The sequence below is a fragment of the Nelumbo nucifera genome, chromosome 1 (genome assembly GCF_055504915.1).
Source record: "Nelumbo nucifera cultivar China Antique chromosome 1, China Antique-T2T, whole genome shotgun sequence".
Classification (NCBI taxonomy): Eukaryota; Viridiplantae; Streptophyta; class Magnoliopsida; order Proteales; family Nelumbonaceae; genus Nelumbo; species Nelumbo nucifera.
In genome coordinates, this window is record NC_142649.1 from 50,701,394 (window position 1) to 50,773,482 (window position 72,089).

The 72,089-nt window shown below is 40.3% G+C and overlaps 1 protein-coding gene across 2 annotated transcripts; it reads right to left on the reverse strand.

The window, feature by feature from the left end:
* Positions 1-3,320: 3,320 nt before the first annotated feature.
* On the reverse strand, positions 3,321-29,099 carry LOC148803246 (uncharacterized). 2 transcript variants are annotated; one of them, XM_088896760.1, is made up of 12 exons: positions 28,639-29,099; positions 28,447-28,497; positions 27,278-27,343; positions 11,244-13,228; positions 10,833-11,141; positions 10,656-10,755; positions 5,372-10,568; positions 5,053-5,256; positions 4,876-4,957; positions 4,688-4,789; positions 3,638-3,878; positions 3,321-3,545 (listed from the first exon to the last, which is right to left on the reverse strand). In XM_088896760.1, exons 4-5 carry the CDS (start codon positions 11,843-11,845, stop codon positions 10,871-10,873), a joined length of 873 nt encoding a protein of 290 aa, XP_088752886.1. In that variant the 5' UTR covers positions 11,846-13,228; positions 27,278-27,343; positions 28,447-28,497; positions 28,639-29,099; the 3' UTR covers positions 3,321-3,545; positions 3,638-3,878; positions 4,688-4,789; positions 4,876-4,957; positions 5,053-5,256; positions 5,372-10,568; positions 10,656-10,755; positions 10,833-10,870. The 2 variants fall into 2 exon arrangements, 1 of the variants encoding a protein (XP_088752886.1); XR_016081446.1 differs by lacking the exons at positions 3,321-3,545; positions 10,656-10,755; positions 10,833-11,141; positions 11,244-13,228 and having other exon boundaries at positions 3,554-3,878; positions 5,372-5,423; positions 28,639-29,084.
* Positions 29,100-72,089: the final 42,990 nt, after the last annotated feature.

Below are 72,089 nucleotides of genomic sequence, written 5' to 3' on the forward strand. Positions count from 1 at the left end.
TATGGTGTGAGACCCTAACATTGATTTACACATCAACCACATGGGTTTAGCCTAGCCTCTATTACAAGGCCTAGTCGAATTCACTATAGGAGATAGTGAACCCCTGAGTCCATCACCATGGGCTCTTAATGGGCCCAAAGTTTACACTAAATGGTTCTTGGATCCAGCCACCTTATGAAAACCCAAGAACTGTGAGCAGATGCAAGATTAGCCCATCAGGTATTACCCTCAAAGGTCTTACACTTAATCTCTCAGCCCATAATGATCAAATACTGCCCGACAAGAGAGGACCTATCCCTCGGCTGCAAGGTACAGTGTGCTGCACTCTCTACTCACATGGATCCTAGGAATTAAAACCTTTTGCAAACATTTTGAAACAATAATATATATATATATATATATATATATGTGTGTGTGTGTGTGTGTGTGTGTGTGTGTGTGTGTGTGTGTGTGTGTGTGTGTCTCTATATAAATATATTTTGCAAAACAAATTTCAACGTTTGAAGCCGGCAGATTAGGTTTCCTTCAGATAGAGTGCATTCCCATTCCCCAATCATTCACTTTGTCCGACAAAGGGGCTGATCCTATCACTATGATCACCCACTCAGGTGAATTCTCGGACTGTCCCAACATACCCAAGTTTTGACTCCTTCTAAGGATCTCACTGATTGGCATATCAAAGATAGCCCAATCCAAAACCTAGTGCAGTACCATAATCGAGTCTCGGGGTTAGGTGTAATATTCTAGTTTTGCCCATCTATCTCCAAGGTCCAGGGCAATACTAAAATTTGGTCTGGTTCAGGGTTTCAAGAAAACCCACACTACATGTACCTTAGGTCTCACCCTGGCAGTTGAGATAAGCCACTCCAACCAACTTAGCGGCACATCAGTGTCAGCCTTGGCAGGATAAATTTCCCCATATCTATGCAACGGCTATGAAGATTTTAAACTAACACGAGTCTCATAAGTGTCCAGTTTAAAGATATTATACAGAAACACACCACAATGACATGAATCAATTATGTACTTTATTCATTTATAATAAATGTCAAAAGATACATCAATCTGATTGGAGCTAAGGGCATAACTGTCTAACATTTGACAATTCTTTCTGTCAGATCTGCTATGAGAGATTGAACTAATGAACTCGGACCAAGAGATGTTCTCTAGCAAGCTGGTGCTTGAGAAAAAAGTTATCCGATTTTTGCATGAATACAGAGGCACAGGAGGAAGACGAGCAACAATGTCCATTGCCCTTTCTTGATATTTTTCCAAAAAAGCTATCCCATTTTGTTTATTATATATAAATATTGTTTTTTATTGATATTAAGGGAAAAAAGTTGCCCTTATCTACTAGAAACCCATTATTTTTTGAATCCCAACATACGGCTGATCAAAGCTGAATGAGCTGGTGACACTTTGCTGGAAGTATAAAAGGAGCTTTTCCTCCTATTTATCTACCATTTGGAGCACCTCTCATATAATGTAAGGAACTTCATCACCTTCATTAGTAGGGGTGCTCACGGTTCAGTTAACCAAACCATGGGTTTATTTTTGAAATCGGACCTGGCAAAAAAAGGTAACCGAAACCAAACTGAAGCCAATCAGTTAACTGGTTGACCAGTTTGCTTAACCACTAGTTCAGTTTGTCGGTTCATCGGTTTTTTATTATTTACAATATATATTAAAAATATATAAGTATATAATAAAACACTACAAATATATATAATATTATATGTTAAATAATATAGTATATACTATAAATATATATTTATATATAATGCATATTTATTAATTTATAATTTATAGAAAATATAAAATATATATAATATACATAAAATATATAAATATTTGTATACCAGTTGGTTCGATTAACCTCTGGTTTTCTATTTTTGTTAACCGAAATTGAACCAGTAGCTTCGGCTTTTTTAAAGTATCAAACCGACCGGTGTGATTAACCAATTTTTTTTCGGTTTTGATTGGTTTTTTGGTTTTTCTTGCTCACCCCTATTTATTAGTGAGCTTTTAGTCTCGTTAATCTTTAGAGCTACAATAGAAATACCAACAGGGTGTAATCTTCAAGGTTTTTTCTATCTACGGACTGTAGGAGGGTTCCCCATCCCTCTTGAATTCCAGAACAATAAATTCATTTAGAAAGGAAAGTAGTACCTGGACCCGTGTTGGATTGGATCTTGTGGTAACTCTCCTAGTAACTACTGAGGAAGCACTTTTCTTTTTCTTGTCATGCCTTGTCCTTTCCAATTCCCTTTCTAACATTGATGTAAAGGGAATATTTGCATATTTAGGACCCCCACCCTTTGCAACTGGATTTGTTTCATCCATGATAGTAACCTTTAGAGACAATTTTTCTTTGGAACTTCGGAAGCTCAGACAAAGATAACTCGTCGGGGAATCTTCCTGTCAGAGTGTATTTTGAAAGTATTTTCTTTATTTAACAGTAAAGCCAAATCATCAAAAGAAACTCCACACCTGGGTAGTTGACCACCAACAAAGATTCAGGTCTTCAAAAACATTCTCATCTTATTGAACTATGGTTGTACCGTTCTTAGCCGAAGTGTCATTCACAACAAAGGTTTCTTGATGAATAGGGGTATCCAATGGAGCCAAGAACTTTGTATCCTACACCAGGGATGATTCTAAACCTTTATCTATAGTGCCATCATAATGATCCTCAATCGCAGCTTTGCCTTTACAAGGATCTTTCACCAAGATCGATCCATTCTTGATCTTGCTTTGTGGTAGGGTTAGTAGTTTTCTTGAGACACTACAGGAAAAATCGGCTTTAGCAACGGACAAAACCATTGTAAAAAGATACAAAAAACCGTTGCTAAAGGATATAGCAACGATCTTTTTGTCGGTGGCGGATATTGGCGTGGCTAAAGTCTATAGCCACGGAATTCGTACACCGTTGCTACAAATATATCTATAGCAACGGTTTAAACCGCTACTAATAAAAAAAAGTATTGCAACGGATTTATTTGGTACCGTTGCTAAAAGTTTCTATAGCAACAGTTTTATCCATGGCTATAGAATGTGGGCTATTGTTGAATAAATAGAAATAACAACAGTTTTAAGTAAAACCATCGCTAAAAGTATTAACCATTCTTATGTATTGCTACAGTTTTTTACATTAACGGTTGCTATAAAATTCTTATAGCAACAATTAGAGTCAAAAACCGATGTTGTAGACTGGTCATCACAAAATATAACCACATTTAAAGCCATTGTTGTATGACACCTTTAGCAACGGTAAACCGTTGTTAAAGGCTTGTTTCTCGGTTAAGTTTAGATGAATGCCATTACAAAAATAAAAATTAATTTCATTGTTCCTGTATGATAAAACCTATACAAACTTATACAAAACATTCATACTAATCTTTGTTCAATACACACTTTTAATAATTTTTTTTCATCACCAAAAAAAGAAAAGAGAATTAACAAAATTATCATCATTGCATCTGAATAGTTGATTATATGCACGTGCATCATACTCATGACCTTCGCTTTGGATCATAAACTTCGGTCTGTCATGTTCAACAAAAATGAATACATAAGAATTGATGTCAATAATTAGATATATAAATTAAATAATGTAAGAGTTTTATATGCATTATACATTATCATTATTTAACCCATGCAATGCAAGATCCAAGTGCATCTCCAAGAGTTACCATATTACCACATTTTCTCAACAAAACTATGTCATTAATCATTACTGGTTTTAAGGATATTTCACACCATTCATGACCAAGTGCTTCATCAACCACCACCTTTTTAGGATCTTCACTAACAAATATACCTCTTGCCACCTCTTTCTTATCGTATCCTGGATAAAGGAGCTTCACATGTTTGAATGCCTGCACATTAAATCATTTTAGGATTATAATCCTATTTTTCAAGAGAAATAACATTTATTATATCCTACTAAAAATACTTCATCCAAATTTTCATTTGCACATCGATCAAATTGATTGTTGCCCACATGTGAAGGAATGCTCCCAACTCGTATTTCCTAAGAGTTAATAGTATAGATATTAAATATTATTTATTTATAATAAATTAATATTTTATAACCATACATTTACCTCATGTGGGGTTACCACTACATTATAGCTACTGGCAAAAGAATGCATGTGGTGTGGAGAATTTAAAGGAACATTTTTAGCATTTTGGACCTAAATTACAATAAACAAGTATCATTATTATCATATATAGTCAATCCAATTGGTATATATATAATTATTTAGCTATTGTAAGAAATAATACTTACTTGTCTACCTAGCACAAGATTCCTTAATTAAGAAAAATCTATAGTCATATCCTTCATTTTGCCCTCTAAGTCACTGATTTTATCTTTTAATTGTCGATTTTCAATCTCCAATTCAATATTTGAGATACGTCTCCTTGGTTCAAGTCCCCATAAATCTGTTGGAGTTGGACCTAATACCATCATGCGCACTTAATTACGCCTTTCTGGTTTACTGATGATTTGATAAAAAATATCATCTTGGGCGATAACACTTCTCACTGAGGATCCTTCATTATTTTGTTGAGAGGATGCAAATTCATCGATCTTTAACTACGACATAATAACTAAACAATTTAATTTATAAAATTATATGCAAAGTTATAAAAACACCATAAATAAAAAAATCCAAATATATACCATAATCTCTACAGATGCATCATCGATAGGTTTGCCATCCTTACGAGTATGTGTTCTTTTAAAAAGAGTAGCCCTGTCTAATACTTCCCCAGCCACTTCTGCCTATTTTCATATATACAAAATTAATACCTTATGGTTAGCAAATAAATTTTAATAGTTACTCAGAAAATATAAAATTGAAACTTTACCTCTTTGTGAATCCGTGCTAAACTTTTTGTTCCTGCATAGTGGTTTATTTTCTTCAAAGCACGATTGTTTTTATTTACTTTGCTAAATGTCAAATGAAGAAAAGTAAAAAAAAAAAAAACAATATATTAGTATATGTTTAAATAAGAAATCATTTTTAATGAATTTAATTTGCATACCTTAAATTTTTCCGATTGCCACATTTGAAGCAAATTTCCCCACTACTCTTTAACAACACGATCCATTAGAGGAGTAAGATGTTCTGCTATTGGAACTTCAGGCTTATAAAAATCCCGATATGGAATGCATTTCCATTGCTTCGATTTTGCATTTAGGTCCTTTAAACACCATTCTTTATGATCATCTGAAACATCAAACTTATCCTGCATTGCATATGTAAGAATGAGATTTTATATATCATAGTTCATTACACATATTTGATTATTTGAAAAATGTTCAACTCCAAAATACAAATAGTGAATAAATTGAAAAGAATACCTTGATAAAACCCCAAGCACGATCTTTAGTTGTATTCAATACTTTCTTCCAACTATTCACATGACAGGTACAAATATTTCCATTACATGCTATTGGTGCCAATAAACTGAGACAATTTTCCATCTTCTGGTTGACCATACTTATTAAAAGATACAGAAATATGTTCATTACCATTCATTTTATACACATCTTTACAAAAGGTGGGGCCTCTTGTTTTCTTGTGCTGTGAGGGCTCTATTTGTGGGGATAATTGGTCTTCTGTTTCCTCCTGAGAATGATGAGAGGGCAAATGGTCTACTTGGGGTTGAGAAGCTTGAGGGTGTTGCAAATGAGATTGTTGTGGTTGTTGTGTTTCAGTCTCTTGTTCTTCAACTTCCCTATTTAATTGAGAATTTGGGACTTGCTAAACTCGATTTGTTTGAGATCATTTTCTTTTTGATGCCCAAGAAAAAAATCCAAGGGAATCAAAATCAGATGGTGCAACGAAAAAAGCTCATCTATGGTGTGGCCCTCAATATTCAGTCTTTCTTGAGGTGTGTCCCTCGATGCTAGACTGATAAGATCATGTAAGTTGAGCACATAGTTCATAGATCATCTACACTAAACAACTGATATGATTCTGTTTATAAGCATAATCAATCACTCAAATATGAATCATTAAATGAAATGTAATTAAACTATGATTAGACGAATCAAATTCAGAACTGAAGCAAATCTTAGCCCAAATATCAGATACTCTTTCTGATAGTTAAACTAAAAAATATCAGATTTCTAAGTTACTCTTTCAGAAAAACCAGAGGTTAATAAAGAAAAAGAACAAGTGCCCAAATATCAATTATTGAACAAGCTGCTGAACTAAAGCTGCACCAAGTCCCCAACAATTAATGGCAGTAGGCTGCCACATTAATCGAGTGACCTTCGACCTAGATCACTGTCCATTGAGTGGTTAGGGAACAGGTCCAGCATCAAAATACATGGTTCTGTCATCATCTTCTCAGCTCAAACCTATGGCTGGGGCTGAGGTTAGCTGTAATAGTGGTTAGGGTCAACCCATGCCCAACCTCTCTTTAATAAAGGAAAGGTTTACCAATTGTCAAACCCATTAAATCTCTTGTTTGGAGAAAGGAATGGTTTAACTCAAACTGATCAGCAGCTGTGGCCAAAACCCTGCCACTCTCAAAACAAGGGACTTTCTGCTCCATCAGCACATAAGACTTGGAGTGGTTGGATTCTAGAGCTCCAAAGTCTGTTGTCTATGTTTGTCTAGGCAGCCTTTGTAGACTGATTCCTCCATAGTTGATAGAGATTGGGTTGGGGCTAGAAGCATCAAACCACCCATTCATTTGGGTAGTCATAAACAACAATGAATCCTTTGAGGAATGGTTGTTGAAGGAAGGTTTTGAGGAGAGGACCAAAGGGAGAGGTCTCCTGATTCAGGGCTGGGCGCCTCAGGTATTAATCCTGTCTCACTCGGCCATAGGTGGCTTCTTGACACATTGTGGGTGGAATTCAACACTGGAAGGGGTTTGTGTGGGTGTGCCCATGATAACATGACTTATGTTTGCAGAGCAGTTCTGTAATGAGTAGCTGATTGTACAGATTCTCAAGATTGGAGTCAAGATTGGTGTTGATGTCCAATGTAAGTGAGGAGAGGAAGAGAAGGTTGGGGTGCTGGTAAGGAGAGAACAAGTGGAGAAGGCCATAGTCCAGTTGATGGATGGGGGAGATGAGATAGAAGAAAGAAGACAGAGAGCGACAGAGCTCATGGAGATGGCAAAGATAGCAGTCGAAGAGGGGGGATTTTCTCATACCAACATCACACTGTTGATCTAAGATATCATGAATCAAGTAATCATTCAGAACAAACAGCCACTACAATTGTATCATCACACAGATGTTAGATGAGGCTCCTGAATATATCTATCTATCTATCTATCTATCTATCTATCTATCTATATATATATATATATATATGTAATTCTCTAAGAGTATCTTTAACAATTCTTTATCTCATGGTTGTTATTTCTGGGTCAATCACAAAGGAAAATTGCAGCATTATTGTTAACTTCTGCCTTTGTCAGCAAGCTGCATTACTGTTCAATTACCTCAATTGGCCAACCAACTCACCCTAGGACAATTTGTAGCAAAAATAAAACAAAAAACTAGGTTTAGGACAAAAAATCTTTCCCTCTAGAGCCAAAACTTCACTTAAAAAAAGGAAAAAAAATAGATCCACCTCAAACGCATGAATGGCCGAGTGAAAAGCAAATTACAGAACAAGAACAAGCTTAATTTATGCAAATCACCCATCAGATTCGAAAAAAAAAAAAAAGAAACAGCCCAAGTTATTTGAGAGCTTCCTGCACATGACTCCTCTGGGATTCATCAACTCTAATTATAAAAAAAAAAAAAAAGAAACAATAATAAAAGCATAATTACTGTTCATCAAATCAACTCTAAAATTTTAATCACAAAAGCTCTATTCATAAACTCAGCATAAGGGCTCAAATAACCCTTCATAGACTCCAATTTCAACTAGGAAACTAACAAATATTACTTTAGTCCGATATCATAGTATTCTATCATATAAGAAAGTGATCTCAGTGGGTCCATCCCAACAGTGGTACTTGTCACGCAGCCATGACCCTGGCAGAGATTTACTACATGACCTCCACAAGCAACCAATGGCATCAGACTGTCTCATCTCAAGAATGTAATGACTGGTTTAGATGAGATTGGTTCTTCTAAGGATGGTGAAGAAGAACCCTGCATTCCTGCTGAGACGATTGACAGACTTAGGAAGAAGATCTATGAGTATCTCCTTACACATGTAGAATCTGCTGCAGTTTCTCTTGGTGCTGAAGCACAAATAGCACCACCAAGCCAAGCAGCAGAAACTAAAGCAAGAAGATGACATGGTGAATATTCTTCTGGACAGACATTCATTATATCTTACCTATACAGCTTTGAGGCATTGGAGGTGAGCTATATTAAATTGTGTGGACAGATCCAACTTAGCCACCAAGTGGTTAGGGAGGGGCATTTTTCTGATTCTAGTTTTTATTAAAATTTGGTTTGTTGGCTCTTTAAGCTGGAACCAATGTCCTTAACCTTCCCGATCTGTCTCAATGTGTTTGTTTCTGAAATGTGTTTTCCAGGAAATAGCAATTTTATTAGGAAAGAAGTTCCTTTTTAAAAAACATAGAATATGATGTCAATGCTCCAGAATAATTACAAAAAGAATGCTATACATCGATATATAAACTTAAAATGGTCATCGGCACAAATACTTGTGTAAATTTTGAATGCTGGAAAAATATGAAATACATTTCAGACAAAGTAGTATATCAGAAAATATTGGAATGCAAACTCAAGGGCCAATACCAAATGTTGGACATGGCTATCCAGGGTCTTGGGAGGGGTGGACTGCTTACAGACCTAACCTTATGGCCTTTTTGCACATTGGATGAAAACATGTTTTTGGAACTCACAACCAGAAAAACAATTCATATTGGGATAACACCCCCAATAGGAAGCTGGTCCTTTGATTTCAGATTTTACTTTCTTCTTCACATTTTGCTTTAAGAGCTGTATTTCAGTTCAATAGCAACTGATCCTGGCGGGTCAAGAAAGTTAAACCCGACCACACACCAAAACCATATGGTCTATTCTTCTCAACGTGTGCTAAGTACTAGGCCCGCAACAAATCTTCGATATAGGGGCAATCTTATATAAAATTTCTACAGATAAACACAATAAACACTTCACACTAATTATGGACTAAAAATGTAGATCCAGACTGGTCCAAATATGTTCTATTGTTTGGATCCGACAGATTGAGTCTAGGACCCTTGTTTGTCTACCACGAAAGAGCTTAGAGCAGTCTCTGCACATAAATAATTGACAACAGAAACCACAAAAATGAAAAGAAACGATAATAGAAGCAACTGACAACAGAAAGAAGAACAATCATCATCATCAACAACAACAACAACAATAACAAAGAAAGAGAAGTAGAAGAGACAAAAGAATAGGAGCTAGCCCAACAATTTCGTAGATATGGCAAAATTTGTATACAAACTATATAAAGAGAGAAGAGTTGTCTACTACTCAAAACATATATAAGTTGCAGGCTGCAGCAGCTAGCTGCTTTAATTAAAAAGTTTGGCCTTCCCTTAGCTACTGTTGGTTGAACTTCTGCTTCAGAGTTTATTACCACAAGCAAAAAGGGTTCTTCAGTTTCAACTGAGATCAGAGCTTGTACATTGAATAACACCACAGTACTAAACTCTGGATTCTAGGAACTAACATAATGGTCTTAGGATATTTCACATTGAATAGTGTGATTTGTTGGTCATCATCTCAAAAATTTTATTAATAACCAAAAACCATGAGTGGAACAAAAAAAAAATAGTCTAATCAGAATAATCACTATCATCATCAAAGTCATTATCTTCTTCATCCTCGTAATCATTTAAAGTATCATCTTCATCCATGTCATCAAGGAGACTTGGTTAACTTCAAATTCAGCATCCATTTGGGGGTCATCAATTAGAACTTCTAGACCCTGAATGTCATCTCTACCCCAACTAACATCATCACCAATTAGTAAGGCATTATCTCCTGAAATATGTTGGTTGACTGGAATGCTCTCCACAATAGCATCAAATTCTTCCATCTGCACTTCCCCTTGCATGTCAAAGTTGTCTCTAGGTGTTGCCTTCCTAACTACAGGCCATGTAACATCAATAGGATCTTGGACATAAAAGACTTGCTCTGCCTGAGATGCCAACACAAATGGCTCTGGAGTATTCAAAGATCTCTCAAAGTTGACAAGTGTGAAACCAAGTTCATCAGTCTTCATCCCTTGTTTGCTATTTACATCGACCCAATCACATTTGAACAGCAATATCTTTAGGTTTCCATAGTACTTTAATTCAACTATATCTGTTAAAACCCCATAATAACTAACTTTCCCTTGTATGGGGTTTTTGTCCTTCGCACTTGAATAGCTTGAAGTTTTTGCAGTTACACAAACACCACTATTTTGTGTCTTCCTATTACCATCGCGATTTTTGGTGTGGAAGCGGTAACCGTTTATAATGCAACCCTGATATGTCCTTGCCATTGGAAATGGACCCTCAGATAACCAAACAAGTTTTTGTGAGAAGCTCTCATCACCACGATGAATTGCAACCTATTTCATGAATAATATAAAATTTGAGTTATTTCTTGGTTTGAACTAAAGTTTTAAAAGTTAAAAATTTTAATCCCCATTACTTACTTTTTTCTTAAACCATTCAGGGAACTCCTTATGGTGAATATTTTCTACCTCTTTTAGTGGAGCTCGACGATGTTGCCTCCAAATTTCATTATGATGTTTCCTGATTATCAAGTCAAACACCTAGTTAAGCATCCAAATTTAATGTCTTCGAATAAATTTAGGAAAAATTAAACTTACTGAATGTATGGATTGACTGCTTGGCAATTAAACAATATCTATCGGTGTGCCCTTTCTAATGTCTCTTGATCTAAGTAAATCACATCAACTGCCCCAAATCCACGACCTGTTTGTGAAAAGATAGCCCACTCTTCTTCCATTTCAACAACCTCGACATCATCATTTCTCCTTCCCCTGTTAAATCGGGTCTCAACCCCATCCAAGTACATAGAGCAAAATGTTAAACACTCACCTGCCAAGTATCCTTCTGCAATAGACCCTTCAGGAAATGCTCTATTATGTACATGCTTCTTTAATGTAAGTAGGTACCTATAGAATAATAAGTTAGTAAGTAAATCAAAAAGGTTGGTTAACTAGATAATGTGACTTTTGAAATTGCTTCTAAATTAAATATACCAAGGCAAAGCATACCTCTCTATGGGGTACATCCAATGGTACTGTACAGGTCCAGCTATTATAGCTTCATCTGCTAAATGGATAGGCAAATGCATCATAATGTCAAAAAAACTGGGTGGAAATATTGTCTCTAAATGGGAGAGTGTCACTGCAATTCGTCTTCCCAACTTTGAAAAATCCTCTCCGGTTGCCTTTTTAGAGCATAAATCTCTAAAGAAGCTACACAAGTCAATTAGGACTGAACTAACATTACGAGGCAAGGTCCTTCGCATGGCTAATGGAAGTAGTTGCTGCATTAAGACATGATAATCATGGCTTTTCAATCCAAGTATCCTGCGAGATTGAAGATTGACGCGTCTTGAAATATTAGATGCATACCCATCTGAAAGCTTAACATCTTTAAAAACTTTGCAGAAGTTTGTTTTCTCCTCCTTTTTCATTGTAAAACATGCAGGAGGCACCAATAATTTATTGGTTTGTTGTGGACTTAGGGTGAAGAGCTGGTCTAATTCCCATCTTTTGCAATTCAAGACGTGCTTGCAAAGAATCTTTTGTTTTCCTTCAATATCCAATTGTGTCCCTACGATGCTTTCACATATATTCTTCTCGATATGCATAACATCTAAATTGTGACAATTCTAATGACTTCCAATATGGTAACTCGAAGAAGATACTTCTCTTTCTCCAATCTATTTTTTCTTGTGTTTCGTCATTCCCATCATTTCTATTTTTCCTTTTTCCTAAATTAAGACCATCCAATTTACCCAATACATCAGATCCGGATAACCTTCTTAGTAGAGATCTCCATTCTTCTTCACCATTAAAACGATGCCTCTCAGCTCAAAAACAATGATCCGGTAGCAGGAATCGTCTATGGCCCATGTAACAAAACTTTCTTCCATGCTTCAACCACTTGGAGCAAGCTTCATTGTTACATGATGGGCAAGCTAATTCACCCTTTGTGTTCCAACCTAACAAGTAAGCATAAGCAGGAAAGTCGCTTATAGTCCATAATAGTACTGCCCTCAGTCGAAAAAATTCCTTTGTAAAAATGCATCATATGTATCCACACCAACATACCATAATTCCTTCAAATCCTCTATTAAGGGTTGTAGGTACACATCAATGTTCATCCCTGGTCCAGAAGGGCTAGGAATAAGCAATGATAGTATAATGAATGGCTTCTTTAAACACAACCATGGGGGCAAGTTATAAGGAAATAGAAGTACTGGCCATGTGCTATGAGAAACACTCATTATACCAAATGGATTAAACCCATCACTAGCTAACCCGAGTCGAATATTGCGAGGCTCTAAGGCAAAATCTCCATGCTTTGCGTCAAAACTTTGCCATGCAGTAGAATCAGCAGGATGTCATAACACCCCATCACTATCATTATGTTTATCATAATGCCACCTCATATAAGTTGTCTTTGATGACATAAACAACCTCCTTAGCCTCGGCTTCAAAGGAAAATGTCAAAGAACACTAGCAGCAACCTTCTTACTATTTTTAGCCGAACTTGATGTCTCTCTCTTCCATCTTGATTCACCACAATGAGAACACGATTCTAAATTTGCATTCTCCTTCCAAAACAACATACGATGTTTGGGGCATGCATCTATTTTCTCATACCCAAATCCTTAATCTCTTATTATCTTCTTTGTCTCATGATAGATCTTTAGACACCTTTCACCTTCAGAAAGAGCATCTTTAATCAAAGCAATTACCATGTCAAATGACTTGTTGCTCCAATTGCTTAGACATTATACATGGACACACAATTTTTCCATCCTATGATGAATTAGCCTCAGCCCAGTTCAAAAATTGAACAACTCCATCTATGAATTCATTTGTATTCCTACATTAACCAAAGATAAAATATGAGCCCTTAAAATGTTGAATCTAACCTAGATATATAAGAATCTTTTCTTTGTAGCAATTTTACCTCTGCATATACATCCAACTCCTATCCTCCATCATTGAATGCTTCTATTAATCTGTAATATGTTGGAAAGGGATGATGAGGATTATTCCTTGTGGAATCCGAGTCAGAATTTTTCCTGTTTTTTTAGTTATTTATTTTCTTTTTTAGGTTGTGATTTTTTTCCTTTTTTTTAGGTTGTGATTTAGTTTCCTTTTTTTCTTTAGGCTAAATTAGTGGATTAGTTTCCTAGAATAGCTCCTAGATTGATTCTTAAAAGTTGTATATATTTATACAGATCTTCTCAATGAAATTAGAACAGAAATCTTCAAACATTTGTTTCTGTTTTCATGGTATTAGAGCCTACGACGATGTCTGGAACGAACCAATCTTCATCAACAGTGGACTCAACAGTAGTAGATTCAACCATGAATGCATTGAGATCCCTTGGAACCTCCTTCACCACCTCTGACATAAGCCATTCTCTGCATATTACCCAACACAAATTAAATGGGTCCAATTTTCGTGAATGGTTTCAATCCGTTTTGTTAGTGATTCGAGGAAAAGGAAAAGTGGGTTACCTTACTAGTGAAATCCCTCCTCTAGCGAGTAGTGATGCGAGTTACAAGACATGGGAAGCTGAAAATTCCATTGTCATGGCGTGGTTAATCAATTCCATGGAGACGCAAATAGGATGCACGTATCTGTTTTACAAGAATGCTCACGAAATATGGAAGGCTGTTCAGGAGATGTACTCAGATCTTGGAAACACGTCTCAGTATTTTGAAATTCGTTCTTTCCTGTGGAACATAAGGCAGGGATCAATGTCAGTAACAGAGTACTACAACAGGCTGATTGATCTATGGCAAGAAATGGATTTGTTTTATACAATTCCATGGAAGTGTACTGATGATGGAGTACTGTACAACCATGTCCTTGAGAAAGATCGAGTATTTGATTTTCTTCAAGGACTCAATAAAGATTTGGATGAAGTACGAGGTCGTATTCTTGGAATCAAACCCCTTCCTTCACTTTGTGAGGTGTTCTCCGAGGTTTGACGAGAAGAAAGCAGGAGGAAAGTCATGCTGAACCCATCCTCATACGGAATCCTAGAGGAACAATCTCAAGGATCTGCACTTGCATCTACTCGGTCTCAACCTCAGAAGAAAAAAGAAAACCACCAGTGGTGTGAACATTGCAAAAAGTCATATCACACAAAGGAGACTTGCTGGGGCATTCATGGAAAACCTCCAGATTGGAAACCACGGAATCAGAGGAAAGGCAACCCTTCAGCTCATGTAGCCGAATCTGCTGAGACAAAGAAGCCTAACACAACAGCTTTCACACCGGAACAAATGGAGATTTTAAGGTCTCTTCTTCACCAGCAATAGATTTTCGAGGCATCAAGTTCTACACCTACAACAGCAATTGCACAACGAGGTAATATCTCATCATCTCTATTATCACGAAAAGATGATCTCAATGACTGGATTGTTGACACCGGTGCATCAGATCATATGACAGGACATCATACAGCTTTTTTGAATTATAAAAAATGTGATGGTGAGATAAAAGTCTCAGTGGCAAATGGGAATACAATAATTGTGGCTGGAGTTGGAGATGTTTTTTACCAAGGACTTTATTTGAAATCTGTTCTTCATGTTCCGAGTTTAAGATATAATCTCCTTTCTGTTAGTAAGTTAACTAAGGATCAAAATTGTAAAGTAACATTTCTTTGTGATCGTTGTATTTTTCAGGATCCATCTTCGGGGAAGATGATTGGCAATGCTGAAGAACGACATGGTCTCTACTATCTCACTGATTCTTCTCCAAGGCCAAAACCACATCTATCTCTTTTTGCGTCTAGTTCGTTGAATTCAGATGCAATTCTATGGCACAAACGCTTAGGACATCCTAGTTTTCAATATTTGAAACATTTGTATCCAAACATATTTCTCAATAAAGATCCTTCTTTCCATTGTGAGTCATGTATTCTTGCGAAACAGTCCAAAAAAGATTATCCTATTCACAATTACAAACCTTCCAAACCGTTCCATCTTGTTCACAGTGATATTTGGCGAGCATCACGGGTTGTGGATTTAACAGGCAAGAGATGGTTCATCACCTTCATAGATGACCATACTCGTGCTTGCTGGGTCTATCTCTTGAAGAACAAATCTGATGCCGGGTATGTGTTTCAATAGTTTCATAAAATGATAAAGAATGTGTTCCAATGCAACATTCACATACTCCGCACAGATGATGGAGGAGAGTACTTTGCACAGATTCTTGGAGATTACCTCATTCAGAATGGCATATTTCATCAAGGCTCATGTACATCTACCCCACAACAAAATGGGGTTGCAAAACGAAAAAATCGTCACTTGTTGGAGGTAGCTCGATCACTCATGTTTGCTAGTGCTGTTCCACATCATTTTTGGGGAGAATCTGTATTAACTGCTGCCTATTTAATCAATAGACTTCCATCAAAACCCCTCAAATTCCGTACACCAGTCAGTTGTCTCCAAAAAGAATTCCCTCATATTCGTTTACTCAACTCTCCCACCAAAAATATTCGGGTGTTCTGTGTTTATAATACCAATCCTACTCGGGGAAAACTTGATCCAAAGACCATCAAATGTATCTTCATAGGATACAAGATCAATCCTTCTATTCCCATGATTCTCTTCAAGGGGAGAACTTAATTGAAGATAATCATTGGGATCCTTCGATATCTCTTCCTGTGTCTTTGCCCCAGTCTCCATCAGTGTCCACTTTACCATCCTCTGAGTCTCCACCATTACCCCTACCAGATACAACCACAGGTCTCGGTCAAGGGGGAGAATCAGTCCAACAACAAAGTGAACTAATTGCTTACTCAAGGAGGCCCTGTGTTACTCAGCAACCAATCATCGGAACCTATGGCGGATTCACCACAAGATTCACAAAGAGGTGCTGTTACAATTGATGATCTGGATGTTCCCATTGCTATAAGAAGGGGGGTAAGATCTTGTACTCAACATCCGATTTCAAATCATTTGTCATATTGTCGTTTATCTAACACTCACAAGGCATTTGTATCTCAACTTGATAATGTAACAATTCCTGCAAATATATATGATGCCTTGAGAGATTCAAAATGGAAGGTTGTTGTTTTGGAAGAGATGAAGACACTAAATGACAATAATACATGGGAAGTTGTAAACATGCCTAAAGGGAAGAAGTTAGTGAAGGGATGGGATATCCATCACATGGACGCCCAAATCTTGCGGAATGGATAGGGCGAATTTCAAAAATTTCTCCAATCTTTGCAGGGAATCGAATTCCCTATTTTAGAAAACATATTTTCAAGGATCAATCTTGAATCAAGAACCAAATCAGATCTGAACCAAAAAGAGTAGGAGGGAGGATATACCTGATACAGAGAATCAATGTCTCCCAATGGAGTTGTTCACACCCAAGGAAGGATCCAAAATCTGCTCCCACTGAAGATGGCGTAGTGAAGGATGGAGCAGAATCAGCAACGTTCTTCCAAAAGAACTTGACCCTTCGCAAGAATCAACTGGATGGCTTGTGGGTACAGCTCCAACCAATCTTTTTCCCAAAAGATTGGAATCAAGATCAAATCTTGATTTCTCCCAAGAACTGAAGATCGATCTAAAGGCAATGGCGACGGCAGGAAGGAGGCGGTAGGAGAGAATTCGCAGGGTGCAGAAAATCTCTCTTTCTGTGATTTTTAGCTCTGAAGAAAATTGAACATCAAAAATCACCAAACTGTATTCGTCCCTTTCTTCTTTCATAATCTTAAAGGGATCAGCTCCTAATCACATTAGGAGTTGCTAATCCAAATCATATTTGGGTTAGAAGTCACTTTAAGTGATAAGGGATAATCCTTATCTTATCTACAGATCAGATCGGCCATCTTCTAATCTAATTAGGAGGTTTCCAGATCTAAATCTCATTTAGATCTTGGACTCTCTAAGTGGATAGGGTCTAAGCCCAATCCTATCAGTTGATCCACCTCAGAATTCGCCCCCTTTAATTGACTGATCAAATCAGCCCAGTTCGAAATGGGCTTAAGGCCCATTTAAGGTTATGTACTCAATTAGCCTTCCAAACTACTGCCCAGTTGGGCTTCCTTGTATGGCGTGGGACCCAAACATTGATCTACACATCAGCCACATGGGTTCAGCCCAGCCTTTGTTAAAAGGCCTGGCCAAATACACTGTTATGGACAGTGCACCCCCTGAATCCCATCTTATGGGCTCTATGGGCCCAACACTTACCCTAAGTGGTCCCTGGGCCAAGCCACCCTGTAACACCCAGGGACTGGGCAGATGCAAGATTAGCCCATCAGGTATTATCCTCAATGGTCTTACACTTAACCTCTCAGCCCATAATGATCATACACTGCCCGACAAGAGAGGACCTCTCCCTCGGCTGCAAGGAACAGTGTTGCACTCTCTACTTATATGGATCCCGGGAATTAAAACCTTTTGCAAACATTTTAGAAACCATAATATATACTTTTATATCTCATATAAAATATACTTTGCAAAAACAAATCTCAACGGTTGAAATCGGCTACCGGCAGTCTTGGTTTCCATCAGTGAGAGTGCTGCCCCGCTCATTACCTTTGTCCGACAAAGGGGCTGATCCTGTCACTATGATCACCCACTTAGATGAATTCTCGGACTGTCCCAACATACCCAGGTTTTGACCCCCGCTAAGGATCTCACTGATTGGTACATCAAAGACAGCCCAATCCGACACCTAGTGCAGTATCATAATCAAGTCTAAGGGTCAGGTGTAACTTTCCAGTTTTGCCCATCAATCTCCAAGGTCCAGAGCAATACTGGAAATCTGGTCCAATTCATAGATTCAATTAATCCTACACTGTATGTGCCTAGGGTCTCACCCTGGAAGCTGAGACACGCCACCCCAACCGACTTGGTGGCACTACAGTGTCATCCTTGTTAGGATAGGTCTCCCCAGACCGATCCACTGGCTGTGAACATTCTAAACTAACACGAGTCTCATTAAGTGTCCAGTTTAAGGGTATTACACAGAAACATACCAAGGGAACATGAATCAAATATGCACTTTTATTCATTTACAATAAACTCATAAAGTACATCATTCTTGATTGAAGCTAAGGGCATACAAAACTGTCTAACAGCTCCCACTTGCACTTAGGTCCAATCAGGTACTAGCCGGAGTCCCATGCTTTCCACATGTTTCTCAAACACTTTCTGTGATAGTGGCTTCGTCAATGGGTCTGCTACATTTTCCGCTGACGCTATCTTCTGAATCAGGATGTCCCCTCTACCAACAATCTCCCGCAGTACGTGGTACTTCCTCTCGATGTGATTCGACTTCGAGTGGGCTCTTGGCTCCTTAGCCTGAGCAATGGCTCCATTGTTGTCACACAACAATGGGATGGGTGATGTGCTGGACGGAACTACTCCCAACTCATGAACGAACTTCTTCATCCACACGGCTTCTTTGGCAGCCTCACTTGCGGCAATGTATTCGGCCTCGGTTGTGGAGTCTGCTGTGGACCCCTGTTTGCTGCTTTTCCAGCAAACAACACACAATCCTATCGTGAAAACATATCCAGATGTAGACTTTCTATCATCCGGATCCGAATAGAAATCCGCATCTGTAAACCCTTGGATCTGTAGTGAACTACCATCGAATACCAGACAAAACTCTTTTGTCCTTCGAAGGTACTTAAGTATGCATTTCACAGCAGTCCAAAGCTCCTGCCCTGGGTTGGCCTGGAATCTGCTTACTACACTCACTGCCTAGGCGATGTCAGGACGAGTGCATAGCATGGCATACATGATGCTCCCTACGGCTGAGGCATAGGGAACGTCTTTCATGCTCTCGATCTCCTCAGAGGTCTTTGGAGACATCTTCTTGGAGAGATTGACTCCATGCCTGAAAGGAGCATTTCCTTTCTTGGAGTTTTCCATGCTATATCTCTTAACTATTTTGTCAATATAAGCAGATTGGGATAATCATATTATCCGCTTCGATCTATCTCTATAGAGTCGAAGACCTAGTATATAGGAGGCTTTTCCAAGGTCTTTCATGGAGAATTGCTGTGATAGCCATACTTTTATCATAGTTAACATTCCTACATCATTCCCAATGAGTAGAATGTCATCTACATATAGAACCAGAAACGTAACCTTGTCACCACTGGTCTTTCTGTAAACACAGGGTTCATCCGGGTTTTGCTCAAAATCAAACTTTTTGACCGTAGAGTCAAATCAGATGTTCCAACTTCTAGAAGCTTGCTTCAATCCATATATGGATCTATTCAACTTACAGACCATGTGTTCCTGACCCGCAGCTACAAAACCTTGCAGTTGCTGCATATAGATATCTTCAGTAAGATCTCCATTCAGGAACGCAGTTTTGACATCCATCTGCCAAATCTCATAGTCATAGTAAGCTGCTATAGCTAGCAGGATCCTAATGGATTTAAGCATAGCCACGGGCGAAAAGGTTTCCTCATAATCGATGCCTTCTTTCTGAGCGTATCCTTTTGCCACCAGACGAGCTTTGTAGGTCTCAACCCTGCCATCGGGGCCCTTCTTCCTCTTGTAGATCCATTTGCAACCAATTGCTTTTACCCCGGAGGGCGGATCCACTAGAATCCAGACTCCATTGGTCTCCATTGAGTCCATCTCAGCTCTCATGGCATCTACCCATTTAAGGGAGCCTATGTCCAACATAGCTTCCGTATATGTTACGGGATCCTCTTCACTAGTCAAGGTTTCGACCAAGTAACTATCCTGATCGTAACCAAAACGGACCGGTGGCCTGGACACCCGGGTAGATCTTCTAGGTTGGTCACTACCTGGAACTTGTGGGACACCTCCCACTGCATCTGAGCTCTCCTCATCAAGAACAATTTCCTGACGCAGATTGTCCAAGATGTAGCCATTTTCCAAGAATTGTGCATTCCGACTGCAGAACACCTTCTGCTCACTTGGATCATAGAATAGGTAGCCCACTGAGCCCTTTGGGTAGCCTACGAATAGGCAATGGCTGGTCTTGGATTCCAATTTGTCCGGATTCGTTCTTTTAACGTGAGCCGGACAACCCCAAATCTTCAAGTGTCGTACATTTGGTTTCTTTCCGGTCCAAAGCTCATAAGGAGTCTTAGGAACCGATTTGGTTGGAACCCGGTTCAGCACGTATAACGCAGTCTCTAATGCGTATCCCCAAAAGGATGTGGGTAACTCTGAATGGGTGAGAAGTGACCGAACCATATCCAATAAGGTCTTATTCCTCCTCTCTGAAACACCGTTAAGTTGTGGTGTAGCAAGAGGAGCCAACTGTGATACTATCCCACTGTCCTTTAAGTAGTCCCTGAATTCGTCAGAGAGATACTCGCCACCTCGATCTGATTGAAGGGCCTTAATTTCTCTCCCTAACTGTTTCTCGACCTCTTGCCTGAACTCCTTGAACTTTTCAAAAGATTCAGACTTGTGTCTCATTAGGTATACGTAACCATATCGTGAAAAATCATCGGTGAATGTAATGAAATACACGTGTTGGTTACGGGTCCTAACACTCAGGGGATCACATACATCAGTATGTATAAGGTCAAACGTGCCTGTACATCTTTCAGGCTTACCGTTAAATGGCCTCTTTGTCATCTTACCCTGAAGGCAAGGCTCACAAGTGGGAAGATCTTCTACAGTTAGAAAATCCAAAGGACCATCCTTTACCAGTCTTGTGATTCGGTCAATACCAATATGGCCAAGTCGGTAATGCCACAGGCACGTGGGATTAACTGTATCACGTGCTCTTTTCTTGGGGATTTCGGCCGAAGTAGTTTCGGCTATGTTAGTTTCTAGAGAAGGATGTAGAACATAGAAACCGTTCTCCAGTTCCCCATATGCGATGAATTTATTGTTTCTTTTAATAATAATCGTATTACTGAAAAAGACAGAATATCCATCCGCACATAGTTTTGAGACAAAAATCAAATTTCTTCTTAGATTTTGCACAAAAAGACAATCTTTAAGTACAATATTTCCTTCTCTAAATTTTAATTCTACGGTGCCTATTGTCGTAGCTACAACACTTGCAGAAGTCCCCAAGTAAAGCATCACTTCTCCATCATTCAGCCTTCTGCTTACCTTGAACCCCTGCAGTGAGTTACACGCATGAGTTGAAGCCCCGGAGTCAATACACCAGGACGCAAAAGCCACCAATAAGTTAGTTTCGATGACGCAAGATTCGAAATTACCTTTCTTGGACTCCAGGTACTGAGAACAGTTCCTCTTCCAGTGGCCGGTTTGTTTGCAGAAGTGACATGCATCTGCTGTCCTGTCCTTCTTCTGCTTCTTGGGCTTGGTAGTCTTCTTCTGAGGCTTCTTTGCCTTCCTCTTTTTCTTGCCCGTTTTGTTAGCTTCAACAAGCATCACCACAGGCTCATCCTTCTTAAGTAAGTCCTCGGCCCTTTGCAACATATTGCTCAGCTCTTGGACGCTGACATTCAGCTTGTTCATATTGTAGTTTAATATGAACCCATTGAAGGAAGAGGGCAAGGAGTTCAAAATGGCATCTACTTGAGTTCCAAGATCTAGCCCGGATCCAAAGGCTTCCAGCTCGTTAATGTAACCCATCATCCGAAGACAATGGTCGTGAACTTTCTGCCCCTTGGACATCTGAGTGGTCATGAACATTTTCAAGACCTTTTGCCGAGTAGAACGGTTCTGCTCTTCATACATTGTTTTCAGACTGTCTAATATGTCCTTAGCGAGTTCGATCTGATCGAATTGCCTTTGTATTGAGTTGTCCAAAAAAGCAACGACATAGCAGCAAGCTAGGGAGTTTTTATCTTCCCAATCTTGGAATTCTCTCCTGCGGGCTTCAGAAGCCCTATCACCCAGACGTTCCAGGGCAGGAGACTTGACTACCTTGTCCAATTTTTTAGATGTTAAAACCAGCATTAGGTTACGGCACCAGTTGGCATAGTTTGGGCCCTTAAGCTTGTTGTCGTCAAGAAGCTTTGCAAATTGTCCGTTTGCCATTTTCTGATAAAACAGCAAATATCAGTCCACAACCATATTTGATTCATGTTCAAGTCATAGATATGGATTTTAATCTACGTTCCATTCCCATTTTTTCATCTCTGAGTTTTCCCTCCTGCTCAGGGACGGAGACAACGACTTGTCTCTGGAAATGTGGGAAACCACATAGGGTGCATGGAGCCAACTGTTTCAGCTACAAAACCCCACCACCTTTCTGTGAAGGATCACATCCACTCATCATATGAGTTTTCCCTTTGGCCTCTTCCAGACAAGGTTCAGAGCCGTTTTCAGGTAAACCTTTCTATCCAGTGAGTGCTCACCCATCATATTCGTGAACACCAAGGTACCATGAGAGAGTTCCCATTTTCTGGTGAAGCCCCTCCCACATCGGTCTATGACGCCCCTATTATCTTATGAAACACTTAGACAAACCCAACAGCAAATGGATAACCCATTTTTTGGTGCATTTCCTCATTACTGAAGGACCCATCCTCGTGCTAATGATGGAAGGCCTTTAGAGAGTTCATCACATGAATCTCTCTATCACATGCACTCATATTTACTGGAGGGAACAAGAATTATGCCCTAGTTTATTTTAGGTCAAACCAGAGTGGCTCCCACTGACTTTCATAAAGCCAGATTCCGCACGTAACCTCTTCAGGAGGTGTGGGGCCCACTATTGAGGGAGGTCATCAAATGACCAGTAGGGACACCATGGCAATGATGTGCATTCAGCCATGGTGTTTGCAAGAGCCACTATCGTATCTGCATGGGCCAAGCACTTATGGCCCATGAACGTAGCATGGGCCCCCATACATCACATGCAGGGAGGAATTGATCCAATCAATTAATTATCTGTAATAGCCCATTTGAAGCCCCTTTTTAATTCATAATATTAACAATTAATATCATCTAGGTATATGGGCTGAATCAGGGTTACCCAGTTCGGCCCATATAGCTTGTTCCTTTGAAGTGGGCTTTTGGCAGTTTTAACAGTTTAAAACTGGGCCTTACAGGTTGGGCCGAATTAACCATTTAATTAAACATCAATCCTTAGGCCCATTTGTGGGAAAATTAGGGCTGACTTTCAGCCTTGAATAAACCCTAGATTCGGTCCAAACAATTTGAACCAATCTTGGTTCGAATGGGTCTAGGGTTTGATATTTAATTAAATCTTTAATTAAATCTTTAATTCAAGAAAATAATCTGAAAATCGCAGGTTAGATCACAGAATGCAGTTTCATAATGCAATTTCATAAACAGAGGTTAGATCACAGAATGCAATTTCATAAATTGCAAATCGCAGGTAGCGAATGTCCCATCTGCGAAATCTCCTTCCTTGCGCCGCCATCTTCAATCCAAAATTAAATTAAATAGAAAACCTAATTTCTATTATAATTACATCAGATCGAATACCTAATACATTGAGTCTAAAAAATAAAAAAAAAATTATTTACAAACCAAATGTAATGAATAAATCAAGAAACTGCAAATCTTGCAGGTTCCCTGCGCAAACCAAGAATTCGATCTCCTCTTGTACGAACAGCCCATAAATCAAGAAAATCATAAAGAACTATTCTAAACAATAATCAGATTTATAAAATTAATTTCGGATTATTTGCCCATTAAAATTTTGGGAATAAATTTCCCAAAACCCATATCTACGCAAATCGAGTAGAACACCTTCTGCCCATTTGCGCAAGTTCAGATCTGAATTAAATTGATTCAAGATTTGAACCATGGCTCTGATACCACTGAAGGGATGGGATATCCATCACATGGACGCCCAAATCTTGCGGAATGGATAGGGCGAATTTCAAAAATTTCTCCCATCTTTGCAGGGAATCGAATTCCCTATTTTAGAAAACATATTTTCAAGGATCAATCTTGAATCAAGAACCAAATCAGATCTGAACCAAAAGGAGTAGGAGGGAGGATATACCTGATACAGAGAATCAATGTCTCCCAATGGAGGTGTTCACGCCCAAGGAAGGATCCAAAAGCTGCTCCCACTGAAGATGGCGCAGTGAAGGATGGAGCAGAATCAGCAACGTTCTTCCAAAAGAACTTGACCCTTCGCAAGAATCAACTGGATGGCTTGTGGGTACAGCTCCAACCAATCCTTTTCCCAAAAGATTGGAATCAAGATCAAATCTTGATTTCTCCCAAGAACTGGAGATCGAACAAAGGCAATGGTGACGGCAAGAAGGAGGCGGCAGGAGAGAATTCGCAGGGTGCAAAAAATCTCTCTTTCTGTGATTTTTAGCTCTGAAGAAAATTGAACATCAAAAATCACCAAACTGTATTCGCCCCTTTCTTCTTTCATAATCTTAAAGGAATCAGCTCCTAATCACATTAGGAGTTGTTAATCCAAATCATATTTGGGTTAGAAGTCCCTTTAAGTGATAAGGGATAATCCTTATCTTATCTACAGATCAGATCAGCCATCTCCTAATCTAATTAGGAGGTTTCCAGATCTAAATCTCATTTAGATCTTGGAATCTCTAAGTGGATAGGGTCCAGTTCATAGATTCAATTAATCCTACACTGTATGTGCCTAGGGTCTCACCCTGGCAGCTGAGACACGCCACCCCAACCGACTTGGTGGCACTACAGTGTCATCCTTGTTAGGATAGGTCTCCCCAGACCGATCCACTGGCTGTGAACATTCTAAACTAACACGAGTCTCATTAAGTGTCCAGTTTAAGGGTATTACACAGAAACATACCAAGGGAACATGAATCAAATATGCACTTTTATTCATTTACAATAAACTCATAAAGTACATCATTCTTGATTGAAGCTAAGGGCATACAAAACTGTCTAACAGTTAGTGGGTTGTAAGTTGATTTTTACGGTGAAAGTAGGCTTGGAAGGAAAAATAGAGAGATATAAGGCGCATTTGGTTGCTCAAGGGTATACGCAAACATACAGACTTGACTACGAAGAAACTTTTGCACCATTTGCAAAATTAAACTCTATACGGGTTCTCTTATCTTTGGCAGCCAACTTGGATTGGGAATTGCACCAAATGGATGTTTCAAATGCTTTCCTGAATGGAACTCTTCATGAAGAAGTCTACATGAACCTGCCTCCTGGCTTCAAAGACAAAGAAAAACTAGGATCAGTGTGTAAATTGAAGAAGTCTCTATATGGGTTAAAACAATCTCCTAGGGCATGGTTCACTCGATTCAGCACAGTTATGAAAAGATTTGAATACACACAAGGACAGGCAGATCACACCCTATTCATAAAACAGTCAAGGGATGGAAAAAATCAATCTTGATTGTGTATGTTGATGATATGGTAATCACGGGTGATGACAATGATGAGATTACGAATCTCAAGGGCCTACTACAATCTGAGTTCAAAGTTAAGGATCTTGGAAAACTTCAATATTTCCTTGGGATGGAAATTGCTATAAGCAAAACTGGTATTTTCATTTCTCAAAGAAAATACATCCTAGATCTGTTGAAGGAAACCGGGAAGCTTGGTTGTCGTCCTGCTAGCACTCCACTGGAGAAGAATTGGAAGCATAAGATCTCTGAGAATGATCCTCCAGCTAACAAAGAGAGATATCAACGTCTTGTGGGAAAACTAATCTATCTATCACTTACTAGGCCCGATATTGCCTATAGTGTTAGCATAGTTAGTCAGTTTATGCATGCTCCAACCGAGAGACATCAGTGTATTGTTGATCAGATCCTTAGATATTTGAAAGGAACTCCTGGCAAGGGTATATTGTTCAAGAAAAGTGATAACCGGTTAGTTGAGGGATTTGTAGATGTTGATTGGGCTGGTTCGGTTGAGGACAGTAAGTCTACTATAGGATATTGTACAAAGGTTTGGGGGAATGTTGTTACATGGCGAAATAAGAAGCAAACTGTTGTGTCCAGAAGTAGTGCAAAAGCAGAATACAGGGCAATTGCACAAGGGATTTGTGAGTTAATATGGCTTGAACGACTACTGTCAGACTTAAATGTTCCACTTGATAGTCCAATGAAACTGTATAGTGACAGTAAATCAGCAATAGCAATTGTACACAACCCTATTCAACATGACCGAATGAAGCATGTTTGCATTGACAAAAATTTCATCAAATCAGAGATCAGAAGTGGAAAAATTTGTCTATCCTATGTGCTATTTGGATCACAGGAAGGAGACATCCTCACTAAACCATTACTTAGGGTCGGGTTTGAGACAAATGTATCAAACTGGGAATGATTGATATACATTCACCAGCTTGAGGGGGAGTGTTGGAAAGGGATGACGAGGATTATTCCTTGTGGAATCCGAGTCAGAATCTTTCCTGTTTTTTTAGTTATTTATTTTCTTATTTAGGCTGTGATTTTTTTCCTTTTTTTTAGGCTGTGATTTAGTTTCCTTTTTTTCTTTAAGCTAAATTAGTGGGTTAGTTTCCTAGAATAGCTCCTAGATTGATTCTTAGAAGTTGTATATATTTGTACAGATCTTCTCAATGAAATTAGAACAGACATCTTCAAACATTTGTTTCTGTTTTCATAATATTAGTATATAAAAGAAAAATAGATTTCATGAAATCTAATAGTTGTCATGCAGAAGCATTGTTGTCAATTGATAATTGTATTTGACTAAGAAAAAACAAAAAAAAAAAAAGATAAATAAACATATAACAGATTTATAAAGTTCCCTAAAGCTCACCACTATGTTGGTTCACACATCTCATGGCAATGTGGTATCATATAAAGAATATAAACATAAAAAGATAAAAAGATAAACAAATAACCTATGGCACTCCAATATCAATTAATCTTATAAACATTAGAATTAACCCACATGGATTAGCATATTCTTCATGACCATATAAAGATTATTAACATTAGAATTAGAAAGAAAAACACAAACACGCACGCATATATGTGGTGGATTCATGTAATCCCTAAAACTCCTCACTATGCCCATTAGCATATCCATAGCACTCCAATATCATGTAAAGCATATCCATAGCACAATCCATGGCATTCCAATATTAGAAAAAAAAAATAGCCAAAAGAATAAACAAATTAAACAATGAAGTTGTTACTTACATCCTTTTCCAAAGCAATCTAGGTGTCACAAAGCCCACACAAAATTCCTTATGAGTATAATTAATCCTATAAATTGACAACAAACAATATAAGTAAATAATATTAAGGATAGGAATTGTAGTATCAGAAATGAAATCATTTAAAGCAATCTAGATGGGCATGTATTCCTAGCTGACTCACTTTATGGAGGAGGGGTAGGGAGGTCTGAAAAGTATGATCTTAGCTGATCCTAGCTAAGCTATTTTATTCTTTTACATTGTACTAGTTGAAAAGTATGGATGTCATGTATATTCTTTTACATTTACTAGTTGAAAATTATGGGAACAGATCATTCCAATTTCAATTCTAAGGATTAGGAATTTTGATTCCGATTCCACTGTGATGAATATCATTCATATTTTTTTCAGAACTTCAAGTTAAAAAAAAAAAAAGCAACTGAAAAAAATCACTAGGCTGTATTATTTAGTTGTATTGGGTACCATCCCAGTTTCTTATGTAACCTTTTGGGATTGATCAATAGAAATTTATGAGAAAGATGAGTTGTCACTTACTTACAAAAGGGAGTCACTTCAACCGAAAAAAAAAATAGAAAAAAAAAATGCTTGTAGGGACTCATCATTGTTGTTTTGAGTTGAAATATCAAATTTGATATTTCAAGTAACAACAATTTGTATTTATCAATCCAAAACATATCTTATCATATGACATGACAAATCACATTTTAGCATCAATTTGTATTTGCTCAACCCCAAACGTTTTATGAAAAACAGCAATGGTACAAAACACTACAACCTTAATTTGTTTGATGTTTGGGATCCATGCACTTTTCCATTTGAATTAGAAAACCTTCTGGCTTCTCGTAAATTTTAAAGAGAGGAGATTTGACCAATTAACCCTTTTGAGTGAGAAGCTTCAGAGAACTCTGGTTTAAGGCGTTGAAGTGTTATCTGGAGAGAACCAGAACCATAAGGGAATGGATTGTTATTTGTTTATCTTTTGCATCATCGTACCATGTTAATTGTTTACCTTTTGTATTATCATTTGATGATTGAATAAGGATAAAACAAAAAAGTTGTCTTTCCCAAAGTAATTAAACTAAGCATAAAAATAATCAGACATGAGGAAAAGACAAATAGATCGATTAAACTAAAGGGAACAGATTTCCTTACCTTCTTTCCAATTACTTTGGATAGATAAGTCGGTTTTCAAACTGGCTTGGCCTGTCGAAGTACAATAACAACAATACATTGAGCCATTGGCGTAGTTTTGTTATAGATTGGGATATGAAACCAAAAAAAAAAAAAAACCCTAAATAACCAGAATTGTAAGGTGCATGATATGTTTAGCCGCTGTTATCTAACCTGAAATTTTTTTATGCAACAGTGGTGCTGCGATGCCTAGATTTCCCTTCTTCGATGACAAATGAAGATTTGTTATTTAACCTGGCACGAGATGAAGATTTCTTCTCCAACGAAGATGGTTTGGCACCAAATGAAGGTGACTGTTATCTTCTTCTCTGGTGAGGCAAAGAGATTTTGCTCTCTCACAGGGTGAAGCTCTCTGCCCAGCAATAATGTTGTTGATGGCAAACCCAATAGAAATCGGTATTTTCGAAGTGAGAGTGAGAGTGAGAGCGAATTCGACTGAGAGAGAGAGTTGTAGCAGGTTCAGATGAGAGAGAGAAAGAGAGTTGAGAGACGTGAGAGCAAGAACGCACGGGCAATTCTTTCTTTTCTTTATTTTTGCTAAGTAGACAAAACTTTTAGAACCCGCGCAAATTAAATTGCCGCGGTTTAATATTTCCTATATCAAAAATTAGGGATGTATTGCAACGGTTAGTTTAAAAACCGTCACCGTCTCAATACATTAATTATATTGCCATGCTGCATACGAGAAATGTGAATATTGCCCGGATCGAATATTCCGTTGCTATATATATAGTATTTTAGCCACGGTTTTTGGTCTATTGCTGGAAACACCGTGGCTAAAAACGGTTTTATTGTAGTGGAACCATCAGCAGTTGGGGCCGAGTCTGATTTAGTCTTGAACTTGTTATGTCTGCACGCCGATGTACTGTAACCAATCTTGTAACAAGAATCGTAGTAATCTGGGAGGTTTTTGTATTCAAGTGCTTGCCAGAAACCCTCTCGTCCAGTCCCTATCCAAACTCAACTGGGATGATGATGTTGCAGTAAATCCAACTCCAAACAAACCCTAGTCGCCATCATTCTTGAAAGAGTGATGGTGGATGGATCGAATTTCAGAACTGGGCCTATGGCCTAAGCAATCAATCTCAACAACCCCTCCACGTAGAAATTAACAAGAAGGTACAGGAAATTGATCCAGGCCGGAACAATACTCAACTCCCAGCTAGGTTCAAAATTGGGAATAAACTTAAAAATCCTAAAAACAAAATATTTGAACTTGAAAACCTTATGCAGCCAAAGCTTTAAGTAATCTTCCTCCTCTGCGAACCGAATCAAGATGTGCTTAAACATGTTTAATTTTACCCAATTATCTTATTTGACATAGAAATGAGAACTCTGTTGCCCAAGCGATGTGGCCATATATTTTGTTGTTATAGAGTTTGAAAAAATAATTGTTACAAATTTAGTTTTGTAAATTGCACATCCATTATATTTTCTTTGTTCTTATTCACTTTTTCTTATAATGTCAAGGTTGACCATAGCTTATAAGAGCATCAGGTGAAACCATGGTGTCATGATTACCCAATCAACACGATGCATGTTTGTTAATTGAATGGTAAGCTAAAGCAAGTGTGAAGTTGGCTTGAATGTACTATCATATTACCCTTTAGTTAACTTTTGCTAGCTAGCCTAAATAGGGGATGATTCAAAGCAGACATGTATCTCTAATTAGGTGAAGAGTGGATAATAAAGTGAAGATGAGTTGAGTAATATTATCATTCCCTATATTCATTTAAGAGAATTTTGTAAAAACGACAAAAAACTTCACACGAACTTATTGCCTTGGATGCTTCCATTTAATCAGACAATAGTACAAATTGGGAAGAAGATGTTATTGTTACAAAGAAAATTTTGAGAAGATTATCAACCCTTAATACGAAAAAATAAACAAAATAAAATATAACCAAAATGTTCTTATAATGTAACAACATTGGAAGTTTCATCTGCATCATATTTCTGCCTAAATTTCTACAAATGTAGGAGTAACATAATAATCAAAACAAACAAAACAACTAATGCCACCAAAAGCAAGGTTAGCATATTTCTAATTTTGACTAATTCCAATTGTATCTCGTGTTTAAAATATGCTTGTAATTTCATTCTCATTTCATTTAGTACATTCCCTGGAAGCAAATCTATTGTTGAATCGTCATCTTGCATTGCATGTGAAATCTCATTTTCTTATATTTTCTTAATGTGTTGGTCACACCACTTAAAGAATGAACACATAGCGTCTTCCTAAAAATAACAATAACAATATAATTGTCAAATAACATGGAAAATAATAATTAATTATTGATTTAAGTCTAAAGTGATTCAAGAGAAAGGCTTACACATCTATAAAAGAATATGCTTGAAGGGAAGGGAGATCCATCATATGGATGGCCAAACTATGTAGAGTGGTTGGGCGAAATTTCAAATAATTTATTTCTCCCTTTCGAGAATCCTATTCCTTGATTTAGAAAAACTGTATTTTTCAATGTTCATTCTTGAAACAAACCGGACCAAATCTGAAACCAAGATTAAGGAAAGGATATACCTGATACGGAATCAACAGTAGTTCCCAATGCAAGTGTTCACGCCCAAAGAGTTCACCAAATCCTTCATCTACTAAAGATGACACAACTTAGGGTGAGGCAAGATCAGCAAAGAGATTCTTCAGCAAGAACCCCAATTCTTCAACAAGAATCATACAAGGATGCAAACACGGCTTCAAGATTGTTTCTTCTAGCAATAAACAATATCAAGATCCAATCATAATCACACCGAGAACTGGAGATCAAATAGGGTAGGGCAGCAAGAATAGAGAGACGATTTGAGATTAGCAAAAGTGTTTAATAGAAGGATTTCTCCCTCTATTTATAATCCTTCTTGGATTAGTTTCCTAATCATATCATGATAGGGTTCTTTGATCCAAATCTTTATTTGGATCAGAACTCCTAAGTGGATAAGACATATCTTATCCTCTTGCTGATCTAGAAGCAGATCTAAACTTAAATTTGCCCATCTCTTAATTAATCTAATTAGCCCAGTTCGAAATTGGGCCTTAGGCCCATTAAGCTTTCAGGCTCACTTCCTTTTGAATGTTGGCTAGCTTGGCTCTCTTTGTATGGCGTGGGACCCCATCATTGATCTCCACATAAGCCATATGAAGGGATGAGAGATTCATCGTATGGACGCCCAAATCTTGCAAAATAAAGGGGCGAATTTCAAAAATTTTTCTCTCCCTTCAATTGGGAATCGCATTCCCTATTTAGAAAATCTTATTTTCAATGATCATTCTTGAACCTTAAACTGAACCAGATCTGAACCAAAAAGAGTAGGAGAGGATTATACTTGATACGGAGAAACAATATCTCCCAACGAAGGTGTTCACGCCCAAGGAAGGATTCAAAAACTGCTCCCACTGAAGATGGCGCAGGGCAAGATGGAACAGAATCAGCAGTGTTCTTCTCCAAGAACTATGTCCTTCGCAAGAAACAGCATGATGGCACGTGAGCATAGCTTCCTATCAATTCTTCCTCAAAGAACTGATGTCAAGATCGAATCTTGACTTTTCCCACAACTGGAGATCGAACTGGCAAACATGGCGGCAAGAACAAGGCGGTAGCAAGAAAGAATTCTGCAGGGTTGCTTAATTCTTTCTTCTGTGTTTTTCAGCACTAAAGAGGATCTGAATGTCTCTATCTTCTAAAGGCTGCTGCCCCCTCTTTCTTTTGTTAACCTAAAAGATCAGCTCATAATCCCATTAGAAGCTGCTTATCCAAATCATATTTGGATCAGCCCTCTCTTTAGGTGATAAGGATAAACCCTTATCTTATCTGCAGATTAGATTAGCTTTCTCCTAATCTCATTAGGAAGTTTCTAGATCTGAATCATATTCAGATCTGGACTCTCTGAGTGGATAGGGTCAAGACCCTATCCTATCTGCTAATCCATCTCAGAATTCGCCCCATAATCAACTAATTAAATAGCCCAGTTCGAAATGGGCTTTAGGCCCATTAAGATTTTGTGCTCACTTAACCTTCCTAACTACTACCCAGTTGGGTTTCCTTGTATGGCGTGGGACCCAAGCATTGATCTACACATCAGCCACATGGGTTTAACCCAACCTTTGTCACAAGGCCTGGCCGAATACACTGTTATGGATAGTACACCCCATGAAACCCATCAAATGGGCTCTATGGGCCCAACACTTACCCTAAGTGGTCCTTGGGACAAGTCACCTTGTAACACCTAGGGACTGTGGGCAGATGCAAGATTAGCCCATTAGGTATTATCCTCAATGGTCTTAGACTTAACCTCTCAGTCCATAATGATCATACACTGCCCGACAAGAGAGGACCTCTCCCTCGGCTACAAGGAACAGTGTTGCACTCTCTACTTATATGGATCCCGGGAATTAAAACCTTCTTGCAAACATTTTAGAAACCATAATATATATACTTTTATATCTCATATAAAATATACTTTGCAAAAACAAATCTCAACGGTTGAAATCGGCTACCGGCAGTCTTGGTTTCCATCAGTGAGAGTGCTGCCCCGATCATTACCTTTGTCCGACAAAGGGGCTGATCCTGTCACTATGATCACCCACTTAGATGAATTCTCGGACTATCCCAACATACCCAAGTTTTAACCCCCGCTAAGGATCTCACTGATTGGTACATCAAAGACAGCCCAATCCGACACCTAGTGCAGTATCATAATTGAGTCTAGGGGTCGGGTGTAACTTTCCAGTTTTGCCCATCAATCTCCAAGGTCCAGGGCAATACTGGAAATCTAGTCCAGTTCATAGATTCAATTAATCCTACACTGTATGTGCCTAGGGTCTCACCCTGGCAGTTGAGACACGTCACCCCAACCGACTTGGTGGCACTACAGTGTCAGCCTTGTCTAGGTCTCCCCAGACCGATCCACTGGCTGTAAACATTCTAAACTAACACGAGTCTCATTAAGTGTCCAGTTTAAGGGTATTACACAGAAACATACCAAGGGAACATGAATCAAATATGCACTTTTATTCATTTACAATAAACTCATAAAGTACATCATTCTGATTGAAGCTAAGGGCATACAAAACTGTCTAACACCATATTGGTTCAACCCAACCTTTGTTACAAGGCCTGGCCGAATTCAACCCTTGAGACTATCAGTATGGGCTCTTAGCAGGCCCAACATTTACACTAAATGGTCCTTGGGTCCAGCCACCTTATGAAGGCCTAAGAACTACGGACTTATGTGAGATTAGCACATCAGGTATAAACCCTAAATAGTCTCACACTTAACCGCTTAGCCTATAATGATCAAACACTACCCGACAAGAGAGGACCTCTTCCTCGACTACAAGGTATAGTGTTGCACTATCTGCTCACATGAATCCCGGGAATTACCTTTTTGCAAACATTTTGTGAAACCATAATATATATGTATATCTCTATATAAATATATTTTGCAAAACAAATCTCAAACAAGTTTGAAATCAACTGCCGGTAGTTTAGGTTTCCATCAGAGAGAGTGCATTCCCCGATCATTCACTTTGTCCGACAAAGGGATTGATCTTGTCACTATGAACACCCACTCAAGCGAATTCTTGACTGGCCCAACATACCTAGGTTTTGACCCCCTCTAGGGATCTCACTGATTGAAATATCAAAGACAGCTCAATCCAACACCTAGTGCAGTACCATAATCAAGTCTAGGGGTCAAGTGTAACTTTCCAGTTTTGCCCATTTGTCTCCAAGGTCCAGGGCATAACTGGAAAATGGTCCGGTTTAGTGTTTCAAGTAAACCCACACTACATGTGCTTTAGGTCTCACCCTAGCAGCTGAGACGAGCCACCCCAACCAACTTGGTAGCACATTAGTGTCAGCCTTGGCAAGATAAACCTCCCCAGGTCTATCCAATGGTTGTGAAGATTCTAAATTAACATGAATTTCATTAGTGTCCAGTTTAAGAGTATTACACAGAAACATACCATAATAACATGACTCAATTATGTACTTTATTCATTTACAATAAATGCACCAGTACATCAATCTGATTGGAACTAAAGGCACATACTATCTAACACTACTTGAATTCCTTAAAATATTATACTTTAGTATAGCACAATTTCTTTTATTTGTTGAAGCATAAGAAGCCATCTTTCCTAAAAATAACAATAACACTAGGTCTTCATCTATATGCCCTTTACCAACAATTAAAGGAACGAGGAAAAGTTTTTAAGGCATACTTCATATCAATTCAAAGAACCTGGCCCCATATGGACACCATGCAGATCTATTTTTGTTAACTAACCTATGATAAGATATTTTTGGCTAAAAAAGGATGTACACATCAGCAAAGGTATCAACTTATGCACCCAAACATAGCCAAGTACAATATAGATAGTAGGGAAAAGAGGTGGAACAACAAGGCAATTGGTCAACTCTACAAAGTTTGCCATAAGGAACACTGCCTCCTCCTATTTAGACAACAAGCTAGTTATTTCAATATGGTAATTGGAAGTGGCAAAGAAATGCACATCCTATGATTTTTACCTCAATACAGGAAGGAAAATTTTCCAAGACATGCATCAAAGCAACTTAGAAACACTTGGCTCCATACAAAAACCATGAAGCTCTATGCAAGTAATTTGTATGCTTTGACAAGATATTTTGATGGAAGAAGGGGAAAATGTCTCTCAAGGCATCAACGGATACACTCAAAGATGGCCAATTACTATATTCAGAACAGAGAAAAGAGAGAATACAAATTTGGCCTACTTGGTAACTTACCTACAGTGACAACTTCGAAATAGCACTTAGCAGTGAAAAAAAAAATGGAAAACTTCCAGGGCATGCTTCACATCATATGGAAAACAAAATCTTCATTAACATAAGCCATAGGTAGGTGAACTTCATTCAGCATTTACAGTGACAAATAAGCATGCTAGGTCTCAAATGCCACTCAGAACTTACCTTTTTGTAGAGAAGTAAATTGCATTATCCACACATCAGATAACTTCATTCGACAAATTATTGAGTTTTAACTTGCTTAATGCTCCTTTCCCTATCTTGACATAGGTCTGCTACAAAAGAAGAAGAAGAAGAAGAAGAAAAACTTGAAGAAAGATTTTTTTATCAAATGAATTCCTCTATGCATGTTTATTTTCTAAGACAATACATAAAGCTATACAGTGCAATATTAGGTTTCAAAAAGTCCATAACTAGAACTCGACAATCTAATGACCCAAAATCAATTTGTTTTGAATTGGCTTGACTTAAGAACCAAAAATGCTAATGTCTTGTAGAATATTTGTCACCACATGCAGATTGGATTGTCTCATGCAAACCACTCATTAAGCAAAAATGATACATAGACACACATAGAACGTAATATATACGGTTAACCATGGAGTTGGCATTTTACATAGTAACATAAGAAATCGGATTATATCATATGAAATAATTACAAAACAATCATATTCTCCTAGTTCAAGATATACCACATTAAATATACAACTAATCAAAAACACATAAAATACACAAAACAAGAGAGGAAACCATTCAAGGAAATACTTTATTGTCTTTGATTGCTTTTCCTTTCTCAACAGGAAAGACATCTGGTGTCACAGCATACCGAGTGCATTTGGAAAACAAAGCAAGTATAATATAGCACTAATAAAAATATCATTAAGAAAAGACAAGAATTGAAGCAGATGAAGAAACAAGGAAAAAGAAGTATGTAGATTAGAGCAAAACTAATAAAAGGAAGCTCATGTACCTGGTTAGGGAGCTTTTCTTCAAATACAGACAAATGTGAACTTTCTTAGCTTCCTTGGAATACTTTCAAGCAGCACAAAGAAAGCAAAAAGACTCTCAACGAGTAGAAGTCTTATATATAAGGAAGCTAGGTGCTTAAGGGCATTTCAGACATAAAAAATATGTTTAATCAGGTTGATTCACCATCCAGGGGCAGTTTGGTCATGAAAATTGCATTTATACCAACATTGGCAACTTCTGTCAATGAAAACTAATGGTGCTCTAACTGATGGTGAGTTTTGCAAAACAAAAGCTTATTGACATGGGGTTCCCTAGACATTTCTTAGCTTTCTTGGAATAATTTCAAGCAGCACAAAGAAAGCAAAAAGACTCTCAATGAGTAGAAATCTTATATATAAGGAAGTTAGGCACTTAAGGGCATTTCAGACGTAAAAAATATGTTTAATCAAGCCGATTCACCATGTAGGGACAGTTTGGCCATGAAAAATGCATTTATGCAAACATTGGCAACTTCTGTCAATGAAAACTAATGGTGCTCTAAGGGATGGTAAGTTTTGGAAAACAAAAGCTTATTGACATGGGGTTCCCTAGACGTTTGGAAAAGTTATGATGAGTTTAATAGAAATGCTAAAATGTCATGATGAGTTTCAGTCAATTTCCATAAATAATATTTTAATAATGCCATTATGAAATTTAATAATTAATTATAAAAAAATTATAATTATAAAGTAATAAATTTTTAGTTGCATTTAAAAAATGATTAACATGATAGAAAATTCAAAATAAATTATTGCTTTTTAATTTTAATAATAATAATTGTTAAATTTAATTACAATAACATTATACTTAATTTATAATAACAAATTCTAACATTATTAAAATTTTTAAATAGTAATAAACTTAGCATAATATCATAACTTAGATTGTACATCAATAACAATTTACTAAATGAATAAAAATAAGTTATTCATTTAAAATCAATTTAAATTCAATTTAGAGTTATGAAAAATAAACACAACAAGATGAATTCAACACGGATTGGGTTTCACCCTTCCGAGGCCCTCATTTTTCCACATCACTGAGCTCTTAGCCTCTAGCCACATCACCTTGCTTTCCATTTCATTGTCATAACAAAGGTGGAAAATCCCAAACATTAAACATTTAGGAAATGGAAACTTCCCCAAATCTTCTCTTCCCTTACCAAATCTAATTTCTTGCCATTGTTCCCATTTTTTCTCTTCCCTATATTACCCTTCACACTCTTTCCATTCTTACTATTATTTCGCCATCTCCCTCCCCCAAAGAAACTTTCTCTTTAGTTCCTCTAGACTGAATAGATGTTAGACTTAGATGGTTTAGTGGGCATTTGAGATAGATTAGGAGATATTTTTGTTAGACAGTGTGTGCCCTTAACTCCAATCAGATTAATGTACATTATGACATTTAATGCAAATGAATAAAATACATATTTGTTTCATGTTATTGTGGTGGGTTTCTGTGTAATACCCTTAAACTGGATACATAATGAGACTTGTGTTAATTTAGAATGTTCAAAGTTGTTGGATAAGTCTGGGGAGATTTATCCTACTAAGGCTGACACTGGTGTGTCGCCAAGTGTTGGGGTGGCCTGTCTCAGCTGCCAGGGTGAGACCCGAGGTACATGCAATGTAGGTTTACTTGAAACCCAAAACTGGACTAGATTTCCAGTATTGCCCTGGACCTTCGTGATTAGTGGGCAAAACTGGAAAGTTACACCTGACCCCTAGACTCAATTATGATACTGCACTAGGTGTCGGATTGGGCTGTCTTTGATATGCCAATCAGTGAGATCCTTAGCGGGGGGTCAAAACCTAGGTATGTTGGGACAGTCCGAGAATTCATCTGAGTGGGTGATCATAGTGACAGGATCAGCCCCTTTGTCGGACAAAGATAATGAACGAAGATGCGCTCTCTCTAATGGAAACCAAGACTGCCGACAGCCGATTTCAATCGTTGAAATTTGTTTTGAAAAATATATTTATATATGGATATACATATATATATTACGGTTTCAAAATGTTTGCAAAAGGTTTTAATTCCCGGGATCCATGTGAGCAGAGAGTGCAGCACTGTTCCTTGCAGCCGAGGGAGAGGTCCTCTCTTGTCGGGCAGTATTTGATCATTATAGTCTGAGAGGTTAAGTGTAAGACCATTGAGGGTAATACCTGATGGGATAATCTTGCATCCGCCCACAGTCCCTGGGTTTTTATAAGGTGGCTAGGCCCAGGGACCACTTAGTGTAAGTGTTGGGCTCATTAGGAGTCCATGTGATGGGCTTCAGGGGGTTCACTATCTTTTCAGTGAATTCGGCCAGGCCTTGTAATAAAGGCTGGACTGAACCCATGTGGCTGATGTGCAGATCAATGTTTGGGTCCCACGCCATACAAAGAATCCCAACTGGGCAGCAGTTTGAGCACTTAGACTTCATAGGCCTAAAGCCCATTTCGAACTGGTCTAGTTTGACTAGTTAAATAAAGGGGCGGATCAGGGATTAAATTAGTAGATAGGATAGGGTTTTACCCTATCCACTCAGAGAGTCCAGATCTGAATTCAGATCTGGAAACCTCCTAATGAGATTAGGAGAGAGCTGATCTAATCTGCAGATAAGATAAGGGTTTATCCTTATCTCTTAAAGAGAACTCCTTATCCAAATACAGATTTGGATTTGGAAACTCCTAATGAGTGTTGGACAGTTTTTGTATGCCCTTAGCTTCAATCAGAATGATGTACATTATGAGTTTATTGTAAATGAATAAAAGTACATATTTGATTCATATTCCCTTGGTATGTTTCCGTGTAATACACTTAAACTAGACACTTAAAGCCCTAGATCTGATCGAAATGCCTCTGTATTGAGTTGTTTAGTGAGGCAATGACAAAGCAGCGGGCTAGGGAGTTCTTATCCTCCCAATCTTGGTAGTCCCTCCTACGGGCCTCAGAAGCCCTATCACCCAGACGCTCCGGGGCAGGATTTTTTCACCACCTTATCTAACTTTTCGAAAATTAGGACCAGCATAAGATTTCTGTACCAGTCGGCATAGTTTAGGCCCTTAAGCTTGTTATCGTCTAGAAAGTTAGGACCAGCATAAGATTTCTGTACCAGTCAGCATAAGATTTTTGTACCAGTCGGCATAGGAGAACTCTTGAGACGAAGATGGCAGAATTGCTTCTCTTCTCTCTAGAGTCTGTATGAGATCCAATCTCAATTCGTAGGAAGATTTCTTGCACACAACCCTAGGTTCGAAATCTGATTATGATCTCTTAGGGTTTCTCATCTTTTCTTCTTGATTAAGAAACCTCCTAATTAGGAGTTATACCAATCCAAATCAGTATTTGGATAGGGGATGATCTTAATCCTATCTACAGATAAAGTCAGCTTACTCCTGAACTTATCAGGAGGTTACCATATTCAAATCTAATTTGAATTTGGTCTCCCATAGTGGATAAGGTTAAAGGCCCAATCCTTTTGCTAACTTTAATCCCAGATTCGCCCCATAGATGGGTGATCATATCAGCCCAGCTCAAAATGGGCTTTTGGCCCATTAAGTGTTCAGTGCTTAACTAGTTTCCAATCTGCTGCCCAGTTGGGCTTCTTTGTATGGCATGGGACCCAAGCATTGATCTACACACCAGCCACATGGGTTCGGCCCAGCCTTTATTACAAGGCCTAGCCGAATTCACTAAAAAACTCAGTGAACCCCTGAGCCCATCACATGGACCCTATGGGCCCAACACTTACATTAAGTGGTCCCTGGGCCAAGCCATCTTATAAAAACCTAGGGACTGTGAGCAGGCACTGCTCGACAAGAGAGGACCTCTCCCTCGGCTGCAAGGAACAGTGCCGCACTCTCCACTCACATGGATCCCGGGAATTAAAACCATTTGCAAAACCAAAATTTTACAAAACCAAAATTCCAACGATTGAAATCAACTGCCGGTAGTTTGGTTTCCATCAGAGAGAGTGCATTCACGGTCATTACCTTTGTCCGACAAAGGGGCTGATCCTGTCACTATGATCACCCACTCAGATGAGTTCTCAAACTGCCCCAACATGCCCAGGTTTTGACCCCCGCTAAGGATCTCACTGATTGGCATATCAAAGACAGCCCGATCCGACACCTAGTGAAGTATCATAATCGAGTCTAGGGGTCAGGTGTAACTTTCCAGTTTTGCCCATATGTCTCCAAGGTCCAAGGCAATACTGGAAATCTGGTCCGGTTCAAGGATTTGAGTAATCCCATACTGCATGTGCCTTAAGTCTTACCCTGGTGGCCGAGACATGCCTTCCCAACACTTGGCGGCACACCAGTATTAGCCTTGGCAGGATAAATCTCCTCAGACTTATCCAATGGCTATGAACATTTAAAACTAACATGTGTCTCATTGAGTGTCCAGTTTTAGGGTCTTACACAGAATTATACCAAACAACATGAATCAAACATGCACTTTATTTATTTACACTAAATATCAAAAGTACATCAAATCGGATTGAAGCTAAGGGCATACAAAACTGTCAAACAACACTGTCCATAATAGTGTATTCGGCCAGGCCTTGTAACAAAGGCTGGGTTAAACCCATCTGGCTGATGTGTAGATCAATGCTTAGGTCCCACGCCATACAAGGAAGCCCAACTGGGCAGCAGATAGGAAGGCTAAGTGAGCACTGGACCTTAATGGGCCTAAAGCCCATTTTGAATTGGGCTATTTAATTAGTTAAATATGGGGTGAATTCTGAGATGGATTAACAGATAGGATAGGGTCTTAACCCTATCCACTCACAGAGTCCAGATCTAAATGTGATTTGGATCTGGAAACCTCCTAATAAGATTAGAAAAAGGCTGATCTAATCTACAGATAAGATATTATCCTTATCACCTAAAGGGATGTCTGATCCAAATATGATTGGATCAGTAACTCCTAATTGGATTAGGAGCTGATCCTTTAGGGTTACAAAAGAAGGAAGGGGTGGCAGCCTTTAGAAGAGATATTCACATCATTCTTTAGTGCTGAAATCATAGGAGAAAGAATCAAGCAACCCTGTAGAATTCTTTCTTGCTGCCTCTTTCTTCTTGCCGCCTACCTTGCCAGTTCGTTCTCCAGTTCAGTGGGAGAAGTCAAGATTTGATCTTGATATCAGTTCTTTGTGAAAGGACTGATAGGAAGCTGTGCTCATGTGCCATCCTGCTATTTCTTGTGAAGGACTAGGTTCTTGGAGAAGGAACTCTGCTGATTCTGCTCCATCCTGCACTGCACCATCTTTAGTGGGAGCAGTCTTTGGATCCTTCCTTGGGCGTGAACACCTCCATTGGGAGATATTACTTCTCCGTATCAGGTATAATTCTCTCCTACTATTTTTGTTCAGATCTGGTTCAGTTTATGGTTCAAGATTGATCTTTGAAAATATGATTTTTCTAAATAGGGAATTCGATTCCCAGTTGAAAGGGAGAGAAAAATTTTTGAAATTTGCCCACCTTATTCTGCAAGATTTGGGCATCCATACGATGGATCTCTCATCCCTTCAAGATCAATGTTTGGGTCCCACACCATACAAAGAAGCCCAATTGGGCAGCAGTTTGGAAGCAGTTTGAGCACTTAGACTTCACGGGCCTAAAGCCCATTTCGAACTAGTCTAGTTTAACTAGTTAAATAAAGGGGCGGATCTAGGATTAAATCAACAGATAGGATAGGGTCTTACTTTATCCACTCAGAGAGTCCAGATCTAAATTCAGATTTGGAAACCTCCTAATGAGATTAGGAGGGAGCTGATCTAATCTGCAGATAAGATAAGGGCTTATCCTTATCTCTTAAAGAGAACTCCTTATCCAAATACAGATTTGGATTTGGAAACTCCTAATGAGATTAGGAGCTCTCTTTAAGCCCCTAAAAGGAGGAAGGGGGCGAACCATTCAGATCATCCCAAATACTCCAGCCTTTTAGAGATACAAGATCTCAGAGCACAGAGAGAAGTTGAATACAGTGTGACTACGCCTTCTCCCTGCGTTCTCCTCCTGCCGCCGCCATATTGCCAGTTCGTTCTCCAATTTTGTAGGAGTTATCAAGATCAGATCTTGATATCAGTCTTTGGAGAAAGACTGATTTGAAGTTGTGCTCATTGCCTCCACCGAATTCTTGTGAAGGGTTCGGTTCTTGGGAAGAACACCGCTGATTCTGCACTACCCTACACTATGTCATCTTCAGTGGGAGCAGTCTTTGGAGATTTTCTTTGGGCATGAACACCTTCATTGGGAGATACTATTTCTTCGTACAAGGTATATCACTCTCCTACTTTTTGGTTCAGATCTGGTTCGGTTCTTGGTTCAAGATTGATCCTTGAAAATGCAGTTTTTCTAAAACAGGGAATGTGATTCCCAGATGGGAGAGAGGAAATTTTTGAAATTTCACCCTACCTTCCTGTAGGGTTCGGCCATCCATATGATGGATCTCTCATCCCTTCAATTTTAGGAGAAATTTTAATTAGGAGAGGAGATGATTTAATAGATTTGGAGAGAGAGAGAGAGAGTCTGAGCCTGTAGGCCTAAAACACTACAAGAAAAACGATCTGCCGGCTTTGACCTAAAGACCGCCGCCTTAGATGTAAGGCGGCTACACCTCTGCCAGCCTAGGTCAAGACCGCTGGCTTAGACAGAAATGACCGCCGCCTTTGGGGACCGCTTCGACGTGGTTCAATCATTCCTAAGCCGGCGGTATGTCAGAACCGCCGGCTTAGATTTAATAAAGGTGGTGGCTTAGACCGCCGGCTTAGATCTCTTTGGACCGCCGGCTTAGATATCTTTCGACCGCCGCCTTAGGTCCGTCGAAACATTGCGTCCGCTTTTAGGCGGCGGTCTAGACTGCTGGCTTAGATCGCTTTTATGTCTAAGGCAGCAGTTTTATGACCGCCGACTTTGTTTTTTTTTTTATTTTATATTATTTATATCTATTTGATTTCAACATTTTGTTTGCACCTGTTTAATACAAATCTCATGGCAGATAATGCATAAAAACCAATTTAAAAAAAAAAATTACAAATTGAAAATAAAAAAAAATAAAATTATTAATTATTATAATATCCAAAGCAAATTGCTTAAATACAATACCCATTAACATAAAAAAGTACAAGGCATTTAAAAAAAACTTCTTGAATAATGTAACACATCTTCCAATGCAAATCCTCTCCATGACCCCGGTTCTGTCTTCAGTACAAGGCATTTGTAGGAAAAAACTTCTGTCTTCAGTGTTCTTGGACAATCTAAATTCTTAGCACTGAGGATCTTGTGCACTTCCCCCCGGTATACCTACTTCATTGGATTGGGACTCAATCTTCCCGCAGGAAGAGAGAAAAATCAATATCAATAATGAGACTCATCTTCCAAATTGAGGAAGATAGATAATCCCCTGCATAATCAGTAATGGGAGAGATACAATTATGACATTAATGAATTTCCATAAAAGAGAAAACCAACAAATTAACTTCTTTGTTTTTAACGCAATATCTTAACCTTTTCACAAGACTAAGACACTTAGGCTTCTCAAGTGAGAATTTGATGTAAGGTAACAATCTTGGACTTAAAGATAACACTGTGAATCATTTCTTCCAAATTATTATATGGTATTCTTGCAGAGATCAAAAGAAACAGAAAAAACTTCACTACTGTTCCAGTGGTTTGAAATTTGGATGCTATTACCTACGCTTACATCTTAGTTCATTGTCCTCTGCATCCATTCCTTTGCTTCCTTCCTTGCAACCCCCACTAAAGCCACAAGAATTATCAGGAGTCTCATGACCACTATTACCAGAACTTCCCCGCCAAGAAAAAAAAAATCATTTGTTAAAGGCAGCAAGGGAGAGGAACTTCCATTTTTTGCTTTATGATGGTAGGCGGGAGGGTTCAAAGAACGAGTAATTAATATATTACTGAATAGTATTGTTGCATGAGTATTTTGTATAAATAAAATAAACTTAAAACAAATCTCAAGTAAAGGACTGATTCAAACCAACTCTATAGGAAAATCAAGTGCCTAATAAATAGCATACTGACCAAATTTGCCAACAGAGAGGCAGTTCTCCTTGAAACAAATTTTGCCAAGGGTTTGTATACTACAGTAGATTTGCAGTTTGGTTTTGAGACCTTTCCAGATGAATAAGCTGCTGTTCCAGATATCTCACCCTATCATGGGACAAAGGTAAAAGAATAACATAGCGAAGCTGTTCTTGATACGAAACAGAATCCAAAAACAAAGCCCATAAACTAAAATGCCCACCTGGGATGAAGTCATCCCATCCGGATCATGATTTGCCACTGGCTTGAATCTCACTGTCTTGGATCTAATGGCAGCAACTACTGTTTCAGTATATGCACCAGGGGGTGAGGCATTAATTGCACCTGCAAGAAGCTTTGAGAAGGACCTGAAACTGGAACAAGAAGGTCTTGAAGCAACAGGTTTTAGCTATAACCATCCTCTCGAGATCTTTGACTTCCATTTTCAGGTCTTGAAAATGGAATACAACTTAACCGACATTTTTTGGGGGGAAATCAGCAAGAAACTACTCTGTATTCACATGGTATGGGATCACATGGGGAATATTTTCTATGCACAGAGGAACTTGATAATAACATATTGGTATAGCTGCTCAGGAAGTTGATTCTGGTTCGGCTTAGTCTAACAATTCTGAGATCAAAAGTGTCTCCTCAAAGCCTGCAAAGAAGTGATGTTAGACTCTGGGGAAGAAAAGAATATTGAAATGACAGAATTAGTCAATACCAAAGATGGTGTTTATGCGTCTTTGGCTGCAATTTACATGGCTGATGCTAATGAGTCATCTACATGAGTTTCTAGTTATGATTCTTCATTAGTGTTAAGAGTGCAGATTTTATTTGCTTTTTCTTTTTATTATTTTAGGATGTAAAATTAGAGGGTGAATCTTTGTAGTCTACAATCTCTATTATATCTATACCTGGCCAATCGATATAACTATATGAGGGAGAAAACTCTTTCCAGGGACATTTTTGTGGTACAAATTAAAAACAAGTTCTACATTAACACCAAACAAGTTACTTGCGTAACAAGTATTTCTATTCAAGGTAGAAATCAGTGGGTTGGGTCACTGAGATTACTCACAGCCAATGACCCAGTAATTGAGATGGTCACTTGGCATTTTAGGTATAAGGGGCCATTTATTAACAGCTGAAAGGGCTGAACTGAAACAATAAATAATCAATCCAATTCCAGCCATAGTCATTAAGGAAACAATAAGTCCATTATTTCCACATCAGCTTGTTCTCTTTTGCTTCTCAACCCCATGAGAATTTTATGGCTTTTTATTTTAAAAAATAAAGAAAATCAGAAAGGTTTACTTAAAACATTCAGTTTCCTTAATTTTTATTAGGAAACTGAATACAATCACTCCCTAAGGTAGGGTATGATTCAATTCAGATCTCCTACCCACAGGATACTATAGCTGTACATTGGGAACATCTTGAGTATAGTCATAAGCTGGTAAGAGGAGACACCTGGAATGGCAGACTTTAGCTGGGCAGAGGAACTCCATCTGGAGATAGGAAAATTCTTCCGTAAGAGGTTCAAACTGTCAGAGAGGTCTCCTTGATTGTAACTCTCAAAGGAGTAAGAGCTAGCTCCTATATCTGAGCTGAATATCTGAAGGGATAAACTGGACCTGGTCCTGGGATTTCATGTATAAGTTTGTATTGTATTCTGTCACTGCTTGTGGTGTTTTAATCATGTTTACATGTAATGTAGCAGTTAAAGGGGCCAGTGCTTGATACAATGGTAAAATTTCACAGTGACAACCATGAAGAAGCATATTTGAATCTAATAGAAGCCACTTCGGCAAAAAATGCCAAGGATTTGGTCCTTATCTAGTCGACCCCTCCTAAGACGCCGGATACATAGGACCAAAGAAGAATTTAAAACCTGAGTTCTAGTTTACTAAATGTTGTCTACTGTCTACCATCAGGGATTGCAATCAGAACTATGAATTTTGAAGGGATCAACAGAGGAACATGATGTTGCACAATCCAGGCACTCCTAGCTAGCAGACGTCTGGCTCCTTAGCTGGCGACGGACGGTACCTGAGAAGGGGAAGGTGAAGGATTCCCGGGGGACTTGCCCAATGGGAATACTCCGATGCTTATGTTAGAACACTTGAAAGAGTTGTAAGGAATACAGAGAGAGCTAAGAGTGCAGGTCGAGCTAGATCAGTTAAAGTTCAAGATTAATTCAAAATTCATTCAAGATACCTTTGCCCCTTCAACACTGGGGCCTTTAAATACAAATGTCCTTGTCAAATTGGGCGTAATCGCCACTGGCTTTCTGTTGCAACCATTATTTGTCAGGGCTGCGCAGGTAACCGTTGCAGAGTACTGCCCAATCGGATGAGAGACACAACCCGGAAATGACAAACACGCCACCACTTGTCAAGAGACGTGGGTGCAGTATGCTGGGCTGGCAGGGACTGCGCCATCAGTCAGGAGACGTGGTGCAGTCTGACGGGTACGGTCTCGTCAGATAAGAAGCTTCCTGAAAATGCCGCATCGCTTAGTAGCGAGCTGCCTTGTAGCGAGCTATCCCATAGCGAGCTGCCTTGTAGCGAGCTCTTGGAGGTACTCCGAGGTGATTCCGCCTGAGGTTGCCTTTGGGGCAGTCCACTTGCCTAAGTATTGGAGCGAGCTGGTTATCCGAGCTTGCGAGCTGGGATAGACTTGGAGTATTCCCTTTCAACATATTGGGGTCCTTGAGCTCGCGCTGTAGCGAGCTCGTTCCGTGAAGAGCTGTCTTGCGAGGATCTTAACGAGCTCGTTACTCAGTCGCAACCAGGCTATCATGCTGAGCTATTGCTTATGCTGAGTCACGTCCACATGTCGCCTTCTTAGGAGGTCGGGTCAAATCACCCTCCATCAATTGCCCCCCACTCCTCGGGCTAAGGATTCTACTTTAGCACGAGGAGTTCATGGAGTGTGATGGGTGGATTTGACCTGAAATTCAAACTTGATTGACTGATCGCATTAAATACACATGCGGATGTCAGGCAATTTCTGGACTTTTTGAATGCCAAAAAATGTGCCAAAACGGCTCTCAGTTATGGAAGACGTGCAGCCGGCATTACCTTAATCATGGAAGATGTGCAGCCAGTCACATTTCGGCTTCAGAAGATGTGCGGTCAGCTTGACTGCGAACCATCATATTCGCCTTGATCTGAGCCGTCGATTTGTGGGCACAGTGGATATAAATAGGAGGGCCCCATGCCTCATTTCCTTTATGCCAACTTGCCTTGCTTTCGGATTCTGAGGTCACACCTTCATCTAGATGCTCAAGCTCTTCTCATGTTCACACTGTCTTTCCGGTTCAACTTTTACCTGGTGAGTCTTATCACTTTGTTAGCATATATGGGTATCCGTACAACATCTTTCCCCGGGGTGGTAACCAAGATGACGCCCCTTTGAGCTCAGGGGGAGCTTGGGGGCAGGTTTCGGAGGCTCGGGAGGCCTCCGGCGAGGCGACTTCCACCTCCCGAGGCAAGGAGCCGGATAGCTTTGGTCCTTCCTCCATGTTGATGGAGAGACTTAGGACCTTGGTTCTTCAATTCAACCTTCTCAGAAACCTCATCTACAGTCTTCCATCTGGTGACTACCCTTGGAAACACGGTCACGATGAGATCGTGATTTTCTAGGAACAGCTCATCGCTGGCCATCGTCTTACTCTGCATCCTTTGATAGTGGAGGTTTTAAACCATTTTAACGTTACCATAGACCAGCTTCACCCCAACTCAATCCGAAATGTAGTTGGGACAATTTCTTTGTTTTATGAATATTGTCTTCCTCTTGACCTCGACATTTTCTCCACCATTCTTTCTATCAAAAATGCTTCCCTCGGAGCGCCTCCGAAAAGACGTTCCAACTACTTTTCTCCCCGTCCCAGCTTCAAGCTCTTACACGAGCTGCCGAACAGGATCCCGGCTTGGAAGTGGGATTATTTTGTAGTTCGCAACCCCGAAGGGTGGCCCTTCCCAACCCATTGGAGGGCCGCCATCCAACACTCAGGGCTGACTTGGATCCAAAAGTTCGGGAAACACTGCAATCCTGGGCAGCGGTTGGCTTCCATTGGTCGGACTACTTGACCGAGGACAAGCTCACGCAGGCCAGCCTGAGCCCCAGTAGGTTGCCTTCTAGGTCGCACAATGCCTTATGATTTTTTTTTAGCTGGGCTATTGCCTTGTGATTTTTGGCAACCAACATGTCTGGTGTAGATACGCGCCGCCTTCTGTCGAGCAACCAAAAGCACAGGGCAAAGAGGCCGCGCCCGAATCGAGCTTCCACTTTTGGGAGTGCTGAGTTCGAGGCTGCTGTTCCAGCCTTCGTTCCACCACCGCCTGAGGTCCCACTGGTCCCGTTCGAGGGAGTAGCCACAGAGGGTGGCGCAGAAGAACGCGAGGTCCCAGCACAAGGACAGTACCCTCCGTTTGAGCAGTCCCACCCCTTCGCCTTCTCGTAGTTACATACCGGAGGGTGGGAATGAAGGGATGAGAGATCCATCCTATGGACGCCCAAAGATTGTGGAATAAAGGGCGAATTTCAAAAAATTTATCTCTCCCTTCAACTGGGAATCATATTCCCTATTTAGAAAATCATATTTTGAAGGATCAATCTTGAACCATAAACTGAACCAGATCTGAACCAAAAAGGAGTGGGAGAGGATTATACCTGATACGGAGAAATACTATCTCCCAATGGAGGTGTTCACGCCCAAGGAACGATCCAAAATCTGCTCCCACTGAAGATGGCGCAGTGAAGGACGGAGCAGAATCAACAACGTTCTTCAAAAGAACTTGACCCTTCGCAAGAATCAACTGCACGGCTTGTGAGTACAGCTCCAACCAATCTTTTACCAAAAGATTGAGATCAAGATCAAATCTTGATTGCTCCTAAGAACGGGAGATCGAACTGAAGGAATGGCAATGGCAGGAAAGTGGCGGCATGAGAGAATTCGCAGTATGCAGGAAATCTCTCAATCTCTCTTTCTTTAAGAGAAGAATGCTGTTGATCATGATGATAGGCTGCCGCCCCCTTCCCCTTTTATAATCTCAAAGGGATCAGCTCCTAATCAGATTAGGGGTTGCTAATCCAAATCATATTTGGGTTAGAAGTCCCTTAGTGATAAGGGATAATCCTTATCTTATCTGCAGATCAGATCAGCTATCTCCTAATATAATTAGGAGGTTTCTAAATCTAAATCTCATTTAGATCTTGGACTCTCTGAGTGGATAGGGTCTAAGCCCAATCCTTTTAGCTGACCCACTTTAGAATTCACCCCCTTTAAATGACTGATCAAATCAGCCCAGTTCGAAATGGGCTTAAGGCCCATTTAAGGTTATGTACTCAAAAAGCCTTCCAAACTGCTGCCCAGTTGGGCTTCCTTGTATGGCGTGGGACCCAAGCATTGATCTACACATCAGCCACATGGGTTCAGCCAAGCCTTTGTTACAAGGCCTGGCCAAATGCACTGCTGAAAACAGTGTACCCCCTGAAACCCATCAAATGGGCTCTATGGGCCCAACACTTACACTAAGTGGTCCCTGGGCCAAGCAACCTTGTAACACCCAGGGACTGTTGGCAGATGCAAGATTAGCCCATCAGGTGTCATCCTCAATGGTCTTACACTTAACCTCTCAGCCCATAATGATCATACACTACCCGACAAGAGAGGACCTCTCCCTCGGCTGCAAGGAACAGTGTTGCACTCTCCACTCATATGGACCCCGGGAATTAAAACCTTCTTGCAAACATTTTAGAAACCATAATATATATACTTTTATATCTTATATAAAATATATTTTGCAAAACAAATCTCAACGGTTGAAATCGGCTGCCGGCAGTCTTGGCTTCCATCAGTGAGAGTGCATCCCTGATAAACCTTTGTCCGACAAAGGGGCTGATCCTGTCACTATGATCACCCACTCAGATGAGTTCTCGGACTGTCCCAACATACCCAGGTTTTGACCCCCGCTAAGGATCTCACTGATTGGTACATCAAAGATAGCCCAATCCGACACCTAGTGCAGTATCATAATCGAGTCTAGGGGTCGGGTGTAACTTTCCAGTTTTGCCCATCAATCTCCAAGGTCCAGGGCAATACTGGAAATCTGGTGCAGTTCAAAGATTCAATTAATCCTACACTATATGTGCCTAGGGTCTCACCCTGGCAGCTGAGACAGGCCACCCCAACCGACTTGGTGGCACCACAGTGTCAGCCTTGTCAGGATAGGTCTCCCCAGACCGACCCACTGGCTGTGAACATTCTAAACTAACATGAGTCTCATTAAGTGTCTAGTTTAAGGGTATTACACAGAAACATACCAAGGGAACATGAATCAAATATGTATCTTTATTCATTTACAATAAACTCATAAAGTACATCATTCTGATTGAAGCTAAGGGCATACAAAACTGTCTAACAGGGAAAGTGTCACTGACTTCACCGTGGCTTCACAAAGGAGTCGGAAGGTGGTCACCCATGAGGAGGTCGCCAACTGGGGAGGAATGGACCCTAACCAGCTCACCAGGCTAGCCTCAGCCCACTGCATGGTGGTAACTGGCTGCTTTTTTCTTCTTTTCTCTTCATCTCCTTCTTTTTTCCTTTTTGACCTCGGCCTTTTGTCAGCAGGTGAACTCCGCCATTCATGCCATGGTCCTCCAAACCAACATTCACTCTGGCAATGCTCTCGCTCAAAGGTCAACCGTGCAGAAGCTCTAGGGCGAGCTCGATCGGGCTCGAGGTGAAGACCTTCAGGCTTGAAAGGGGAGCGAGGCCCAGGAAATGATTGTCAGGGACCAGGAGGCACAGATCGCTTGACTATCTAAGGAGAGGGCTCGCTACCGGGAGGAGTCGTCGAGGGTGGTAGCGGAGAGGGAGCTTCTTCGCCAGCAGGTCTGGGACTTGGAGTCCACGCTTCAGGATCGGACTCGGAACTTCGACGCCATGGTGGAGGCTGAGCGAGCTAAGGCAGTGTGGGACTTCAAGAACTCTCAGAAGTACCACAACCTCCAGGTGGAGTATGGCTCGAGGTCCTACCGCTCTGGATTCAAACTCTATCGTTGGCTGGTCCGGAAGAAGTTCTCTGGGCTCAACCTTGAGGGCTTAACGATGAAGGGTCTGGATCCAGAGACGGCGGAATTGGCGGAGGAGGAGGAGCTTGACTCTCCGGAGGATGACGATGAAGGGATGAGAGATCCATCGTATGGATGCCCAAATCTTGTGGAATAAAAGGGCGAATTTTAGATTATTTTTCTCTCCCTTTCAACTGGGAATCGCATTCCCTATTTAGAAAATCATATTTTCAAGGATCAATCTTGAACCATAAACTGAACCAGATCTGAACCAAAAGGAGTAGGAGAGGATTATACCTGATACAGAGAAATAGTATCCCCCAACGAAGGTGTTCACACCCAAGGAAGGATCCAAAGATTGCTCCCACTGAAGATGGCGCAGTGCAGGATGGAGCAGAATCAGTAGTATTCTTCTCCAAGAATTTTGTCCTTCGCAAGAAACATCAGGATGGATCGTGAGCACAACTTCCTATCAATTCTTTCTCAAAGAACTGATGTCAAGATCGAATCATGACTTCTCCCACAACTGGAGATCGAACTGGATGTCTGGCAGCTACAGGAAGGAGGCGACAAGAAAGATCTTTGCAGGGATTGCAAAAATCTTTCTTCTCTAATTTTCAGCTTTGAAGAGGATCTGATTATGTGATTCTTCTAAAGGTTGCTGCCCCCTCCTTCTTTTGTAAAACTAAAAAATCAGCTCCTAATCCCATTAGGAGCTACTGATCCAAATCATATTTGGATCAGACCTCTCTTTAGGTGATAAGGATAAACCCTTATCTTATCTGCAAATTAGATCAGCTTTCTCCTAATCTCATTAGGAGGTTTCTAGATCTGAAGCATATTCAGATCTGGACTCTCTAAGTGGATAGGGTTAAGACCCTATCCTATCTGCTGACCCATCTCAGAATTCGCCCAGATTTAACTTATTAAATAAGTCTAGTTCGAAATGGGCTTTAGGCCCATTAAGCTTATGTGCTCACTTAACCATCATAACAGCTGCCCAGTTGGGCTTCCTTGTATGGCATGGGACCCAAGCATTGATCTACACATCAGCCACATGGGTTTGGCCCAGCCTTTGTTACAAGGCCTGGCCGAAAACACTCTGAACTGTTCCCTGGTACTTCTTGGGGAAGTTTTATAGTATACCCCGAAGAGTTTATCATATATGTCCAAACTGTTCCTCCCTTATTGGGTTTAACTAGTATACCGAGGCGAGCTACACTCCATAGGGTCCACACCCGAGCTGCCTGTGCCTTTGGTATTAATACTTAGCCTTTGCCAATAAAACAGTTAAGTCTTACACAATGTCGAGGTCTTAGTTAGCTCGGCGTTTTAGCCCTTAGGCTGAGGGAGTGACTTATAGTCCACTCTTGGCGTTCGCCCATGCCATGGAGGCGATTGGGTCTTATCGCGCCGAGGTCTACGTTAACTCAACATTTTGACCCATAGGCTGAGGGAGTGACTCGTGGTCTACTCAGTTATTTAAAGGTAATATTGCCTTAAGTTGACAATATTCCATGCCCGAGGTACTTGTTTCTCTTCTAGGGTTTCGAGCTCGTATGTTCCTTCCCCGAGCACTCGGTTTACTTGGTAGGGTCCTTCCCAATTTTGTTCGAGCTTACCAACACCGGGCTTAGGCACCATAACCTTACAAAAAACCAGGTCGCCAACGCGGAGATTTCAGGCCAACCCAGGGCAGTGAGTGTAGTAAGCAGATTTCAGGCCAACCCAGGGCAGGAGCATTGGACTGCTGTGAAAAATATACTTAAATACCTACGAAGGACAAAAGAGTTTTGTCTGATGTTCGACGGTAGCTCACTATAGATCCAGGAGTTTACAGATGCCGATTTCCAGTCAGACCCAGATGATAGAAAGTCTACATCTGGATATGTTTTCACGATAGGATCGTGTGCTGTCCGCTGGAAAAACAGCAAACAGGGGTCCACTGCAAACTCCACGACCGAGGCCAAATACATTGCCGCAAGTGAGGCTGCCAAAGAAGCTGTGTGGATGAAGAAGTTCATTCACGAGTTGGGAGTTGTTCCGTCCAGCACATCACCCATCCCATTGTTGTGTGACAATAATGGAGCCATTGCTCAGGCTAAGGAGCCACGAGCCCACTCGAAGTCGAAACACATCGAGAGGAAGTACCACGTACTGCGGGAGATTGTTGGTAGAGGGGACGTCCTGATTCAGAAGGCAGCGTCAGCGGAAAATGTAGCAGACCCATTGACAAAGCCACTATCACAGAAAGTGTTTGAGAAACACGTGGAAAGCATGGGACTCCGGCTAGTACCTGATTGGACCTAAGTGCAAGTGGGAGCTGTTAGACAGTTTTGTATGCCCTTAGCTTCAATCAGGATGATGTACTTAATGAGTTTATTGTAAATGAATAAAAATACAAATTTTATTCATGTTCCCTTGGTATGTTTTTGTTTAATACCCTTAAACTGGACACTTAATGAGACTCGTGTTAGTTTAGAATGTTCACAACCAGTGGGTCGGTCTGGGGAGACCTATCCTGACAAGGCTGACACTGTGGTGCCACCAAGTCGGTTGGGGTGGCCTGTCTCAGCTGCCAGGGTGAGACCCTAGGCACATACAGTGTAGGATTAATTGAATCTTTGAACTGCACCAGATTTCCAGTCCCTTCTCCGGACCGTGGAGATTGATGGGCAAAACTGGAAAGTTACACCCGACCCCTAGACTCGATTATGATACTGCACTAGGTGTCGGATTGGGCTATCTTTGATGTACCAATCAGTGAGATCCTTAGCGGGGGTCAAAACCTAGGTATGTTGGGACAGTCCGAGAATTCATCTGAGTGGGTGATCATAGTGACAGGATCAGCCCCTTTGTCGAACAAAGGTAATGATCAGGGATGCATTCTCACTGATGGAAACCAAGACTGTCGGCAGCCGATTTCAATCATTGAGATTTGTTTTTTGCAAAGTATATTTTATATGAGATATAAAAGTATATATATTATGGTTTCTAAAAGGTTTGCAAAAGGTTTTAATTCCCGGGATCCATATGAGTGGAGAGTGCAACACTGTTCCTTGCAGCCGGGGGAGAGGTCCTCTCTTGTCGGGCAGTGTATGATCATTATGGGCTGAGAGGTTAAGTGTAAGACCATTGAGGATAATACCTGATGGGCTAATCTTGCATCTGCTCACAGTCCCTGGGTGTTACAAGGTTGCTTGGCCCAGGGACCACTTAGTGTAAGTGTTGGGCCCATAGAGCCCATTTGATGGGTTTCAGGGGGTACACTGTCTTCAGCAATGCATTCGGCCAGGCCTTGTAACAAAGGCTGGGTTGAACCCATGTGGCTGATGTGTAGATCAATGCTTGGGTCCCACGCCATACAAGGAAGCCCAACTGGGCAGCAGTTTGGAAGGCTTTTTGAGTACATAACCTTAAATGGGCCTTAAGCCCATTTCGAACTGGGCTGATTTGATCGGTCATTTAAAGGGGGCGAATTCTAAAGTGGGTCAGCTAAAAGGATTGGGCTTAGACCCTATCCACTCAGAGAGTCCAAGATCTAAATGATATTTAGATCTGGAAACCTCCTAATTATATTAGGAGATAGCTGATCTGATCTGCAGATAAGATAAAGATTATCCTTTATCACTAAGGGACTTCTAACCCAAATATGATTTGGATTAGCAACTCCAAATCTGATTAGGAGCTGATCCCTTTGAGATTATAAAAGGGGAAGGGGGCGGCAGCCTTTTACATGTTGATCAACAGCATTATTCTCTTAAAGAAAGAGAGATTGAGAGATTTCCTGCATACGGCGAATTCTCCCCTGCCGCCACCTTCCTGCCATTGTCATTCCTTCAGATCGATCTCCAGTTCTTGGGAGCAATCAAGATTTGATCTTGATCTCAATCTTTTGGGAAAAGATTGGTTGGAGCTGTACTCACAAGCCGTCCAGTTGATTCTTGCGAAGGGTCAAGTTCTTTTGAAGAACATTGTTAATTCTGCTCCATCCTTCACTGCGCCATCTTCAGTGGGAACAGATTTTGGATCGTTCCTTGGGCGTGAACACCTCCATTGGGAGATAGTATTTCTCCGTATCAGGTATAATCCTCTCCCACTCCTTTTTGGTTCAGATCTGGTTCAGCTTATGGTTCAAGATTGATCCTTGAAAATATGATTTTCCAAATAGGGAATACGATTCTCAGTTGAAGGGAGAGATAAAATTTTTGAAATTCGCCCCTTATTCCGCAATCTTTGGGCGTTCATAGGATGGATCTCTCATCCCTTCATAACCTCTGTTTTGCAGGTGGTGTGAACAATCCATATTTAATTTGTGATTGTTTAAATTCAAAATTATTAATTTCAGATCTTTCATGAATTAACTCTTGAATTGAAAACCAGTTTCGAACAATTTCGGACTAGATTGGACCAAAACTGTTTAGACCAAATCTAGGGTTCGAAGGGGACTGTTTTCAGTCCAATTTTGTCACACTTGTTGTTCCAAATCTGATGTTCAATTACAGGGATTAATTCGGCCCACCTGTAAAACCCAGTTTTAAAAGGTTAAAACTGCAAAAGCCCACACTTGTGAGAAAAGTTGTATGGGCCGAACTGCTAACTGCGATTCAGCCCATATACCTAGTCGACATTAATTGATAATGTTATGGATTTTAAATGGGCTGTTCAATGGGCTTATCAGCAATTAATTGATTGGATCAATTCTTCCTTTACATGTGATGTTTGGATGTTTGATGTGCTGCGACCATGGGCCATAAGCACTTGGCCCATGATGACTCGTTAGTGGCTCTTGCGCACACCATGGCTGAATGCACATCATTGCCATGGTGTCCCTTAAGGTCATTGGATGACCCCTCCTTACATGGTGGGCCCCACAACCCTGAATCCGGAGTTGGAACATCCGTTTTGTTTCTGCCGTCAAAATGTTTGACTTTGAGCAGAATCTGGATAAGCCCTGTGTTTATAGGAAGTACAGTGGGGATAAGATCACCTTTTTGGTGTTGTACATGGACGATATCCTACTCATTGGGAATGATGTAGGAATGTTGACTTCGGTCAAGGTATGGCTATCACAGCAGTTCTCCATGAAAGATCTTAGAGAAGATTCATATATACTGGGTCTTCAACTCTATAGAGATAGATCGAAGTGGATAATTGGATTATCCCAGGCTGCTTACATTGACAAAATAGTCAAAAGATACCGCATTGAGAACTCCAAGAAAGGAAACGTTCCTTTCAGGCATGGAGTCACTCTCTCTAAGAAGAAGTCTCTCAAGACTTCTGAGGAGATTGAGGGCATGAGAGACGTTCCCTATGCCTCAGCTGTAGGGAGCATCATGTATGCCATGTTGTGTACTCGCCTAGACATTGCTCAGGCGGTGAGTGTGGTAAGCAGATTCCAGGCCAACCCAGGGCAGGACCATTGGACTGCTGTGAAGAACATACTCAAATACCTTCGATGGACAAAAGAGTTTTGTCTGGTATTCGGTGGTAGTTCACTACAAGTTCTATGGTATACTGATGCCAATTTTCAGTCAGATCCAGATGAAAGAAAGTCTTCATCTGGGTATGTTTTCACGATAGGATCGTGTGTTGTTTGCTGGAAAAGCAACAAACAGGGGCCCACTGCAGATTCCATAACCGAGGCCGAGTACATTGCCGTAAGTGAAGCTGCCAAGGAAGCCGTGTGGATAAAGAAATTCATACACGAATTGGGAGTGATTCCATCCTGCACATCACCCATCCCGTTGTTGTGTGACAACAATGGAGAGATTGCCCAAGCTAAAGATTCTCGGGCCAACTCGAAGTCAAAGCACATCGAGAAGTACCACGTACTACGGGAGACCGTAGGTAGAGGGGACGTCCTAATTCAGAAGGTAGCATCAGCGGATAATGTGGCAGACCCATTGACTAAGCCACTAACACAGAAGGTGTTTGAGAAACACGTGGAAAGTATGGGACTCTGGCTTGTACCAGATTGGATCTAAGTGCAAGTGGGAGCTGTTAGATAGTTTCGTATGCCCTAAGCTTTAATCCGATTTGATGTACTTTTGAAATTTAGTGTAAAATAAATAAAGTGCATGTTTGATTCATGTTGTTTGGTATAATTCTGTGTAAGACCCTAAAACTGGACACTTAATGAGACACGTGTTAGTTTTAAATGTTCACAGTCGTTGGATAAGTCTGCGGAGATGTATCCTGCCAAAGCTGATACTGGGGTGCTGCCAAGTGTTGGGATGGCCTGTCTCGGCCACGAGGGTAAGATCCAAGGTACATGCAGTATGGGCAAAACTGGAAAGTTACACCTGACCCTTACACTCGATTATGATACTTCACTAGGTGTCGGATCAGGCTGTCTTTGATATGCCAATCAGTGAGGTCCTTAGCGTGGATCAAAACCTGGGTATGTGAGGACAGTCTGAGAATTCATTTGAGTGGGTGATCATAATGACAGGATCAGCCCCTTTGTCGGACAAAGGTAATGATCGGGGATGCACTCTCTCTGATGGAAACCAAAGTGCCGGCAGTTGATTTCAATCATTGGAATGTTGTTTTCCAAAATTAATATACATATATATATTTGTACGGTTTCAAAATGTTTGCAAATGGTTTTAATTCCTGGGATCCATGTGAGTAGAGAGTGCGGTACTGTCCCTTGCAGTCGAGGGAGAGGTCCTCTCTTGTCGGGCAGTGCTTGATCATTAAGGGATGAGAGGTTAAGTGTAAGACCATTTAGGATAGTACCTGATGGGTTAATCTTGCACCTGCTCACAATCCCTGGGTTTTTATAAGATGGTCTGGCCCAATGACCACTTAATGTAAGTGTTGGGCCCATAGGTTCCATGTGATGGGCTCAGGGGTTCACTGAGCTTTTCAATGAATTCGGCTAGGCCTTTTAATAAAGACTGGGCCGAACCCATGTGGCTGGTGTGTATATCAATGCTTGGGTCCCACGCCATACAAAGAAGCCCAACTGGGCAGTAGATTGGAAACTACTAAAGTACTGAACACTTAATGGGCAAAGAGCCCATTTCGAGCTGGGCTGATATGATTACCCATCTGTGGGGCGGATCTGGGATTAAAGTTAGCAAAAGGATTGGGCCTTTAACCTTATCCACTCTGGGAGACCAAATTCAAATCAGATTTGAATCTAGTAACCTCCTGATAAGATCAGGAGTAAGTTAACTTAATCTGCAGATAGGATTAAGATCATCCCCTATCCAAATTCTGATTTGGATTGGGATAACTCCTGATTAGGAGGTTTCTTAATCAAGAAGAAAAAAGGAGAAACTCTAAGAGAGAACAATAATCAGATTTTGAACCTAGGGTTTTGTGCAAAAAGCATCCTGTGAATTGAGATTGGATCTCATACACACTCCAGAAAGAAGAGAAGCTATTCAGCCATCTTCGTCCCAGGTGTTCTCCTCCAGCTGCCGCCATTCTTTCTGACAAGATTCGATCTTTGAAGAAGAAAGAAATCAAGAAATCGGTTCTTGACATCAGTTTGGCAGAAAAGACTGAAAAAGATTTGGTGCTCAGAGTTTCCAGAGGATTCTTGCGAAGGATCCAGTGTGTAGGACGCACTCTGCTGGTTCCGTTCCACATACAGCTATGTCATTTTCAGCAGGAGCGGATCTTGGTGTCCTCTTTGGGCGTGAACACCAACTTTGGGAGATATTCCTTCTCTGGATCAGGTATAATTCCTCCCTTCCCTTTTGGTTCAGATCTGGTTCGATTATGGTTCAAATAGGATCCTTGAATAGTGTATTCTAAATTTAGGGAATACGATTCCCATTTGAGAGAATGTAGGAAAATTTTTGAAATTCTCCCACCCTTTCCGTAGTCTTTAAGGCGTCCATTAGATGGATCCTACCATTCTTTCAGGGCAAAACTGAAAAGTTACACCTGACCCTTGCACTCGATTATGATACTTCACTAGGTGTCGGATCAGGCTGTCTTTGATATGCCAATCAGTGAGATCCTTAGCGTGGATCAAAACCTGGGTATATGAGGACAGTCTGAGAATTCATTTGAGTGGGTGATCATAATGACAGGATCAGCCCCTTTGTCGGACAAAGGTAATGATCGGGGATGCACTCTCTCTGATGGAAACCAAAGTGCCGGCAGTTGATTTCAATCATTGGAATGTTGTTTTCCAAAATTAATATACATATATATATTTGTACGGTTTCAAAATGTTTGCAAATGGTTTTAATTCCTGGGATCCATGTGAGTAGAGAGTGCGGTACTGTCCCTTGCAGCCGAGGGAGAGGTCCTCTCTTGTCGGGCAGTGCTTGATAATTAAGGGATGAGAGGTTAAGTGTAAGACCATTTAGGATAGTACCTGATGGGCTAATCTTCCACCTGCTTACAATCCCTGGGTTTTTATAAGATGGTCTGGCCCAATGACCACTTAATGTAAGTGTTGGGCCCATAGGTTCCATGTGATGGGCTCAGGGGTTCACTGAGCTTTTCAATGAATTCGGCTAGGCCTTTTAATAAAGGCTGGGCCGAACCCATGTGGCTGGTGTGTATATCAATGCTTGGGTCCCACGCCATACAAAGAAGCCCAATTGGGCAGCAGATTGGAAACTAGTTAAGCACTGAACACTTAATGGGCCAAAAGCCCATTTCGAGCTAGGCTGATATGATCACCCATCTGTGGGGTGGATTTGGGATTAAAGTTAGCAAAAGGATTGGGCCTTTAACCTTATCCACTCTGGGAGACCAAATTCAAATCAGATTTGAATCTAGTAACCTCCTGATAAGATCAGGAGTTAGTTAACTTAATCTGCATATAGGATTAAGATCATCCCCTATCCAAATACTGATTTGGATTGGGATAACTCCTAATTAGGAGGTTTCTTAATCAAGAAGAAAAGAGGAGAAACCAAAAAAGAGAGAACAACAATCAGATTTTGAACCTAGGGTTTTGGCAAGAAAACATCTTGCGAATTGAGATTGGATCTCATACACACTCCAGAGAGAAGAGAAGAAAATTCAGCCATCTTCGTCTTAGGAGTTCTCCAGCCGCCACTTTTTTTCTTACAAGATTCGATCTTTGAAGAAGAAAGAAATCAAGAAATTGGTTCTTGACATCAGTTTTGCAGAAAAGGCTAAAAAGTTTTGGTGCTTAGAGTTTCCAGTGGATTCTTGAGAAGGATTTAGTGTGTAGGACGCACCCTGCTGGTTCCGTTCCACATACAGCTGTGTCATCTTCAGCAGGAGCAGATCTTGGTGTCCTCTTTGGGCGTGAACACCAACTTTGGGAGATACTGCTTCTCTGGATCAGGTATAATTCCTCCCTTCCCTCTTGGTCCAAATCTGGTTCGATTATGGTACAAGTAGGATCCTTGAATATTGTATTCTAAATTTAGGGAATACGTTTCCCAGTTGGAAGAAGGTAGGAAAATTTTTGAAATTCGCCCACCCATTCCGCAATCTTTATGGCATCCATTAGATGGATCCTACCATTCTTTCATGCTTGACCATTTGCTTGAGGGTGTGTTACTGACGTAAAGTTCTGTCGAATTCCCATGTCTTGGCACCAGTTCTGGAATTTAATGTCCTCAAACTGCTTACCGCTGTCGGAGATCAGTACCCGAGGTAACTCGAAGCGGCACACTATACTTTTCCAAAAGAAGTTCTGCTCGTTCTGAACTGTGATTGTTATGAGAGGTTCAACTTCTACCCACTTAGTGAAATAATCAACTACTACCACTAAGAACCTCCTCTGGCCTGTTGCTGGTGGAAACGGTCCGAGTATATCGATCCCCACTGTGCAAAAGCCCACGGGCTGGTAAGATACTTCAGGTCGGCGGGTGGTTGATGGTGGATATTGGCATGTTTCTGGCACTTGTTACACTTTCTGACGAGCTTGATCGCATCTGCTTTCATTGTTGGTCGGTAGTACCCCTGTCGTAGCGCTTTTTGGGCGAGGGCCCTACCCCCCAAGTGTCCGACGCACAGGCCCTCATGAGTGTCGGGGAGCACGAGCTCGGCTTCGGAAGGTCGAAAGCAGCGCAGGTAGGGGAGCATGTAAGATCTTCGGTACAGCCGTTCGTCTATCATGTCGTATTTGGTCGCCTGGCGCTCTCCCCTTTTGGCGGCATTGCGGTCTGCAGGGAGGGTCCCGTGTAGCTGGAAGCTCACAAGCGGATCAATCCAGCTCGGCTCTGCTTAAACGATAGAAGCGACCTCCTCTACCCCCCCCCCCCCCCCCGAGAATGCTAGGCCGAGGTAGGTTCTCTTTGTAAATGGTTCACATGGTGTTATCACTAGTGTTGGCTAACCGGGACAGAGCGTCGGCTCAGCATTCTCTGACCTCAGGATTTGCTTGATGATGTGTGACTGGAAGTTGAGCAAAGCCTCTCTCACTTTGGCTAAGTAGGCAATCGTAGTTGGTTCGTGAGCTTCGTATTCGCCTATGACTTGATTGACCATGAGCTGTGAATCGTTGCAGATGATGATATGCTTGGCTTTCACCTCTTTGGCTAGAGCCAGCCCGACTATTAATGTTTCGTACTCCGCTTCATTGTTGGATGTCGTGAACTCGAAGCGTAGTGCGTACTCTAGTTTCGTGCCGCTTGGGCCGTACAGAACGATTCTGGCTCTGTTGCCCTGCTGGTTTGACGAGCCATCTACATGAAGGATCCAGGGCTCCTCATCCCAGTTCGCACTTGGCCAAGCTAGAAGAGATGCCGCACTGGTTACTACCTCATGGTGCTCAAACTCAACCGGCATGGGAGCTTCAGGCTCACCCGTGTTAGGGGCCTTGTGGTCAACTGGCCTGGGGACATCGGAGCTGAAAGTGCATTCCGCGACGAAGTCTGCTAAGGCTTGGGCCTTGATAGCAGTTCGTGGCTTTTATTGGAGGTCGTACTCGCTGAGCTCAACGGCCCATTTCGTCAGTCTACCAGAGACCTTGGGCTTGAGCAGAACTTGCCTCAGAGGTTTGTTGGTGAGGACGATGACAGTGTGAGCTTGGAAGTATGGACGAAGCTTCTGGGCTGCAATAATTAGTGCATAGGCCAACTTTTCTATCTCTGACAGTGAGTTTCTAATATGTTTATTATGTTAATTATTTTGTAACAACAAGGAATCTATATCCCTTATACCTGGATACACCTTTTATATACATAGCCTAAAGGAAAAGGACTAACATACCCCTGATACAACCCAACCCTTAATGTAGGAGGGTAGGACCACATTCTAATCACCAAAAGTCAAGAACAAAGTACATTACAAAGATAGCAGCTTACAAGCTACCCAGGAGAATAGACTCCACAATACAAAGAGACTATTCACCGCTTCTCTAAGTTGTATGCTACATCCAGAGAAAGTAATCAGCATGCCAACAAAAGCAGATTCCACATAATCAAATTCAAATTAATGCAATTTCTGTAAGATAATTATAGTTCCACTGAACCAAAGATAGCTCAGTTCGAAGGGGAAAGAAAACAGAGTACAGTGGAGCAACTGGAACTCATTAGAAGTAGACAGCGCTAGCGATCAAAGGGGAGGAGGAAAGTTAGACAAAACAAATAAGACGACGACAGTAGCTTGCTAGGACCAGACAAACATCGCTGAGTTCCAGAGTTAGGAAGTGACCTCGGCGTTGAAACAAGACCACGATAGGAGCTCTGCCTAGTTCAGATAAATCAAGGTTTGAGGGAGGGTCTAGTGTTGCACCAGACAAAGAAGTGGATTTTGAGTGTGAGAAAGGGTCGGCTGCGGACAAGACAGTCCAGGTCAAGGGTGAGGTACACATCACTGAAACATCCAATGCTTTGACTGGGATTTGGGTCTGAGAAGGGGCCTTAGGGATGCTGAAGCAACCATTTTTCAGCCTTAATTCAGACCTTGGGTGGGGTGATCTTGGACCTAGGGAGAAGGGATAGTAGACTTTGGACTCAGACCCCTGATGGTGAGTTTTCTTGTGCTCCTTTTTTTAGGCCTTAACACAACCAACAGATAGCTTTAGCATAGACTTTCCTTACAACAATAATTGATGAAGTCAATATAAATTCTGGGTAGCATTAGGAAAAAGATAAACTATCCCTCCATTGTCTGGCAAGTGGATCATATAAGATTCTTTGCATGATTTTTTGTAGGGGGAGATGTACAAATTTTTCTTCTTCTGATCTTCTTGGAAATAGGAGAGAGTTCATAGAAGAGACTACTACCTGCTTCAATAAGCCAACCTTTCTTGGATCTGTGGAAAGCTCAGATGGAGGTAACTAGAGACAAATTTTAACCTCTCATAGTGTCTTTGAAATAATTTATACTAATTCCCATTTTTCTATGTGAAGCTATGAAAACATGATGCATTAATGTGTTTAATCATTGATCTAGGCTATAATCAACAACAAAAAATTGTACTGTTAGACAGTGTATGTCCTTAGCTCCAACCAGAATGATGTACATTATGGCATTTAATGTAAATGAATAAAGTACATATTTGATTCGTGTTATCATGGTGTGTTTCTATGTAATACCCTTAAACTGGACACATATGAGACTCGTGTAATTTTAGAATCTTCACAACCATTGGATAGATCTGGGGAGATTTATCTTGCTAAGGCTGACACAGATGTTAAGTTGGTTGGGGTGGCTTTTCTCAGCTACCAAGGTGAGACCTGAGGTACATGCAGTGTGGGTTTTCTTGAAACCTTGAACCGGACCAAAATTCCAATATTGCCCTGGACCTTGGAGATAGATGAGCAAAACTGGAATGTTACACCTGACCCCTACACTCGATTATGATACTACACTAAGTGTCGGATTGGGCTATCTTTGATATGCCAATCAGTGAGATCCTTAGAGGGGGTCAAAACTTGGGTATCTTGGGATAGTCTGAGAATTCATCTGAGTGGATGATCATAGTGACAGGATCATCCCCTTTGTCGGACAAAGTGAATGATCGGGGATGCACTCTCTCTGATGGAAACCTAAACTGCCGGCAATTGATTTCAACCGTTGAAATTTGTTTTTGCAAAATATATTTATATAGATATATACATATATATTATGGTTTCAAAATGTTTTCAAAAGGTTTTAATTCCCGAGATCCATGTGAGTAGAGAGTGCAGCACTGTTCCTTGCAGCCGAGGGAGAGGTCCTCTCTTGTCGGACAGTGTTTGATCATTATGGGTTGAGAGGTTAAGTGTAAGACCAATTAGAGTAATACCTGATTGGCTAATCTTTCATCCGTCCACAGTCCTTGGGTTTTTATAAGGTCGTTTGACCCAAGGACCATTTAGTGTAAATGTTGGGCCCATTAAGAGCCCATGGTAATAGAACCAGGGGTTCACCGTCTCCTACAGTGAATTCAGCCAGGCCTTGTAACAGAAGCTGCGCTGAACCCATGTGGCTAATGTGTATGTCAATGTTTGGGTCCCACGCCATACAAGGATAGCCAACTAGGCAGCAGATTAAGAGGCTAAGTGAGCACATGCACTTAATGGGCTTAAAGCCCAATTCGAACTGGCTTAATAAGATTAATTAAATGGGGGCAGTTTTGGGATTTGGATTAGCAAATAGGATAAGGGATTATCCCTATCCACTTAAAGAGTCCAGATCCAAGTAAAGATTTGGATCAGGAAACTCCTAATTTGATTAGGAAGGTTGATCTCTATGTTCTACCTCGCATACGGGAACTGGAGAACGGTCTCTATGTTGTACATCATTCTCTAGAAACTAACATAACCGAAACTACATCGGCTGAAATCCCCAAGAAGAGAGCCCGTGATACAGTTAATCCCACGTGTCTGTGGCATTACCGACTTGGCCACATCGGTAAGGCAAGATGACGAAACGACCATTTAACTATGTTGGAAGGATGGTCCTTTGGATTTTCTAACTGTAGAAGATCTTCCCACTTGTGATCCTTGCCTACAAGGCAAGATGACGAAATGACCATTTAACGGTAAGCCTAAAAGATGTACAGGCACACTTGACCTTATATATACTAATGTATGTGGTCCCCTGAGTGTTAGGACACGGAATCAACACGTGTACTTCATCACCTTCACCGATGACTTTTCACGATATGGTTACGTGTACCTAATGAGACACAAATCTGAATCCTTTGAAAAGTTCAAAGAGTTCAGACAAGAGGTCAAAAAATAGTTAGGGAGAGAAATTAAAGCCCTTCGATCAGATCGAGGAGGCGAGTATCTCATTGACGAATTCGGAGACTACTTAAAGGATAATGGGATAGTATCACAGTTAGCTCCTCCTGCTACACCACAACTTAACGATGTTTCAGAGAGGAGGAATAGGACCTTATTGGATATGGTTCGGTCACTTCTCATACACTGAGAGTTACCCACATCCTTTTGGGGTTACGCACTAGAGACTGCGATATACATGCTGAATCGGGTTCCAACCAAATCGGTTCCGAACACTCCATATGAACTTTGGACCAGAAAGAAACCAAGTGTCAGACACTTGAAGATTTGGGGTTGTCCAGCACATGTTAAAATAACAAATACAGACAAGTTGGAATCCAAGACCAGTCGTTGCCTATTTGTAGGCTACCCGAAAGGCTCTATGGGTTACCTATTCTATGACCCAAGTGAGCAGAAAGTGTTCTGCAGCCGAAATGCACAATTCTTGGAAACTGACTACATCCTAGAAACCCATCATCAGGAAATAGTTCTTGATGATGAGAGCTCAGGAGCAGTGGGAGATGTCCCACAATTTTCAAGTAGTGACCAACCTAAAAGATCCACTCGGGTATCCAGGCCACCAGCCCGTTATGGTTATGACCAGGATAGTTACCTGGTGGAAACCTTGACTAGTGAAGAGGATCCCGTGACTTACGCGGAAGCTATGTTGGACATAGATTCCCAGAAGTGGGTGGAGGCCATGAGAGCAGAGATGGACTCAATGGAGACCAATGGAGTCTAGACTCTAGTAGATCCACCCTCTGGGGTAAAAGCAATCGGTTGCAAATGGATTTACAAGAGGAAAAAGGGCCCCGATGATAGGGTTGAGACATCCAAGGCTCGTCTGGTGGCGAAAGGGTACACTCAGAAAGAGGGCATCGATTATGAGGAAACATTTTCGCCTGTGGCCATGCTTAAATCCATTAGGATCCTGCTAGCTGTATCAGCATACCATGATAATGAGATTTGGCAGATGGATGTCAAAATTGTATTCCTGAATAGAGATCTTACTGAAGATATCTATATGCAGTAGCCGCAAGGCTTCATTGCTGCAGGTCCAGAAAACATGGTATGCAAACTTAATAGATCCATTTACGGACTTAAGCAAACTTCTAGAAGCTGAAACATCCGTTTTGACTCTGCTGTCAAATCGTTTGACTTCAAGCAGAATCCGGATGAACCCTGTGTCTACAGGAAGTACAGTGGAGATAAGGTTACCTTTTTGGTTCTGTATGTAGATGACATTCTATTCATTGGGAATGATGTGGGAATGTTAACTATGGTGAAAGTATGGCTTTCATAGCAATTCTCCATGAAAGATCTTGGAGAAGCCTCCTATATACTGGGTCTTCGACTCTATAGAGATAGATCGAAGCAGATAATAGGATTATCCCAATCTGCTTATATTGACAAAATAGTCAAAAGATACAGTATGGAAAACTCCAAGAAAAAGGAAATGTTTCTTTCAGGCATGGAGTCACTCTCACCAAGAAGATGTCTTCCAAGACTTCTGAGGAGATTGATGGCATGAAAGACGTTCCCTATGCCTCTGTCGTAGGGAGCATCATGTATGCCATGATATGCACTCGTTCTGACATTGCTCAGGCAGTGAGTGTAGTAAGCAGATTTCAGGCCAACCCAGGGCAGGAGCACTGGACTGCTGTGAAAAACATACTTAAATAACTTCGAAGGACAAAAGAGTTTTGTCTAGTATTCGGCGGTAGCTCACTATAGATCCAAGGGTATACAGATGCCGATTTCCAGTCGGATCCAGATGATAGAAAATCTACATCTGGATATGTTTTCACTATAGGATCGTGTGTTGTTTGCTCGAAAAGCAGCAAACAGGGCTCCACTGCAAACTCCACGACCGAGGTTGAGTACATTGCCGCAAGTGAGACAACAAAAGAAGTTGTGTGGATGAAGAAGTCCGTTCACGAGTTGGGAGTAGTTCCATCCTGCACATCACCCATCCCGTTGTTGTGTGACAACAATGGAGCCATTGCTCAGGCTTAGGAGCCACGAGCCCACTCGAAGTCGAAGCACATCGAGAGAAAGTACCACGTACTGCGGGAGATTGTTGGTAGAGCGGACGTCCTGATTCATAAGGTAGCGTTAGCGGAAAATGTAACAGTCCCATTGACGAAGCCACTATCACAAAAAGTGTTTGAGAAACACGTGGAAAGCTTGGGATTCTGGCTTGTACCTGATTGGACCAAAGTGCAAGTGGGAGCTATTGGACAGTTTTGTATGCCCTTAGCTTCAATCAGAATGATGTACTTTATGAGTTTATTGTAAATGAATAAAAGTGCATATTTGATTCATGTTCCCTTTGTATGTTTCTGTGTAAATGAATAAATGAATAAAGGTTTATCCTTATCACCTAAAGAGATGTCTGATCCAAATATGATTTGGATCAGCAGCTCCTAATGAATTAGGAGCTGATCTTTTAGATTTTACAAAAGAAGGAGGAAGCGGCAGCCTTTAAAAGAATCAGATAATCAAGATCCTCTTCAGAGCTGAAAATTAGAGAAGAAAGATTTCTGCAATCTCTGCAAAGATCTTTCTTGCCGCCTCCTTCCTGCAGTCGCCAGACATCCAGTTCGATCTCCAGTTGTGGGAGAAGTCTAGATTCAATCTTGACATCAGTTCTTTGAGAAAGAATTGATAGGAAGTTGTGCTCACGTGCCATCCTGTTGTTTCTTGCGAAGGACAAAATTCTTGGAGAAGAATACTGCTGATTCTGCTCCATCCTACACTGCGCCATCTTCAGTGGGAGCAGTCTTTGGATCCTTCCTTGGGCGTGAACACCATCGTATATGTTAATACATGATATGACATCTCCATTAATAAATTAACATCCATAAAAACGAAAGCTTCAATAGAATGGAATTTCTATATGCAACAAAAGTATTGATACTTTAAACCATGTTATTAGCTACAAATTTAATAAGGCAATAATACGTGTCTTAGCATGAATCCAAAAATCACTCATAGGGAACTCATTTTACTAATTACCTCTAATTCTAATACAAACTTGGGTAAAGGTCCAAGTAGACAGGAAAAACTTTAGTTGTTGGGGGCCAACAACCAATGCTGTTGAGAGAATTTCTAAGAATGCCACGTTATCATGAGAATGGGTAAATTAGTAATTACATATTACTTTATTTTTATTAAAAACCAAAGCATGGGTGTGAATAGGTGAACTACCCAGAACATGCCCAATCCAGAAACTGTCTCAACAGCCTATGCTGTTGGGCCCCAACAGCCAAAATTAACCCAAGTAGATAGTCCAACAACTCAGAGTTGTCGTTTGTTAGCACTAAACAAGTCTTGAATACCGAAAATATTGCTTTTTTAGTGGTCAGTGGTTGTTCGATTAAACCTTCAAACAAATCCTCCAAATGCTGAAAGCACCTCCAAAAATTTCAAAGGTCAAGTTACCTTTGAGTGCATTTAGGGGTAGCAGATGAAATTTGTTTTGCATTGCTGCCCATTTATATACAGAAGAAAAACCAAAAAGTATTTATTGTCTTGCTATTGCAATCGGTTCAATGCTTTAGTTAAAATGAAAGCTCCAAGATTCGGAAAAGGGTGATGTTCAACATGTTTGATGGAGTTATCGATGACGGAGGAGAACCAACAACAAAGATATATATTGGTTCAAGTTTGCACAGGGGCAATTTAGATTGGGCTCAATGGTCGACCCTAAAGCTATGTTTGGTTTGAAGGAAAAGATAGGGAAAGGAAGGGAAAGATAGGGAAATCAATACAAGATTTATAAAGGCTTCCCTACCTTTCCTTTCCTTTCTCTACTTTTTCCTTCAAACCAAACATAACCTAAATGAAACCTCTAACAATTTCATGTAGTGATTGAATGGGAGGGGAGAAAATTAATAAAGTGACATGGAAGAAGAAGAAGAAGAAGAAGAAGAAGAAGAGAGGGGATGACAGCTCTTTTCTGGTTTAGTTGCATTTGGTAGCAAGGAGACGAGAGGAAGAAAAAAAGAAATGTAACAGGAGAGAGATAAAAGGAAAGAAATAACAAACAAAAGGAGGAAGAAAAAGGTGCAAGATTTTAAGCTCATTCAATTGACGAACTTAAAACAAATCAGATTCAGATATATGTACCTATTTGCATTCCACTCTGAGATCCAATCATTGTTGTTGAATGCTTGTGTTGTGCTTCTTTCTTTATCAGCTCTTTGAGTTCACTGGTCTCTCTAGATCTTGAGGCCAACAGTGATGGGTCCAGAACCACTATGTGGTTTTTATAACCCCCATCTAGAGGTGACCAGGACTCTAACAATTCTTATCACTAATTGAGATTAGTTTTCCATCAAACTAATCTCAATCCAGTCCTACCACACTTAGAATCCCACTCCAAAAAGGAGTCTATCTCCAACTTACAAAACAATCTCATAGACCCATACGTATCAAGTGTCAACCCAATAATATATACATATATATATTAAAATTGACAAATACTAACAATTGTCATAGTTTAAAAAAAAAGGTTTTGAAACAAAACATCTATTGGGTTGAAACAATTTTATTTTTATTTTTTGAAATCGAGTGGCCACTCATAAAGAAAAAAAAACAACATATGTGCTATAAGAGTGCAAGATCAAATCAATCTTGCTTTCAATATCCTTACACATGCCCAAGTAGGAGAGACCAACGCTATTATGCAGTAGTGACTCATTTACATGGTCAAAGCATCTATAAGCATACCTTCCACAGGCCAAAACAAAAAGTGAGAATGGTGGTGTGGGAAGCCATCAAAGGCATCTCCAAATATGGTCACTAAACTCCATGTGTCAATTAGTTGATGAAACACATGTCACTTGGATGTCAAACCATGTGGTCAAGAATGCTGTTTTCAGCAAGCATTTCATCCGGTGAGGGCTTAATAGGTGATGTCTAGTCACCATGAATGCCCAAGCCATCAAATCTACATTGACAATTAAACTCCCATGTGGGAAATCAAATGTGCACATATATATTTCTAAACAAATTATAAAATATCAAATAAGCCTTCATCGTCAATGAATATTAAATGATATTAGTGTCAAAACAAAACAAAATAAACATGATACTCCCATTAATCAAAATAATTCACTAGCATCTATTACACCCATATTGGATACATGACGTTGGAAGGGTTTGATAGGTAAACCCTTAATCAAAAGGTCAGCTAGCATGTCTTTAGTGGGCATGTAAGAGATCGTTAATTCATTTTCAACAATCTTTTCTCTGACATAATAATATTGGACTTTTATGTACTTTGATATTGCATGATGATGTGCCTCTTTAGTCAAATGTACGCCAGCAGTGTTATTACAATAAATCTGAAGAGGTCTATGAATGGGATCCACCACAATCAAATCAATGATAAAGGTCTTAAGCCAAGAAGCATGCCTTGTAGCTTCACAACATGAGACATATTTAGCTTCCATTGTGGAGAGGGATGTAGATTCCTACTTATGACTTCTCCAAGAAATAGCACCACCAGTAAGAGTGAAAATGTATCCTAAAGTGGACACTTGAGTATCAAGATCACCTTTAAAATCTGAGTCAACATACCCCATAATCTTTAATTGGTCTACTTCGTTAAAAACTAACATGAAGTGTTTAGTTCTTTGCAAGTATCTTAAAACTTTTTTAGCAGCTTTCCAATGAGACTTGTAACCTCGTTAAAAACTAACACTTGGGTACAATTCATGATATACATGATACTACCAACAACAGAGGCATATGGAATGTTTGCCATTTCTTTGCATTCTAAATCATTTTGTGGACACTACCCCTTTTGTAGTTTATCTCCTTTTTACAATAGGAGATTCACTAGACTTACAATATACCATCCCAAACCTTTCTAGCACTTTCTTTATATACCCTTCTTGTGAATGCCCAAAACATATGAGGCTTCTCCAAATATCCTTCATGTCAAAAGATCTAGATAAGAAGGATTTAGTGCCAAGTAACAATGTTAGATCATTAGAGGCCAAGAGGATATCATCTACGTATAATATTAAAAATATAATGTTATTCCCACTGGTCTTGGTGTAAATGCAATTGTTGGTAGTGTTCTCTTTAAATCCGAAGTTAGTGATAATGCCATGAAATTTACGATACCACTGTCTAAAAGCTTGCTTGAGTCCATACAATGATTTGTTCAACTTGCATACTTGTCTTTCTCATGTCCTTTGGCTACAAATCCCTCAGGTTGGTCCATGTAAATAGTTTCATCTAAATCACCATTTAAAAAGGTTGTTTTTGCATCCATTTGATGTAATTCATAATCAAAATGTGCCACAAGAACTAATAATATTTTAAGAGAGTCCTTTCTTGAAACAGGAGAAAAAGTTTTATCATAATCAATACCCTCCTTTTGAGTATAGCCCTTGGTTACAAGTCTCACTTTATGTTTCTCAATTTGACCACTTGAGCCTCGTTTAGTCTTAAAAACCCACTTATAACCAATGGACTTTGTTCCTATAGAG

What these genes read in the sequence shown, in the direction of transcription:
- LOC148803246 (XM_088896760.1), bottom strand. Translation starts at nt 11,845, where the DNA reads ATGCATATCGAGAAGAATATATGTGAAAGCATCGTAGGGACACAATTG. An exon ending in TGGATGTACCCCATAGAGAG is followed by an intron (nt 11,142 to 11,243) that starts GTATGCTTTGCC and finishes ATTATTCTATAG; the next exon opens with GTACCTACTTACATTAAAGA.